The sequence below is a fragment of the Nomascus leucogenys genome, chromosome 21 (assembly GCF_006542625.1).
Source record: "Nomascus leucogenys isolate Asia chromosome 21, Asia_NLE_v1, whole genome shotgun sequence".
Classification (NCBI taxonomy): Eukaryota; Metazoa; Chordata; class Mammalia; order Primates; family Hylobatidae; genus Nomascus; species Nomascus leucogenys.
Genome location: NC_044401.1, coordinates 23,296,829 through 23,357,867, shown reverse-complemented (window position 1 = coordinate 23,357,867; position 61,039 = coordinate 23,296,829). Strand labels below are relative to the sequence as shown.

Below are 61,039 nucleotides of genomic sequence, written 5' to 3'. Positions count from 1 at the left end.
ATATATTTGGAACTTCTTTAGGTAGCCAGTGTCAATCCAAAATTACATTTTAAAATGAAAAAAAGAGAAAACTTTTCAATTACTAAGGCAGGCAAAGCACTAGGAAATGAATAAACTTTACCTTTTAAAAAGGAATCTGTCAACTGCAAAGTTTGTATATCTCAGTGACATCAAGTGATTTTTGCACTGTCCCATTGAAAGCAAAGTTTCCTTCATTTATTTATTTATTTATTTTCGAGACAGAGTCTCGCTCTGTCGCCCAGGCTGGAGTGCAGTGGCATGATCTCGGCTCACTGCTAACTCCGCCTCCCGGGTTCACGCCATTCTCCTGCCTCAGTCTCCCTAGTAGCTGGAACTACAGTCGTCCGCCACCACGCCCGGCTAATTTTTGTATTTTTAGTAGAGACGGAGTTTCACCGTGTTAGCCAGGATGGTCTTGATCTCCTGACCCTGTGATCCACCCGCCTCGGCCTCCCAAAGTGGTGGGATTACAGGCGTGAGCCACCACGCCCGGCCACAAAGTTTTCTTTTAAACAAAACATGGAAAACTTCTTGCTTGAACTGTCACACTGATTAATCAAAGTAACAAATCTCTATATCATTAAGAGAACTTTTGATTTGTTTCATTATAGAGAAAGTCTCAAAGAATTCCATTACCGTTAGACACAACTAATTCATTCCTAAGAATAACAAAGCTATTAAAGAAAAATCACTTGACAGATGAGGAGGAAAAATAGCTGTTAAATGTTAAATAAAGATGTGGCTTCTATATTTAATTAAAAAATAAGGTATAAATTAACAACACAATCTTCTCAGGAGTTGTAAACTAGAAAAGTATCAGAATTAGTGAAAATCTTCCCTCAAGTAAAACTGTTCTTACTTGTATTTTCTGCATTATTTGTGACCTCTGGCCATTTTTAATTTGTCATAATAAACTCATTTTTGGTTAGATAATAAGTTATAATCTCAACAAATCACAACAACTGAGATACAAGTATAGATAGGGTGCTCTACAAAATAATAAAAGGAGGACAACTGTAATTCAGGATTCCTATTTAGTTAGTAACAGGGTCTCCATCTCATTATCCCTCATTGAAGTGAGAACAATCTTTATCCCAAAATAATACATTATTATAGAGAAAACTCCAAGGATATAAGAATCATTTTTCATATATTCCATTCAATTTGTATATTTAGGTATTAGTAACTGAGGATAAATATCTTTGTTTCATGAGTTAAATATGAGCTTACATGAGAAGCAAATTGATGTGAACATTTCTCTACAAGTTTTTCCACATTTGTAGCTCATCCTTAGAACAGTCTTAATTTGGCTCTGTTCTATAAAGACTCAATATCATTTAATTTTTCAAAATCATGATAGGGAGAAGAATGCTAATTTGTAAAGATGGGCAAACACTACACTTTTAAGATTTTTACCGTATGTAAAATGTCCTCTTCCACTGCTTTTATAATTAAAAATCTCTTTTCTACCTTTAGTAATTTGTAGGATGAACTGTATGCATTTAGATAGAAATTGCTTTTGTTAAATTTACATTTAAACACATCTTCATTCACTTAGAGAAGCCATAATATAATTCTTCATATTAGTTTATTTTTCAAAGTAGTAACTTTTGCTATCTTTAGAATTCTCATCTACCCAGTAATATAATTATTAAAGTCATGGGGAAGTTTTTATTTGACTGTGCATGCTTTATTTATATATTGTTTTTGTCTTCAAAATAAGTCTGCTCAAAATTGTAGTATTTAGAAGCTCTATAACAAAAATCAATGGCCAATAACTTGCTAACAAACTTGTAACTGAACAAGCTTTTTTTTTCTGTCAATGTGATTGATATGCTCATTGTTAAATTTAACTTGTTTAAATATACATTGGTATATTATCAAGAGCTATTACTGCAATAACCTCAAAGTATCTTTAAGACAATGCTGAATATCATATACAGTTAATAAACCATGATTGGGGCTTTTCAAAATTGCTGCTCTGCATGCAAAGTAAGGTTTAATGTGTATAAATGTTTGTCACTGAAGTTTGGAATTTATTTTAATGTACTCTTTCTTCCCATGCTAGATATGTCTTCAAAGAAAAATGTATTAATATATTCATACTATGCAAAAATACCATTTTGTTCTTACCAAAAAAATGTAACTTTGATAAAATTTTATGGTTTTTAGGCCTCTTAGAGTAAAAAAAATCAAAATGTGAAATGGGAGCATTTTGGGGAGGGAGCAGGACACAATATCTGAGCAGTGTTAACAAATATGAACATGAGTACCACTTGATATAAAGATTATGGTGTGTGCTTGATTTTGGATACATTGTTATTCATCTTGTTAATCACATTCCACCTTGGATTGTGACATTGAAAAACATTGAATATATACAGGATATAAATATCTTTGGGATGTTTTACATAAATTATACTTATTTTTAATTTTGTGTACAGTGAAAACTTTGACAGTTTAATTTTGAATTTTGAAGGAATAATTTTTAACAGTCTTTGTTTCTTAAAATGCTGATTATGGCATACCTGCAATGGTAACCTCATTTTTTAAAAAATCAGAGGCAAAGAAAGAATGCAGAACATGGCAACAGACTAAGTTCCACTAAAATTAAGGAAAACACTTAAAGGTAACACAGTACAAAGAGGAGTTTGTTTTAAAGTTGTTACTTACCTCATTTTAAAAACTGTTAGAAAAGAGTGAATAAAAAGGATGTCATAGTACTCTTACTGGTAATTTTGAAACTAAAGTGCATTTCAAGGATAGGAATCTCTAATATAAATGAGTACACTAATAGTTGTTAAAATATGTATTGTTATATAAAATTAGAAAGAAATCTCATCAAAATATCAAAAATAGGAAAAAGTTCATTTTAAAAATGTTTTGTAATAGAACAAGTCATCAAAATTCTTAACATTTCCATATTATTAATCCTTTGTTTTCCAAGACATATATAATCAAAGAATTTGCCAAAACATTCAAATAATAATACAATGAATATTGGACTGCCATAGCACTTTAAACATATTAATAAATTATCCCATGGATAATAAAGAGATTTTTTCCTGCCATTATCAAATGTAAAAATAGTATATGTCAAGATGAATAAAAAAGGAACTTACTCAATAGTCTTTTAGCATCAATTTATCTTTTTAAGCAGTTATATTAATCTTACACATACTCAAATGCTTAAAAACATAGTACTTACATATTAATTTTGTGTGATATATTTTGATCTCTGAATGCTTATATTCTCTCAAGAAGATTGCCTTCTCTTTCCAGTTGTTTTAAGTATTTTAAAAAAGAGCCATTGTATTTTTTATATTTCCATTCGGTATCATTATGCTTGAAAGTTTCCAACTCTCAAAGAAGTTGAAACCAAGTGTCATAGCACAGTGGCTAGAAGTTATTCTTTTTGAAGTTATTATTCTTTTATTTAATATTAGTCTGATATCCCCTAAAGTTTGCTAGAGAAAGCAAACTCTTCCCATGAATGGAAATACAAAATGAAAATTCTCCACTGGATGTTATAAATTCAAAAAAAGAACATATATTTTTTATAGTTACTTCTCACTACTTACTGCTTATTCAGTTTGTAAAATCTTACCAAGTAGGATGCTTCAAACAAGAGTGAAAAGCTACTCCATTTATATGTAATCTGCTTATTTTCTTCAGTTTCCAAAAAACTTTGAGAAAACAAAATAATCGTTTTCCTCACCTTACAACCTTGATCACTCTATCATTAAATGGAATAATAAGGTATCTATAATATAACAATAAAAAAATCAGTCAAAACTTAGTGTTTACCTCTTTAAACTATATAACAAATATAACTATAGCAACAACAAATTAAAGGAGATCATGTCTCCTTACTGGTCCAAAATTGTATAATTCCTAAATTTTCATATATATATATATATATATATATATATATATATATATATATATATATATATATATATATACGTATATATATATATATATACATATATATATATATATATATATATATATATATATATACTGACATACCTTTAAAATATATTTGTCTGTAAATCCATTCACTCCATTCAACTGTTTATTGAACACTACCATGTACCATTGTCCTGTTCTAAGCACTGAGGATACATGGTGACCAAGACAAGCAAAGTCCCTGTCTCATAGAATTGACCTACTGATAAAGACACACAATGAAGAAATAGTGATGTGCTGTGCTTATAATTAAAAATGTTACGTAGCATGACTGTGGCTCCTTTAAGCGGTAGAGGAAATCTTCTCCAAGGACATGGTATTTAAACTGATATCTGAAAAGCGTGAAGGAAGCATCCATGAGAAGATTTGGGGGAAGAGCATTACGAGCAGAGGGAAAATTTAATGAATGAAATTACAAGCAGAGGGGAATAGTTAATGAACGAAAATTTGGAGTGTTGGAGAGTAGAGAACAGTGTTCTTGGTATACTGAAATGAGGCAAAAAGAGGAGAAGGTATACGCATGAGGCTACTGGAGTAATTCAAGCAAAAACGTGGTGGATTCACTACTTCAAGATTTGGAAGGCATCAGTATATACATGCTATTTAAAGTTTGGAAATCACCTAGGAAAAGCCTGTAGAGGTAGGTGTAGGATTGCACTGTATGCTATTCCAATGTTTAATAGGCAGATAATTAGAATTAAACAGAAGAAATGGAGTATAAAGTAAGCTAGAGAAAAAGAAAATGCAGTTGCTCATCTGGATTAAATGCTTTTAAGAAGTCAAGATTAGAACAAAGAAATGTCCATGGGATTTAGCAACATGGAAGTTGTTGTTGTTGATGACCTTGACAAGGTAATCAACTATGAAAATAGTGGAGTCAACTATCAACTATGAAATAGTGGAGTCAAATCCTAACTGACATGCATTAAGGCGAGATGTAAGGGAAGGAGGCAAAATCACTATCTATAAACAACTCTCTCAAAAAGCTTTGATGTAAAGGGAGCAAGAGAAACAGGATAATAGCTGGAAAAAGGAAGTCAAGGAATAGTTTTGTTTTTTAAGGATGCTAGAGAATATTTATCTACTAATGAAAATTACTTGGCAGACAGGGGAAAACTGATTATGCAAGAGAGATGATAATTGTAACAAAGGCCTTGAGAGCTAGAGGGGTTGCAATTTAAAGCCTAAGTAGGGAGGTTAATTTTTGATAGGTGCTGGAATATAGAACTCCAATGAAAGGAAGGCAGAATGCATAATGTGCAGATAGGTTGGTGTATTTGTGGTAGAAAGGGAAGGATGTCACTACGTAAGTTTTTTTAATTTTACCAAGAATGAGATAAAAGCCAATATGGAGGATGGGAAGGGCGTATAGGTTGGAAGAGACATATGTAAGTAGTTGGATAATAGGAAAGTGAATATATATTTGATGAAATATGTTAAAGGCATCTTTACTAAATATTTTTGAGACATCTTATTGGAAGACCTGAAACTTTGAATTCTGTGGTTTCCAAGGACTCTGGTAAGAGTCCTTTCCATAATGTAGAGATTGAGAACTTCTCAGTGCCATAAATACTGTTTTCCTTATTTTCATCTATTACAGATTAAAAGGCAGAAACATTTTGTAGCTAATCTGTTATAATTCAAAGCCTATCAAAATTAAAATTAGCTTAATCCTGAAAGATGTATATTGCATAATCAACCTGTCATTTTTTTCAAACACGATTTGGGAGGGTATTGAAGTCCCATGTAAATTTTAAAATAAAAGACAAACAGGAGCTAATCTTTTAGTAAAAAGTATTTTGTTTTCATATAGGAAAACAATGCCTTCTGTCGTTTACGGAAAACACATGGGCAATATGGTTGGTTGTTCATTGTGCCCCTCTATCCTATAGGAAGAATGTGATCTTTTAATTGTGCTTGGTGCTTTGTTTCTGGAGATTATATATATATATATATATATATGTATATGTATATATACCATATGTATATATACATATGTATGTATACCATATATATATATACATATGTATGTGTGTATGTGTGTATATATATCTCTCTAGGTTGTATGCAATTCAACATGTTGGAATTTAAAGATGCATTATTAATTGAATTTGATGTGAAATTAGATTGTGAATAATGGAACGAGATTGCTCTCCATTTTTTGCTGTTCTAGCATAGCCAAAAATATAAAGATATAGATGTACACATAAATATGTATTTGATTAAACACTTTAAATTTTAAATGGCCGCATCAAATTTTAAATGGTAGATGATATCAACAATTGCAGTGCACTGAAAATGTTATAAAATCTTTGTAGCACAAATCCTGAAGTATATGAAAACTAAATAGCATATTTATATAAAATACCTAGATAACATGTCTAGGTTGAGATATTTAATCCCTCATAGAGCTATATTTGACTAATAAAATATGACAGCTAAAAATAGTTTCCCTCCCTATAAATACAAATATGATTTTTAAAGCATCTTTGTAACTTGTCATGAAGACATTTATTATTAATTAAGGATTTAACTCTGTACCCATCTGCTCTTACAAAAGGGGAAAAAGATTTATCTATGAAAATACGGAAGTATAGCACTGTTTTATGTTTTTCTCTTCAGTATTCTATCACTATTTAAAGCTTCAATACATGCCTTCCACTCAGGTTCCTGACACAGCCTACATTCTCTTTTCTGGTTGTAATCACAATATGGTAGAGCGATAAACAAAGTAAAAAGGTGTTAACAATTGAACTGCAATCCTACCTATTATCTACTTTACTATAGCAGTGAAGTAGTCCAGACTTATTTGAAGGTGGTACTATTTTTATCTTACAAAAATCTACTATAATATTATAACTTGCCATGTAAATTTTCATGTGCTGGCATGCTTACAATTTAATAGTGTTATAGAATGCTCAGCTCTCAATATGAGGGGTTGTTTGTGGTGAATTGCATAACATATGTCATCTATTTGCTGAAAGAATATGCTGTTTAGCAAACTACCTGCTGAGCAACATAATAAGATTTTTGTACAAGGTACAAATTACTAATTATTGTATTTTATTTTTCTATGATTTCCTAAGAGGCATTATCAGGGTCTTACAGATGGAGTACGCCTGTTTATTAAAATATCTATTGGCAAATAAAAGTTACAGTTTTGGTGGTTGAATTTGTGACTTTTTTGTATTGTATTTATGTAGATTTAATGCAATTTATTTTCTGGTCTAATAAATCTAGATGCTCTTTAGATAATTTAGTAATTCTGGATGCAAAATCATAGTTGTAAATTTTTTAAATAATGTCATTAGGTTTAGACATAAATTCACAGAAATCACTATAAAAAACTAGTAAATATTTTTGTAGCGATTTTATATTGGAAAATATTTTGTGAGATTCAAGTAAATTAAAGTGTTCATTGCAGAGGCAGTACTGCACAGAAATTGCAGATGAAAAAAGGGTACACATAACATCAACTGTTGAAACACAGCTGTTGAAACACAACTGTTGAAACACACATAACATCAACTGTTGAAACAAAGTTTACACCAAAAACTTGCAGTAAGTTATAAATCAAGGATTATCTATATTCTTTTAAAAGTTGCTGGTGAGAAAATAACGCTAAAGTATCCTGAATTAATCAGAACAGTGCTGTGTTCATTGTATCTGACTCTTTTCTTTTTTATAATTTTCTTACTACAGTTCTAAAAACCAGTATGAAATTAAAACTGGTGAGAGGGTACCTAAAATTATCTTCTGTTATGGTTATCTTAAGTGGCTTTAAGAAAATCACGTAGCATTTTTAAAGCTTGTTATTGTCATAAAATAAAAAGAGTCAAACTAACTTCTTAAATCAAGCGGAACAATTGTATCTCAGCCTCTGAATGTACTCGTGAGAGGAGCTTCGGTTGACAAAGCACCAAAACAGCAGATTCAACCATATGAAATATTTATATGTATTTATTTTTAATAGAGATGGGGTCTCCAACCTCTGGCCTCCAGAGATCCTCCTGCCTTACTTAGCCTCCCAAAGTGGTGGGATTACAGTGTGAGCCACTGTGCCCAGCCTTTATGTTTTCTGTTTTGTTTTGTTTTTGAGTGCAGGGTCTCACCCTTTTGCCCAGGCCAGAGTGCAATGGCACAATCTCAGCTCACCGCAATCTCTGCCTCCCCGGTTCAAGCGATTCTCCTGCCTCAGCCTTCTGAGTAGCTGGGATTTCAGGAATGTGCCATCGCACCCGGCTAATTTTTGTATCTTTAGTAGAGATGGGGTTTCACCATGTTGGCCAGGCTAGTCTTGAACTCCTGACCTCGTGATCCACCTGCCTCAGCCTCCCAAAGTGCTGGGATTACAGGCGTGAGACACCGGGCCTGGCAGCCTTTATGTTTTTTTAAGGTTAATATTTTCAAGGCTAACATTTTTTTCTAGATTATTTAACTGCTTTATTTCATAACATTTATCTCTAGTAATAAGCCATCTATCAACTATACTTATCTAAGATAACGATTTGACTAGCTACATTTTTGTAAAAGAATTATCTATCTGCCTTGGTTTCCTGAAAAGTTGGATACTCAATATGTCCATTTTATTTCCAGTTTTCACCAAATGTTTTATATTAAGCCAAAAGAGAGATGCACTCAACCTAGAGGCGGAAAATATCAACTCCAGCAGGAAAAATTGAGTCTGTCCATGGAAGTTTTCTGAAATATAACATTTCTGCCTATCGCTAAGAAAAAAAAATGTTATATCTTGGCAGCAAGCACATTAGCTTCCATCTCTTAAAAGTGAGTCACAACACCCAGGCACATAGAAAAGTGTTCAACACCTCCCTGTCAATGCATTCACGATCAGAAGTTCAGAAGTTAAAAGAACCACCACAGTTAGGGTTTGGGTCAATTTTGTTTATACAATAAAAATCTCAAGACAAAAGAAGACAGGACATTATTTATTGAACAATAAATATGTGCCAAACATTTGTACTTCTGTTATCTTTAATACTCAGAACTACCAGATAAGATAAATACTATATTTTTGAAGGTGAGGATAGAAGCACGGAGAAGGGTAAATTGGGCTAAGACCACACAGTAAGAAAGAATGTATTTCCATACTCCATTTTTACAAGGACATTTATATGTTGATATGCATCCATAGGGTCTTTGTTTTGTTTTTGTCTTTCAACAAGAATCACTAATCCAGAGCCGCTTTTGTTTTTTTGCTGTAAAAATGACAATTACGTTTGGAAATTTGGAGAAGTGACAAAAGATAAATCACCCCATAATCACACGCTTACAACCATCCCCCCTACCATATTACTTTGAAATAATTCCTTCTAGTCTCTTTTTGCACTCTCCTAGTCTATTTAATAGGCCAAATGAATTGACAGGCCAAAGAACAGGCAGTGCAGTAAACATAATACTAGCTAGTTGAAAAGGGTCGCGCGGTGGGGGGCAGGGGGTCGGAAATCCTACACCCATGGCAAAAAAAAAAAAAAAAAAATGAAGACATACAAACCCGTATTTGAAGAATGAGGCCATTCACTGGGGGTGAGGTTAGTGGAGTTGGGCAGATTGAAAGGCTACATCTTTAAAATGACTGCATCTGTAATGTGTCCGTTGGAAAACGCAGTAATAAAAGATGTGGGGGAGGGTATGCCTAAACATTTTCTATTTGAAGACCATTTGTGACTATGACTATAAAATCCAAGTGCAATTTAAGAAGGTGGTCAACTTTATTGACTATTAATACCTTTCCTGACCACCTGCCGATTTGATTCTGGCGACTGTAATCTACTCACAGGAGATTATGCCTGGTAGAAATCTCTTCGGGAGACCAGACAACTAAGAAGCAGGGGTACGGGCATACTTTCTTAGCCGAATAACACCTTTTGACTTTTTACACCAGTTCTCCCCTCTACCTTCCCGTATTAACAGTTTTACCTCTACAGGGACTCGGGGTGGGAAGCCTATCAGAACCCAGAGGAGAGTCGGTGCGATGGGCAACTGGGGAACTCCGGCGCACTTCTTGCCCCAGGGGGGACAGTATCGTCTAGCAGTCGTTGCCTCCACGCTAGGCTGCTGCCCGGTAACGACGCTCTCCGCGCCACACCCAGCGCCAGCCTCTTGGATCCCCAGGAGGACCAGGGCCGAGCGACGCACACGCAGCACACGCGAACGCCAAACGCTTCCCAGAAAGCTGTGCGCGCCCCTACAACTCCCATGATGCTACGCCGGGAACTGCACGGCTCCTCGCAGGAAATAGGCAGCTCACCCTGCTACCGGTGCACACATTTTTCTTCAATGTATAGTTCCTCGGCGCGCCTCTGGCCTTTTCCCGGAGCTCTTCAATCCCAGAAGCTACAACACAACGGCTGAATCGCCAGGACTCCCCTGGGAGGCGTGGCTTCAGGACCGGAAGAAGCTCCTGTTGTCAAGGGAACGGTGCCTGCCAAGGCGCCTGCTCAGCGACTGATGCACAGACTGCTGCAGAGGCTGCCGGTTTTCCCAACTTCTAGGGACGGCTTTGCTCATTACCAGGCATCCTTCCCATATAAGCATAGAGAAGAAGGCTGAGGGACCCTCGCACCAGACTTCCATCCCGGAGACCGATACGAGTGCGTCCATTCCTGTTGCCAGCTCCTGCGCCCTCCGGACTAACCTCAAAAACCAGGTATCTCCTCAACCCCGGTTTTTAAAGCCAGCGCCACCCTCTGTGCCCGTCAGTTTTAGAATTCCTCTTTGGTCTTTCCCATGTTTTTCACTCCACCCGTGTAGATGTTGCTAATGTATGAGAAGTAGAAAAGAAGGTGAGTTAGAGGCCCTAGAAAACTTACTAAACTGGTTTGGACGAATGTTTGGTTGATGGGTTTTTACAGTGCTCTACTTAGACCTCTGTATTTGGGGTGTGTGTGTGTGTGTGTGTGTGTGTATGTGTAAGTGTAATTTAAATTCTATCATCAAAAACTGAAAGCCGAATAAGAATGTTTATTTGGGGTAATAAAAGTAGGCAACATTTCAATCAACAAACGCTTTACAGAGTTTACTAAGTATCATTCGTGGTGTTTTCTCTGGGCCACCACTCTGTCTCTGCAGCTTACTTACCCTCTAAGCGGTTAACTGTGGATAACATCCTAATTCTTCTGGACTTCTCTGGCAATATGTAATCCTTTAGGAAACAGTCTGTCAGACAATAACCAAGAGAATTTGGCTGGTATGCAAAGAGAGGGTTACAGTAAGATAAGAAACAAGAAAGGAAGATTGGAGCCAGATTGTGAACAACCTTAAAAGCTATGCTTGGAAGTTTGAAACTACTGGCTTTATTCTGAAAGCCAGTAGTTCTCAATAGTAACTTCACATCAGAAACACTGGGTAGCTTTTAAAACCACAGATGCCCTGATCTCATTTTCAAAAATTCGGATTCAGCAATTGATTTCAGAGTGCAGCCAGGGTTGAGAATCATGGCTATCAGAGTAGGAAGCTGCAGAAAACAGTTGTATCTCTCGCTGCACACTTAAGACACGATTAATAAATGTTGACTGGCTTCAGTTATCTTTTATTTATGCATGCAGAAAGTCAACTTATGGAAGGAAAACTATAACTACTTGAAACGTAGAAGTTTAAAGGCTCTATGATAGTTGTTTATAAAGCAATTTCAATAAATGTGATTACGTCTTTTAGAAAAACTGCCTGCTCTTCTAAATTGTGTGTCCCAAAATATTTCAGTAACAAGTATCAAGTGATAATCCATGGAAAAGTGATGGAAAGTCACAATACAAGGTACTGTGAAAAACGAATATTCAAGCATCAGGCTTTAAACAGTGCTTTATAGTAGATGCTTAAAGGGAGGAAAATGTGAGAAGTTGTCGTTTTTAAAACATAAGTTCTAAATTGTATGAAATGGAGAGCAAGATATAAGAATTTATATCAATATGTTTATGCAGTAAATAAAGTGAGTAATAGCAAATTTACTTTGACATCAAATGGTATGTGTGAATTGCTTCATGACATCAGAAGGTTAATTTAAAATAGATTTTACAAATGCTAGTCCTTAAGCTGTAATTTAAAGAAATGGACTGAATAAGATTTGAATCTCTTATACAAGGAGAAAAGTAGATTGAAGTGGCGCAAGTGGAAGTACCTGAGGTCAAACTCGTCCTTGGGGAAAGACAAACGTGGTTCTGTAATAGGCCTCACCTTTTGGCATGGCACTTTTCCATCTCTTCTCTGCACATCACTGAAATTCAGTTTTGAAATTTCTACCCATAATCATATCCCAAAGACTTAAGCAAAATGTTGACTATGCAACCTGCTTTTAGATACAGTTGTCTTGGAAGCCTCTTATTGATAAAGTTGCTGCAGGCTCACATCCTTCAAGGTATGGCCTTGCCTGAAATTGTATGGAATAAAAAGTATTGAAGAAACCATAATATGACAGGTTGCTTATGCAACCTTAGATGGAGATGAGAATAAGTCAATTTAATGAGAATAAAAACATTAGAGAACTAATGTTGGTGAGTAATGAGAAATATTTGGTACACAGATATATTGTAGCAGTTCCTGCAGCGGTTGGGGGCTGGAAAAAGGGATCTAGCTCCCTGTCCTTCTACCACAAAGTAACGGTTTGGGGAGCAATGGACCCAAAGTGAGCTCCTTTGAAAAGTTTAGTTTGGAGACCTGAAGTGTAAGTTTAACAGTACCTTAGATGAATATAAACAGCCATAAAGTTACCACATAGCAAGTTTTATGTACACAGCAGTTTTATTTGACTTCCAAATACTTCTATTTTTGGACTGCTGATAGTTTTTTTTTTTTTAAGTTTGCATTGGAAAGATTTTTTTTTTCAAAGAATCAATACAATTGAACAAGCGAAATGAACACTTTAGGGACAAGTTAACAAAGAAATTTTTAAGATATTTAAAAAACTAAATAAAAATCTACAATCAGTATTTACTTCCTTATTCTATACTAATATGATAAAGTTCTTTTAAAATAGCACTTAGTAGGATGTTTCCGATAACAGTTAAAAAACAGATATTTAGTAAGGTTCGACAAATTGAATGCGTGTGTGTATTTATGCATAACCTTCTTCACAAAGGGATTTGTGGTGACTTACAAAGATGTATGTGTAGAATAAGGGGAAATAAGGATAAGTATTTCAGGATTCTTTGCTTTTACTGACTGAAAACCCTACTTAAACTGGAAATAACCAAGCAAGCAAAAAAAAAGTGAATTTATTGTAACTTCATATTACAAAATATAACAATGGGGCTGGCTTCTGATAAAGATTTAACAGTGGCTTAAGTGATATCACCAAAATCTCAAAATCTGTCTGCTTTTCAGGTCTGCCTTCTACTTTCTGAGTTTCAGCATCAGAATACATGAACCCCATTGCCCATTCATTGCTTCAGATTTTCTGGAAAGGCTACGGCCTAATTCTTCCATATTTTCAAGTATCACAATGCGCAGACTCCAAATGATACTGAGGCTGACAATGTTTTATTCTTAAATATTATAAATTACAGAGAGAAATGTTGTTATTTCCAAGGCATTGCTCTGTGTTGCCACCTGTTACAAGCTGCAAATCTGCGTGTCAGTTAAGGCTCCTTTCTGGTAATCAGCTTACACTGTGTTTACTAAGTGCAAAGCTACACTGACATAGTTTTCACACTATTATTATGTGTATTTAAATTATTACCTTTTTTAAATACACGTACCAATATTTTCCATAACTTAAGGTGCCTTTGGGTAATACTTTATTTTTTCTTAATTGCAGCTGGTTTGTAAATATTTGAATCACATTATGGGATTGCTAGACAGACTTTCAGTCTTGCTTGGCCTGAAGAAGAAGGAGGTTCATGTTTTGTGCCTTGGGCTAGATAATAGTGGCAAAACGACGATCATTAACAAACTTAAACCTTCAAATGTAAGTATCTTTGTTAGATGCTTTACGTATTTTCTGCTACTAAAGAACATTAATGTGCAGAATTATGTTTTATGACATTAAAACCGTATATAATCACATTAAGATATTCTGTTAACCTTTCAGTACCTTTAAGTATCCTTAGCCATAGTTTGCAGTATATTTTATACAGTAAATTTTAATTATTAAACTGGAATATTATTTTCAAATGTCTTTTCTTTCAAAAGATCTTCACAAATTTACTGAGTTTACTTTTAGATATCATTGCCTTCTTTTTAGTTTCCTCCTTACAGGAGGAGCAAAACAAAGAGAAAGGTGAAACATTTTTATAGGTTCTATGGATAATTAGACAATTTTTGAAAGCATAGTATGCATATTAGTAATAGCAAGATGATTTTAAGCAACAACTGTATGGACATATTGTAATAACTGAAATACATATAAAGCTAGCACATTTAACATGTGATGTATAAGTTAAAGTTAAAGTCTGCTGCATATCTAATAGTGCTTTCCCAATATCTGGCACCAATTCCTGAGCCTTTATGTTTAGACAACTCTCCTGCCTTATCAGAAAAACTGACCTCCAGGTCCAGAGAGAAGTGATTGGCTTTGCTTTGTTTTCTTTTTATGGTAATGGTAACAGCCAGGGAGCCACTTGAAATGGGACTTCTCGAAGGGTTTCAAACCTCTGTCACTCAGTTATAGATATAGGTACAACACTTGCTCCCTTCCTACACCAAGCTTGAGAAGAGTCTCTTGTAAGCTTACGTCCACTACTAGAACATTATTTTTAAGGAATTAAATAAAATAAGTACAGAAATATACAATGCTCTGATAGGAAATGCCTTGCAAAAAAATAGTGCCCATCTCATTTTATAGTAAAATTGTCTCATTTTTGTGGATAAAATCAGTTTCTAGATAAGTAATTCTTTCCTGGACACAAACTAGTTTTTCGTATTAAGCTGTCTTTATGTTTATTTATTGTTAATGTACTGAGGTTGCTGGCATTTCTAAACTGAATAGGGAGAGAGGGAGGACATTTTAACCTAATTGCTTTTTTCAAGAATCTAGTCTTAGCTATCATTTTTTTAGAGATAGAATCTATATACCTTTTTCAAAAATTTCAATCTTTATTCCACTCCCCAATATGCATGCTCGCATTGTCACATCATCCAGTTTTTGTATCATTTTTTATTGATACAAATTTAGGGGTTACATGTGATAGTTTGATACATGCATACAATGCATAATAACAGAGTCACTGGGATATCCATCACCTCAAACATTTATCTTTTTTATATGTTCAGAACATTCTAATTCTTCTTTTCTGGCTATTTTGAAATATACAGTAAATTATTGTTAACTATAGTCACCCTACTGAATTATCAAACACTAAGTCTTATTCCTTTATCTAACTGTATTTTTATACCTATTAATGAACCTGTCTCCACCCCTCTCTCCCCACTACCCTTCCCAGCCTCTGGTAACCACCTACTCTATGTCTCTATGAGATCTACTTTTTTAGATCCCACAAACAAGTGAGAACATGTGATACTTGTCTTTCTGGACCTGGCTTATTTCACTTAACTTAATGACCTTCAGTTCTCTCCATATTGCTGCAAATGACAGGATTTCAGTCTTTTTTATGGCTGAATAATATTTCATTATGTATATGTACCAAATTTTCATTATCCATACATCCATTGATGGACAAACGTGTATTCCATATCTTGGCTATTGTGAATAGTGGTGCTATAAACTTGGGAGTGCAGGTATCTCTTTGATACATTGATTTCCATTTTTTTGGATATATCCAAAAAAAAAAAAAACTGATTTTATCCACAAAAATGAGGCAATTTTACTATAAAATGAGATGGGCACTATTTTTTTGCAAGGCATTTCCTATCAGAGCATTGTGTATTTCTGTACTTATTTAATTCCTTAAAAATAATGTTCTAGTAGTGGATGTAAGCTTACAAGAGACTCTTCTCAAGCTTGGTGTAGGAAGGGAGCAAGTGTTGTGGGATTGCTGGCTCATATGGGAGTTCTATTTTTAGTTTCATGAGGAAACACCATACTGTTTTCCATAGTGGCTACACTAATTTGCATTCCTACCAAAAATCTACGAGAGTTCCCCCTTTTCCACATCTTCACTAGCATTCATTATTTTTCCGCCTTTTTTGATAAAGGCCATTTTAACTGGAGTGAAATAATATCTCGTTGTTTGATATATATTTTCCTGATGATTAATGTTGAGCATTTTTTTCATATGCCTGTTGGCCATTTGTCTATATTCTTTTGAGAAATGTCTATTCAGATCTTTTGCCCATTTTTTTAGTCAGATTTTTTGTGTTTTGTTTTTTGTTTTTCCTTGCTACTGAATTGAGTACCTTCTGTATTCTGGTTATTAATCCTTTGTTGAGTGGATATTATGTAAATATTTTCTGTAATTCTGTAGATTATCTCTTCACTTTGTTGATTGTTTCCTTTGCTGTGTAGAAGCTTTGTAGCTTGATATAGTCCCATTTGTCTATTTTTGCTTCTAAGGTCTTACTGCCCGGATCAGTGTCCTGAAGCATTTTCCCCGTGTTTTCTCCTAGTACTTTGATAGTTTTGGGTCTTAGATTTAAGTCTTTAATCCATCTTTATTTGACTTTTGTATATGGTGGGAGATAGGGGTCTAGTTTCAGTCTTCTACATGTGGTTATCCAGTGTTCCAGCATCATAAGACTATCCTTTCCCAATGTATGTTCTTGGATGTCTTTTTGGAAAATGAGTTGGATGTAAATACATGGATTTATTTCTGGCTTCTCTGTACTCTTCTGTTGGTCTATGTGTGTGTGTTTATGCCAGAACTATGCTGTTTTGGTTATCATGGCTTTGTAGTATAGTTTGAAGTCAGATAGTGTGGTACCTCCAACTTTGTACTTTTTGCTCAGGATTATTTTGGCTATTTGGGGTCTTTTATGGTTTCATATAAATTTTAGGATTCTTTTTCTATTTCTGTGAATGTTATTGGTATTTTGATAGGGATTGCATTGACTCTGTTAATCTCTTCAGGTAGTATAGATATTTTAACAGTGATAATTCTTTCAATCCATGAGCATAGATAGAATAGCCTTTCATGTTTTTTGTGTCCTCTTCAATTTCTTTTATCAGTATTTTATAGTTTTAATTGTAGAGATCTTTGGTTGGATTTATTCTTGAGTGTTTTATGTTTTTTGTAGCTATTATATATGGGATTACTTTCTTGATTTCATTTTCAGATTGTTTGTTCTTGGTGTATATAAATGCTACTGATTTTTATATGTGGACTTTTGTATCCTGAAACAACTGAATCTCTTTATCAGTTCTAACAGTATTTTTGGTAGAGTCTTCAGGTTTTTCTAAATATAAGAACATGTCATCTTCAAACAAGGATAATTTGAGTTATTTCTTTCCAATACTGATGACCTTCATTTTTCTTGCCTAATTGCTCTGGCTGCAACTTCTAGTATTGTTTTTCAGTAAAAGTGGTGAAAATGAACATCCTTGTCTTGTTCCAGGTTTAGAGGAAAGGCTTTTAGTTTTTCTCCATTCAGTATATTAGCTCCACCAGTATAATATTAGTATATTAGCCATGGTTTTGTCATTTATTTGGCCTTTATTGTTTTGAGGTATGGTTCTTCTAATCCAATTTGTTGAGAGTTTTTGTCATAAAGAGATGTTGAATTTTATCAAAAGTTTTTTCAACATCTATTTAAATGATCATGTGGTTTTGTCCTTGATATTATTAATCTTATGGGCTCGTATATTGATTTGTGTATGTTGAACCATCCTTGCATCCCTGGGATGAATCCTACTTATCATGGTGAATGAACTTTTTAATAGGTTGTTAGATTCAGTTTGCTAGCACTTTGTTGAAGATTTTTGCATCTATGTTCATCAGGGATATTGTCCTGTAGTTTTCTTTATCATTGTGTTCCTGACTAGTTTTGGTGTCGGATTAATGCCAGCTTTGGAAAATGAGTTTGAAAGTGTTTCCTTCTCTTTACTTTTTGGGATCGTTTAAGTTGAATTAGTATTTGTTTTTTAAATGTTTGGTAGAATTCCATAGTGAAGCCATCAGGTCCTAATATTTTCTTTAATGGGAGACTTTATATTAGTGCTTTGATCTCCTTACTCATTATTGGCCTGTTAGGGTATTTTATTTTTCCATAGTTCAATCTCAATAGGTTGAATGTGTCCAGGAATTTATCCACTTCTATGTTATCCAATTTGTTGGCATGTAGTTTTTCATAATAATCTCTAATAATCCCTTGTATTTCTGTGGTATCAGTTGTTATTTCTCATTCTTAAGTTCTAATTTCATTTATTTGGATCCTCTTTTTTTTTCCTAGTTTATGTAATGTCTTCTCAATTTTATAATTTCAAAAAGCCAACTTTTTGATTCTTTGATCTTTTGTATGTTTTTAGTCTCACTTTCATTTATTTTTGTTATGATCTTTATTTATTTCCTTCTACTAATTTTGGGTTAGATTTGTTCTTCCTTTTCTGGTTGTTCAAGGTGCATCATTGGGTTATTTAAAGGCTTGCTACTTTTTTTTTTTTTTTTTTTTTTTTTTTGATATGGAGTTTCGTGCTTGTCGCCCAGGCTGGAGTGCAATGGTGTGATCTCGGCTCACCACAACCTCTGCCTCCTGGGTTCAAGCGATTCTCCTGCCTCAGCCTCCCAAGCAGCTGGGATTACAGGCATGCACCACCATGCCCTGCTAATTTTGTATTCTTAGTAGAGATGGGGTTTCTCCATGTTGGTCAGGCTGGTCTCAAACTCCCGACCTCTGGTGATCTGCCCACCTCGGCCTCCCAAAGTGCTGGAATTATGGGTGTGAGCCACCACGCCTGGCTGCTACTTTTTTGATGTATGTGTTTATTGCTATAAACTTCTTGGTTAGTACTGGTTTTGCAGTATCCATAGATTTTGGTATGTTGTATTTCCCTTTTCATTTAAGAATGTATTAGTCAGGGTTCTCTAGAGGGACAGAACTAATAGGATAGATATATATAAAGAGGAGTTTCTTAAGTAGTATTAACTCACACAGTCACAAGGCTCCACAATAGTCTGTCTGCAGGCTGAGGAGCAAGGAAGCCAGTCTGAGTCACAAAACTGAAGAACTTGGAGTCCGATGTTCAAGGACAGGAAGCATCCAGCATGGGAGAAAGATGTAGGCTGGGAGGCTAAGCCAGTTTAGCCTTTTCACATTTTTCTGCCTGCTCTCTATATTCTGGCCGCACTGGCAGCTGATTAGATGGTACTCAGCCAGATTAAGGGTGGGTCTGCCTTTCCCAGCCCACTGACTTAAATATTAATCTCCTTTGGCAGCACCCTCACAGACACACCCAGGATCAATACTTTGCATCACTCAATCCAATCAAGTTGACACTCAGTATTAACCATCACAAGTCCACCCCTTGTCAATACACATCTCCTGAGATCATACATAATGTTCAAATAAGGACAATAATAAGGTCATAATTATGCCTAACATAATACAACTATCCTTTGTACAACTGGAAATATACCAATCCCCAACCCAAATGCTATTACATAAAGTCAACAGTATTTAAATGCTGAAATGAAGTTAATAAATCTTATGTCACATGATAAAGGAAAAAGAAAATAAAATGAATATATTTTCATAGTACAAGTTTATATGTGCACAAACATGTTTTTAACAAAAGGAGGAAATACTCATGGCAGTTACAGTCTTTGTTTCTGTAACTGGTCACGTGGTCACAGCTGGTATTGATGACTACCTTCTTCTACTACCTATTCTGTATTCCCTTTGCCTTCAGCAAGCACCTCAGCAGGTGCTGTTTTTTGTTTGTTTGTTTGTTTTTCCTGGTAGAGTAACTCAAACCTTCATTCCTGGAGGGTCTGGTCCATACGTAGTCCTGCCGGATTGGGCTATTGTAGTTTCCCATTGACCTTAATCACAGGGCATGGTAATACGAAGAGACGCCCTAATGGATCTCCTATATTCCATACATACTCTTCCTTACCTCCATTGTGGAGTGATAGTCCGGTTTCATCTTGATAGTCCCGGACAGTCACCCCAGCCAGCACCGTAACTCCCTTCTTAGCTTGTTGTTGATTTAAAGGTGGGAGGAGCCTGTTCTCCAGATTACTGTTTATATAAATTAGAAAACTCAAGCAGTTATTTTTGAGTGTAGTGCACCACCTCATGGATCACACTCTCAACCTCACCTCTGGGGGCCCCCCAGGACTTTAGTTATAGGTCTAGAAGCAGGCGGGGGTATTGAGGGTGACTCTTGAGGAGAATCAACATTATCTTGCCTGGCAACTGCCTCAGGGGAGGCCATCACTGTTGTCCCAGGCAGCGCAGGGTTTATCTCCTCAGACAAAGGTGGAAAGGCTGATGACAGCATGGGTGGGGGAGGGGATGTTGCCACTACTGTGAATGGGGAAGCTGTTTCTTCTGGCAAAACAAGGTTCATCAGAGTTTACAAGCTTGGTGTCCCCAGCTTCGTCAGGGTCCTCCCACACATCCCCATTCCAAGTTGCAGAGTCCCATTCTTTTCCAATCAGTGCCCTCACTTTAACAGTAGGCACCTGGCGAGGCTGTGCATACACCTTTCATTGCAGGTCAGCAACTGATATGAGAGCTTGTGCCTGTTTTTCCACAATTTCAGCTCTTTCTCTACAGGACATAAGACTGTCATTCAGGGCAAGCTTAGCAGCTTTGAGGCTCAGTATGTGCCTCTGAAGCCGGGAGTTACAATCCCTGAGTTCATAATTTTCTTTCGTTACTTTGTCCAGTGAACTTAAGAGCAACCAACCAACTTCATTACGTTCCTTGGTTCTCCACATATAGTCAAAGGTATTATGTATAGAGTAACTAAACTCCTTACCTCTCACGAGCAGTGAATCAAGAGTATCAAATGCATTTATTTTGCATAACTCTCTAAACAGTTTGCACCAAGGACTATCAGTGTTCTCCATACTATTAAAAGTAGAGTCCTTAGCATTTTGGGGTCTAATCATACTAAGTAGCCAACTCCAGAAACCCCAAAACCAATGAAAGAACTCCATCTTTAATATTCTGTTCCTCTAGAACCACTCCTGGTACCAAAATCTGTATTAGTCAGGGTTCTCTAGAAGGACAGAACTAATAGGATAGCTAGATATACATATAAAGGGGAGTTTATTAAGTAGTATTAACTCACATGATCACAGAGTCCCACAATACAACATCTGCAAGCTGAGGAGCAAGGAAACCAGTCCGAGTCCAAAACTGAAGAACTTGAAGTCTGATGTTCAAGGGCAGGAAGCATCCAGTATGGTAGAAAGATGTAGGCTGGGAGGCTAAGCCAGCCTAGCCTTTTCAGTTTTTTTTGCCTGCTTTATGTATTCTGGCCACACTGGCAGCTGATTAGATTGTTCCCACCCAGATTAAGGTGATTGTTCCCAGCACACTGACTCAAATGTTAATCTCCTTTAGCAGCACCCTCACAGACACACCCAGGATCAATACTTTGCATCCTTCAATCCAATCAAATTGACACTCAGTGTTAACCATCACAAAGAACTTTTGAATTTCCTTCTTAATTTCTTCATTCACCCATTGAATATTAGGAAGCATGTTAATTTCCATGTGTTTTTATAGTTTCCAAAGTTCCTCTCATTATTGATTTCTAGTTTTATTCCATTGTGGTTAGAAAAGATACTTGATATGATCTCTACCTTTTAAAATTTGTTGAGATTTGTTTTGTTGCCTAACATATGATCTATTTTGGAGAATGTTCCATTTGATTATGAGGATAATATATATTCTGCAGCTGTTGGATGGAATGTTCCATAAATGTTTATTAGATCCATTTGGTCTTGAGTTCAGTTTAACTTGGATTTCTTTTGTTGTTGATTTTTCTGTCTGAATGATCTATTACTGAGAATGGGGTGTTGAAGTCCTTTGCTGTTATTGTATTGCAGTCTTTCTCACCCTTTAGCTCTATTAATGTTTGCTTAATATATACGGTGTTCCCATGTTGGAGGCACATATATTTACAATTGTTATATTCTCATTCTGAATTTATCCCTTTTTCCTCATATAGTGGTTTACTTTGTCTCTTTTTATAGTCTTTGACTTGTAATCTGTTTTATCTGATATGAGTACAGCTACTCCTGCTGTTTGTTGGTTTTCATTTACATGGAATGTCTTTATCCATTTTGTTTTCAGCCTGTGTGTATCTTCATAGATGAAATGAGTTTTTTGTGGAAAGCACATAGTTGGGTCTTATTTTTTTTTATTCCATTCAGCCACTCTGTGTCTTCTAATTGAAGAATGTAGTTCATTTACATTTAATACTATTACTGATAGGTAAGGACTTACTATTGCCATTTAGTTAATTTTTCTCTGGTTGTTTTGTAGCTCCTCTTTTCCTTTCTTCCTTTCTTAAGGGATATTACTTGTGCTAATCTTAGTACTGGATATTTGTTTTTGGTTTTGTGTGGGAGATAGTGAAGCCTAATTGCTTCTTACTTCTACTTCATCTTGGTGATGTTACCCTTATTCTTTTTGTTTATTTATTTATTTATTTTTGAGACAGGGTCTGGCTCTGTTGCCCAGGCTGGAGTGCAGTGGTACAATCTTGGCTCATTGCAGCCTCCATTTCCCAGGTTCAAGTGATTCTGCTGCCTCAGTCTCCTGAGTAGCTGGGATTACAGGCACGCGCCACCACACCCCACTACTTTTTTTGTATTTTTAGTAGAGACGAGGTTTCGCCATGTTGGCCAAGCTGGTCTTGAACTCATAACCTGAGGTGATCCACCTGCCTTGCCCTCCCAAAGTGCTGGGATTACAGGCGTGAGCCTTCGTGCCTGACCACCCTTATTCTTAAAATTTAAAACAATCTAAAATTGTTCAGTTGATAACTATTTGATAACTTGCTTATTAAATTTCTCCCATTATAAACGAGCATAGATTTTTCTCTTCTTCAGCAGTGAATCCCAGATACCTAGAATAATGCTTGGCACTTTGGATGAGTAGATTGATGGATGATTTTTTAATATTTAGTTTTGGCCAGGGGATTATGATTGATACCACCAAGGCTATCATTTTTATCAGACTTAATGAAACTAACCAAATAGGATCTCTCTCAGAAATCTTATTCTGTTCCTGTTTATATTGGTGTATCCTTGAAGTGTCTCAGAATGTTTTGTTCCACTAAGGCAATACAATAACTACAGGAGATTTGTTCCAGGACACACATTCCCACCCACCCCCTTCCACCCTCCTACCTATATAAAATGGTATAGTATTTGCATATAACTTATGCACATCCTCCCGTATACCTTAAATCATCTCTAGATTACTAATAATACCTTAATACAATGTAAATACTATGTAAATAGTGTTTATTGTATTTATACATTTGTAATATTTTTATTGTTAAATAGTATTGTTATCTTTTTAAAATTATTATTTTCAATTCATGTTGGCTAAACCTGTGGATTTAGAAGCTATAGATACAGAGGGCTGACTGTAATTCCTACACTCTTTGTTTACTTTGTGCCATTGCCTGTCCAATTTTCAGAATGACCAAATGTATTTGTTCTTGGATAGAGCAGAGGGAGACTGATATTTTAAACTATCTTTTGGAATATGTTGGAGGAAAATGAGTTCCACTTCATTCTGGAAGCAATTGCTCACATATCTTGTTCTATCCTGATTAATTTGTGAAGTTTCTTCTTTTTCCTGATTACTTTCTACTAGAATTTTTGAAGTGATGGAAAGAAAAGAAAATTTATGAATTTTATTCCTACAAGTAAAATAGCAAGTTTCTCTGGAAATAAAAGAGTCTGTGAAGAAGTTAGGTGATCGTGGGGACGCTAGGGAAATGTTCTAATTATAATTCATTGAAGACAGGGTTGCTATTTTAATGTACATTTTTTGAGACTTCTTTGAACTTTAGCTTCCTATTTTGTTATTGGTATCTTTTTCCTCATAGTAGTAACTGATGATTTTTTCACATGATTGGCATATTTAAAGCCCTTAAAATCAAAATAATGAAGTTGGGGAAACATTAAAACTTAGGAAACTTCTTATTGCAAAGGTTGTTCCGAAATGAAGGAACCCCAAGGTATGAGGCAGGAATCTTAGTAGCGGGAAATGAATTTTGTCTTACATAAACAAAAATATATTTTTGGAAAGATACTAGATCAGATCTTGGAATGGATAGAAGGAAAAGGAAAAAGCTAAGTAAACAAACTTCAGAAAGGCAAAACAAGGGCAGCTCTGGAGGGCCTTTCTACTAGTGCATTACCATGCTATTAAAGTGACCAAGCTCCAGTGGATTTTGAGCTTCTATCTTTCCTTGAATTTAAATTTCCCAGAAGTAGACTACCAGAGTGAATGTAATAGTGTGAGGCAAAATTTTCCCCTTTACTATTGTTTTTTTATAAAAGCAACAAGATGAACTGAAAGGGAATTTTTTTTTAAAGTTATAATGACAATATGGGAAGAATTGGGGATGAGACTGAAATCAGTGAGCATGTAATTATAATATATCAGACATTTGTTGAGCATTTACTGTGTTGAGTATTTTACACCCATTAACTTATTTAGTTATCATGATAAGTTTCTGAGTAAAGGTTAATAATAATATATTTCACATTTGAGAAAACCAGGCTTAGAAAAATTAAGTAACTTTTTCAAGGTAGCAGAGGCAAGTAAGAGCAATTAGGAGGCTCGTACAGTAATTCAAAGCAAGAAATGATAAGGGTCTGAACTAAGTCAGTGAGATAGAACCAAAAAGCTTAGAGAGTGATTACATAGAGAATGTAAAAAAAAGGGAGGAGTCAATAATAATTTCTAGGCATCTGGATCAGAAAGTAGATATATTTTTATTCAAACAGAGAAATAGTTTTCCTGGTAAAAGTGCTAGGAGGCATTTAACAAGTTAGATTGTTAGTATAATACATTTTAATTGTCAATGGGATTTGTCAACATGTCTCCTGCTGTACTCTAGCCCACTTTCAATCTCTTCTCCACAAAGAATTCCCTCCCATTGCCTTCAAGACCTTACCTCTCTTACCTCAACATATCACTCTTTATCTTACCTGATACACTTTAGACATTTAGGCTTTCTGCATTTCCTCAGTGGCAAGTTCCTTCCTTCTCAGGATCATTGCACTGACAGATTTCTCTGACTGGACTGTTCTTTGTCAATAACTTGTCATGGTTCTTCCCCTCCTGTCATTTACTCCTGGGTCAGATGTCCCCTCCTCAGAGAGACCATTCCTGAGTACTTTTCTTCCATGCCACCTTCCAGCCCCTTTCTGTTGCCTCCCACCCCCAAAACATTTATTTTTGCACTTATCTCTGCTCAAAATTGCGTTCTATTTATCTCTTCTAGCTTGTAAACTCCATGAAGGCAGGAACCATCTACACATGAGGGCAGTCTGGAACATATACAAACTCAATAAGTATGTGTTGAAAGATTAGAAAGTATGCCAGGTGCAGTGGCTCACTCCTGTAATCCCAGCACTTTGGGAGGCCAAGGCAGGCAGATCACAAGGTTAGGAGATTGAGACCATGCTGGCTAACACGGTGAAACCCTGTCTCCACTAAAAATCAAAAAATTAGCCAGGCATGGTGGCGGGCACCTGTAGTCCCAGCTACTTGGGAGGCTGAGGCAGGAGAATGGTGTGAAGCCGGGAGGTGGAGCTTGCAGTGAGCCGAGATTGCGCCACTGCTCTCCAGCCTGGGTGACAGAGTGAGACTCGGTCTCAAAAAAAAAAAAAAAAAAAAAAAAGAATAGAAAGTCCTACGTGTGAACTCAGGGTGACTTATTAAACCACTTATAAAACGCTTATGTCCTTGGTAACATGCCACGAGCCACAAATGTGAATTAATATGCAGATTCATAATTAGTAAACCTTAAACTTCTATAAAGATTTCACACAGAGTGATCCTATTGAAAAAATTATAACTTTGTTAAATCCTGTCATCTCCTCAGTGACAGATTTTAGAAACTGAAAATCTGGATACTTTAACTTGAGGAAAACTCATCTCTGGTAATTGTAAATTTCTGAACTTTGTCTTTTCTCTTAAAGGCTCAATCTCAAAATATCCTTCCAACAATAGGATTCAGCATAGAAAAATTCAAATCATCCAGGTAATCCACTTTGTCCCTTAACAAAAAAGTTGCTAGTGAAAAATAACAATATTAGGTCTACCTGGTCATTCTTCCTACCCTTAGGTAAAGTAATTTGTTGTTTCAGAATCTCATAGGTATTAACATGTTTCTAACCACTATGGCTGGTTTATTTTTCAGAATTTAGAGTTTAGACAAACTCTGATAACTTCACTAGCAAAGAAATTTTTTGTTATTTATTGCAAAATCATGTTTATATTAATACGTTTATTTCATAGAACTTTTACTTGTAAATTGGCCCATGTTGAATATTGCATATGAAGGGTAATTTCTTTGATTGTAAATAATTTAAAATTTTAAGTAAAAGTTATGCTTTAGTTAGTTTATAATGTAGTCATGCTTTGCTTCTTTTTGTAGTTTGTCTTTTACAGTGTTTGACATGTCAGGTCAAGGAAGATACAGAAATCTCTGGGAACACTATTATAAGTAAGTGCATCTGTGAATGTTGCTTAACTAGATGGTTTTATTTTACTAATAATAATGATTAGAAATCCAAAGAATTATATGGCTAAGTTGTTTGGCTTTTTTTTTCATGTAATTTATGAACATTTCCTAATTTTAAAAATATGTAATCAGACTCAACATCGTTTGTCAAATGTTTCAGGTCCTTCATGACTTCGGGCCTTTGCACATACTATTCTCTCTGTTTTTAATACTCTGTTCTATCCTACTTCACTTCAGTTTAAGGTTAACATATTCTTGCTTTAAAAATCAGCTAAAAGTCCTCTCCTCTGAAGTTTCACTGTTCTGCCCAGTTATTTTGTCCTTATTGTTCACATGGCACTTTGTCCATTTCTATCTCTCTAATCATACTTACCATGTCTTGAAGTTATGCACCATAGCCGCCTCCCCAGTGAAAGTGTGAACTCCTCAAGGGAAGGGATTATTTATTATTCATATTATTTTTTCAAGACCTAGTATGATGCTTAGCATATAGGCCAGTAAATATTACTGACTAAATTTAGTTAAAAATAACAGTGTTGCCTAACAGTTGATCCATTGTTCTATGAATAATTTGAAACAAGCTATTTTTCAGCATATGCAAGTCAAGTGCTCACTAATTTACAGTTGGTCCTTCATGTCCTTGGGTTCTGCATTCTTGGATTCAACCAATTGTAGATCAAAAATATTTAGGGGAAAAAATGCCATAAAGTTCCAAAAAGCAAAACTTAAATTGCCATGCACAAACTACTATATTGAAAGCATATGAATGAGGTCATGTGTAGGCATTGTATTAGGTATTATAAGTAATCTCGGGTGACTTAAAGAATATGGAAGAATTTGCATAGGTTATATGCAAGTACTAAGCCATTTTATATAAGAAACTTGAGCATCTGCAGATTTTGGTATTTGAAGGGGATCCTGGAACCAATCCCTCACCAATTCTGAGGGATGACTATACTTCAGACTAATAGCTGTCGAGTTACTAGGACCCAAATGTGTTATACCTTCTGGAGATTTGCATATGGTATTAAAATAAATTCATTAGCTTCTAATATTGTTAGGACTTCATTTAAGAGCAATGTAATTCACTTTTAGAGTCTGAAACTTAAAAACACTATCTCTTAACTAAACTCTATTTTGTCATTATGAACTCCTGCCTTGAAATGGTATGTGATATTTACCAGATAAGATTTAGATTTAGATTAACTCTTTCCTAATAATGTGAGACCAAACATTAAATGGTATATATTTGGGATATGAACCAGAGGAAATTTATTCAAATTTTTTTTTCAATGAGTCCTTCAATAAATTGAAGGCCTATTTAAATCATAGATCCAGAAGACTTCTGAGAGAGAGGGAAAGAGTGCTTCAGATTCGAGGGTTAGTTTGGAAAAGGCAAAGTGGCATGTTTATGGTATTCTGCATTAAATTCCTTGGGGAGATGCGTTTTATGTGTTTCTTATTTGTTTGTGTGCTTAGGAAACCTGAGTTTTCAGTACAGGATTTCTTAAATTCCTCCTCCAATTAGTTGATAAACAATTCCTTTTAAAAATGTATTTAACTACTTTAAAAATACTTTAATTTTAATTACAAAAATATATACAGCGAGAAAATCGTAGGAAAGTAAACTTTGTTTTTATTTTATTTTAACTCCTTTTTTCTTTGTACTGTTTTTGGATGAAATTTATGAATTCTAGAATAGAGTGGTTACATTGTAGATTGAATGGAGAATATGATTACTATTGAAAAATCAACAATAAAAGTAAATTTACCTTCTCTATTTTCGTACTTTTCTGTGAAAAAAAACAAGTACATTTTGATCTATTAGACTGCAAAAGGTTACAAAGATTAATAAAGTCTGCTCTTGTCAAAGTGAGCCACTCCTGTGAGAATGTAATATCTTTTTCAGGGTAATTTATTGATATCTGTTAAAATGAAAAATGTTTATAAACTCCAGCAAGCATTTTTCCTTTTAGAAAAGTATTCTATGACCAGGGCTTATGGACAAAAAATATACATAGAAGGTTGTATGTTAGCATTATTTATAACATTTGTATATCAATTATGTAAAAATGTTACAATAAATATTTATCTTTGCTATAAATATGTACTTACTATGTATAGAAAGAAGAAAGTTCTTAGTGGATTATGCACCAAACCAGTAGTAGCATTTATTTTTGAAATAGTAGGATTATAAGCGATGTTTACTTTCATTTATTTTTCTTTTCTTTTTTTTTTTTTCACATCCTCTTTGGTGAAGAGAGACATTTACTTTCTCATCTATATGATGCCATAATGTTAAATATTATATAATTTTTACATATTATTTTTACAATATAAAAAGGTAATAGCATGCAAAAATATAAGGAGTACACATTTTTTAAATTTGGAAAATATAGAAGAGAATATTGAAAACATGTTTCCCATAAATCTCACTATTCATAAATTCACCATTGTCAATCTTTTTGGTATCTTTCTTCTCCTTTTGAAATATATAACATATAGTTTATATAACTAAGGAAAAAGGAGCCATCTAAATTATGTACTATGTATAATTTTGTATCTTGCTTTTTTCAGTTAACATTATGTGGTATGGGTAAATCAGGAGAAACATGCAATGAATATAACTAACAGCTGCCTAATATTTTTTCACACAGCTTTGCCAAAATTTCTTTAACCATTTCTCTACTCTAGGACATGAAGGCTATTCTCAGTTTTTGAAAACTGTAAACAGTCCTTCAGTCAAAATCTTGTTGTATAAATCTTAGCCCCAGTTCATGATTCCTTAGAATGAATTTCAGAAATAAAATCACTGGCTCAGAGTGATTGAACGTTTTTATAGATCTTGATAGATATTTCTGATTGTTCTGGTTTCTATATATACTGGTAATGTATGTCTGTGATAATCAGCATTATCCTTTTTTAATGATAGGAGAAAATGGTATATAAAAAGTTTTATTTTGTATATCATTTGATTATTAATCACATTGAAGTTTAAATTCTTAACTGATCACTAGAATAAGTGATTTGCAAAAAAAAAGTACAGATGTCCAATAAATATATGAAAAGATATTGAACCTCCCTGGCAATTAATGAACTAGATCAAGCTAATATGCTGTTAGAATGGCAATTATTGAAAATAATGATAATAGCCAGTGCTGGCAAAGGAGTGAGAAAAGTACTGAGTCATGTAAATTGATACGGCATTTCTGGAGGACAGTTTGGAAATGGTTTTCTAAAACTTTAAATTATGTATGTAGTCCTAGAAATGTTACTCCTAAGAATAAATCTTAAAGCATCAGAACTTTTTTAAAAGAAAGGTATGTAGGAGGATATTTGCCTTAAATTTTTTCATAATGATGAAAATTGGAAATAACCTAAAAGTCCAGCAACAAATGTTTGATACAGTATTTGATGACACATCCATGCAGTGCAATAGTTTAGAACCATTAAAAGAAGATAGTGCAGAGGAATAATCAGTAATTTTTCAAGTGCCTGTGTGATCCATCAGTGAATCATTAACTAGTTCAATCACTGGCTATCAGCTTTTAAAAAATCAAATAGAATAAAATGAAAGCTATTTGTAAGTATTTTTTCAGAAGACTTTCACTTAAAGTACATCTATATATACCTATGTGTCTACTGTATCTTAATGCAAAATGTATTTCTCACTATGCTTTATGGTAAAAATAATTTATAAAAGTAGTAGTAAAATCATAGTAGTAAAAAAAAACAAGGAAATTTACATATGTATTGCAAAGGGAAGGTATAATACAGGATTCCATTTTAAATACATATATAGTTTATTCATATGTAATATACACAAAGTGTAGCTTTATACCAAAATATTAATAATTACTGCATCAGTGTAATAGGGTTGTGGTATTTTAACTCATTTTCTCATATTCTGATATTTTAATGAAAAAATTACTTTTAATTTGTTAAAATTATGAAATAGCAAGTCATTAAATTTACTGTATTATCCAAATGAAAAGGTATTTTACATGAAATATGACTAATGGTTAATATATTTATCCGTCATATAAACTAATAAGAAACAACACCAAAACTTCTAATGATATATGGACATAGGACATAAGGAGATAATACTTAGGTTAGGAAATGCCCATGGATAATAAACATGGAAAAATTTATAAGTAAAGCTTTAATTTTTCTTTTTCTTTACATTACACAGAGAAGGCCAAGCTATTATTTTTGTCATTGATAGTAGTGATAGATTAAGAATGGTTGTGGCCAAAGAAGAACTCGATACTCTTCTGAATCATCCAGGTATGTGTGTGTCTTTCAGTCTGTATCTGTTCTTTGGGGTTCATTTATGTGTGATGTTTTGTTCTTTGGGTATTGCTTACACTTTGTAATTATCTTTCATTTAAAATTTTTGAATTTAAAACATATATATTATACAGAATTTATATTTTATGTACATCCCCATATTTTGTAAATTTTGCATGTAATGTAAATGTAAAGCATTTTGCAATGTTTTTGGGGTCTCTAACATTTATTTCCTCAAAAATAAAAATTCCCCTTTTTCTGATTACATAAATAATTTGTGCCAATAGCAAAAAAAAGAAAATCAGATGGAAAAAGAAAATAAAGATCTGTGTATTTCAACACCCATTAAAACTATTTGTTACCATCTTTTCATGCATTTCTCTATGCATATCTGAGTTTGTGTGTGTGTTTAATTACAGCATTTCTTACATATTTATTCACACACACATATACATATATATGTATGTGTGTGTGAATATATATATATATATATATATATATATATATATATAGAGAGAGAGAGAGAGAGAGAGAGAGAGAGAGAGAGAGACACCAAAAATATATGTAGGGTTGAGGGCTGTGGGGACTATCATTGTTATTTACCAAAATGGAATCATATTCTTTACACTCTTCTGCATGTTTCTATTCTCAATTAACACTTAATGATGGATATCCTTCCAAATCAAATTATATATAATTATGTAGTTATTCTTTTTAATGATGCCTAATATGGTTTACTACGAATGTACCACAGTTTATTTAATCGTTCACCTGTTGATGTGTACTTTCCTCCTGCCCAAGCCCCCCCCACAAACAGTGCTCCAGTAAGTATTGTGGAACTCTGCATTTCTAGCTTTCCTCATGCCAAAAAAATTTAAATAGTGCTTGTGCTAGGACTTTCAGAAAAGGATGGTGGTTTAAGAGAACTGTGGATTTGTTAGAAATGAAATGGAAATAGTGTGAAATGAAATGAAATTAGAAATAGAAATTTCTAATAAATGTTACTGCGTAACCACAATATCTTTGGTATTTTTAACAGATGACCTCAAGCTTATTGAAATTTTTGAAAAAAAATTATCCACCCTGTACGTTTTATGTGACCTTTTAATGTTAAAAACTTAGCAGTCTTGGCTGGGCGTGGTGGCTCATGCCTGTAATCCCAGCAATTTGGGAGGGATTACAGGCGAGTGGATCACTTGAGGTCAGGAGTTCGAGACCAGCCTAGCCAACATGGTGAAACCCCGTCTCTTCTAAAAATACAAAAATTAGCCAGGCACGTGCACTTGTAATCCTATCTGCTCAGGAGGCTGAAGCAGGAGAATTGCCTGAACCTAGGAGGTGGAGGTTGCAGTGAACTGAGATAGCACCACTTAACTCCAGCCTGGGCAACGGAGGAGACTCCGTCTCAAAAACAAAAAAAAAACAAAAAAACAAAAAACTTAGCAGTCTTGTATCTAGATTGAGAATGCATTTTTGATTATGTCTTCCTTTCATATTAATCTTTCCAGTTTTTCTCTAAAAAGTGTTGGAATGTTGAGCAGTAAAATGAAATAGTTCCTACAAAATATGCTTCAAACAATGGGGACTTTGATTTCCTCAACTGAAGCCTTGTCTATGGATCTTAATGTACTACTTCCTTTATTTTATGGGATAGATTTCCAAGGGAGGGATTTCTCAGCTGAAGTGTATATGAACTTTTTAAAAAATTTGATGGCCATAAAAAATCTTTGAATAGCAAAATGTACTGTGAACAGATAAACACAATGACAGGCAAGGGAAAATATTTGCAACTCTTATCATAGATACAGGGATATTTCTATACTACTTGTGTTTCTAAAAATCAGTAAGAATATAAAAGCTTAATAGAAAATGGGGAAAGGACATATCAAGATAAGTCAATAAAAAAGTAAATTTAAACATCTTTTGAATATATGCAAAGATTCTTGGCCTTTCTATTACCTATGATATGGAAAATATCAAAAAGTTTCTTAGCAGTCTTTTGGCTAGGGGAGTGGAAACACTCATTCTTATGCATGGTTGTTGAAGTGTAAATTGATATAATTTTTAAGAGAAAGCAGTTTGGTAATCACTGTCTATCATAAGAGAAATTTATGTCCTTTGACCCAGCAATCCCACAACTCAAATTTATCCTAAGGACATACTGGCCGGTGTACAAAACCACCTATGTACACATTTATTCATTACAGGATTGTTCATAGTTGTAAAGATTGGTAACAGGTATCTCAGTTGGGATCTGGTTAAATAATAGTACATAGTACTAAAAGAAGAAATATTCCAGAACTGTTAAAATATGAAGAAGCTGCTCTGTATGTACTGATATGGGATCAGATCCAAGATATGTAAATAAATGAAAAGATAAAGGTATAAAGTAATGAGGTTGGCCTGCTATATGAAAATAATATATAATAATTATGTTTGCAAATACATAAAATATTTCTATGAAGACGCCAAGACACTGATGTTATAGGTTGCCTTTTCTACAGAGACCATTGTCCTAGGACAAAGTTAGGAATGAGATTCTTTTACTGTATGCCATTTTGTATCTTCTGAATTTTGAACTATTTAAATGTATTATCTATTCAAAAAAATGAAAAATGTTTCCAAAATCATGACAAGATAAAAATATCTTTTAAAAATCTAGCTTGTTACTTATTATATTGTGACTAAAAACTTAAATAAGTTTCCAGTTTCTTTTCCTTCTACTTCTACTTGAAGTTTGCCTCCTTTCTGTTCACAATTAAAAAGGAAACAAACAAAATATTTAATGTTTTTTTGTAGGTACTTCTCTCTAATGCTTATTGAGCTCCCAGTCCCACCTCACCCATCTTTGGTTATAGCTCCTAACCAGAGGGCAGATGGTCCTAGGAAGTACTTTTAAAATTTTGTTATTGCTCAAATACATGCCTAACAGTGTGACAGTATGTGTCTTTAAATGTTTCTATATGTGTGATATGAAAAAAGATGACTGAAAAACAATTTCATGGGTTTCAGTATTAAAGATTTGCTGCAAAATGACCTAAAAAGCTGGAAGTGTGATGATAGTCTTATTTTCTCTTTTAGATATTAAACACCGTCGAATTCCAATCTTATTCTTTGCAAATAAAATGGATCTTAGAGATGCAGTGACATCTGTAAAAGTGTCTCAGTTGCTGTGTTTAGAGAACATCAAAGATAAACCCTGGCATATTTGGTAAAGTTTTGTATTTACTTTTCACGGTAGCTTTCTGAAAAATATACAGGCTTCAGAGTTGTTTCTTCTGGTCTCATTTTTTAAAAATAAGTGATCAAACATGGCGGGATATAAGCTAAGGATTTTGTTTTATAGAATTGTGGCATTGTAGGTTTTTACAAATATATTACTGTTAAAAACCTTTTCAAATTTTTGGGGGGATAGGAAAATATAAACAACTCTTATAATGGAATAACTTAAAAGCTCACTTACTTACTGACTTCAGCTACACTGATTTCCTGCTGCACATGGAGTCAGCCAAGCACAGTCCCATCTAAGGGTATGTGCACTTGTGTCCCCCTCCTTTGAATCATTTTCCAAAATAATTTTCCTGGCTTGCTAGAGTCACTATTACCATGTGACTGCTTTGTTTTGTTTGTTTGTAGTCTGTCTGCCTATACAGGTGTGTTAGCTCCCTGACAGCTGGGGTTTTGTCAGTTTTCTTCACTTTAATAACCCCTACAATAATCATAGTGCCTGGTATGTAATAGGTACACAATACATATTTGTTAAAATGAATAAATGGAAATGGAAATTTTAAGTTTACTTAGACATCCTAATAAGATTGAACTCTTAAGTAATTAATGTTGAAATTGTTATGCATTGTTTGTTTGGAAAACAGTTTCTTATTTAACTCCATTGTGCCTTTCTACCAAAATATTCTAGTAAGGATAAACAGAGATTATACATTAGATAGTATTTTAGTGCCTACCACTACCATCTTAAACTCCCTTCTACCCACCCACCTACTTCTCTCTCCTGTAAGAGGTCCTTTCCATGCCAGAGTTTCCTCCTTTTTATAAGAAGGTATCTGTGGGGAAGATTGGGAACAGAAGCAGAGAGATCCACTGCCACAAGAAGGGTGAACTAGAATATGAAGCAAGGAGGTCATAGAGTTCAGAAAACAACTTTAGGAACTAGTTTTGGCACTGAAAGAGTAATAGTAAAGACCTTAGGAAAGCTCTTGAAACTTTCCGGTATTCAGCGCCTCCAGCACCTCTTCCCAGAAGCTAAACCCTGCATATCCCAAGTAAAACCTTCCTTACTCTAGGATCAGAGGAAAAGTCAGTGTCTAATAAATGATTCTTGAGTTGGAATTTGAGGTCCTGTGGTATTTGATAGGTAAAGAATGGTGGGATTTTGGAAACAGAAACGTCTTGATCTAGAGCCTTTATATTTCTCTAAATCATACCTAAATTGATTACTTCTAAAATAGAATAAATTTTAATTTCTGTGTTGTATTAAGTATTGTGACCGCTTGATAGAAAGTGCACGTTTAAAAACGTGGATCTAATTAGTAAATAACCATCTTTTCTACTTAAAATAATTAACCATTACATTTTAACAGATTTATTTATTCAATTGTGAAATCTCAGTATTTCTCTGTGAGAAAAAAAGTAATATCCTGATGCTTATAAGGATGTAGGATGTTATATTGCCAGTTGCTAGATTTTCTGGATGACTTATAGAAGAAAGCAAAGTGTTTCTTTTAAACATGTGTGTAATTGTGACTTCTTCTCAATTCAAATTGGACCTCTTCTCACTAGGTTCAAATTAGTATCTCATTTATTCGTTTTGTTCTTTATTCTTGGCAATATTTTTTAAAGCATGTATAAAATTGAAAATATATTTATCCTTCTTTTTCTATTTTAAATATAAAGGTAATGCTCAGTGATACAGAGATAAAATATTATCTGTCTCATGCCTTGGGTACAAGTAAATTTACTGAGCAATGAAGAGAAGATCCTAGAGAAGTATAGTCTGATAAAGAAAAATTTTAAGTTTTATGTTTGACCATTGTACTAAACATATAGTCAGCTCTGATTTTCAGGGTCTGATTGTGTTATTCTCCTTCAGATGCGTTCTTTGACTCAATCCCTGGCATCATGATTGTGTGTGTGTGTGTGTGTGTGTGTGTGTGTGTACGTGTTGTGTGTATTTATATTTGTTTACCATCTTGTGGGGGAGACAAATAATAAGCAAATAAATGTATAAAATGTCAGCTGGGAGGATGAGAGAAAATAAAGTATGATAATAAGAGAAAGAATAATGGGAGTTCCTCCCTCTCTGAGACCTAATTGAAGTTAGAGAGCAGTTCGTGTGAAGGTTTGGAAGAATAAGGCCAGCAAGAAAAAGCCTTTTCTTGGATGAGAATGTACCTGGTGTGTTCCAGGAGCAGCAAGAAGTCCAGGTTGATTAGAGCAGAGCAATCTAAGAGCAAATTGTAGGAAATGAGGCCACTGAGAAATAACCAGGGGTCATATCACACAGGGCCAAGATTTTTGCTTTATTCTTATTTATTTGAGAGGAAAGATAAAATTCGAACATGTGTTAGGAAAAGATGCAGTTTTTAGTAGGGTAATGACACCTACACCAGAGGGGCAGGGTTTCATTGTATTAATTGTTTGGAACTATAGGTGTATGATAAAATTTATATCTTTTTCTTGATTTAAGTGTTTCAGTTACTGATCTCTTACTCTTACCATGGATAATCAGTAATTTGCTTTGAATAATTGTGTATCTCATGTTGTTTGTTTCTTTGTATTTTATAATAATTCTATGATAAGCTATATTCTTAGTCTAACAAGTAATTTCTGGGAGATAATTTTTATTTGGATTAGAATTAAGTTAATTCTTTTAGGTACTTCACTATACTATTTGAAGTCATGCCTTCAGCACACTAAAAGGAACCCTAATCATTCAGAAAATCTAATCGTATATATTAATTGCTATTATACAATCATATTTTGAAAATAAATGACTAGATCAATAACATGTTACGAGAAACTGTCTATACCTTTTAAAAAGATTATCTGATACTCTAAAAATCCTCTGCATTTTATTATTTTAATTTATATACTTAATTATGATTATACATAAAATCTCACAATAACAATTTAAATTTAGTCTCTCAAGAATGGAAAGACAATGGAAGCATCCTGTTTTAGGTGTTTTATATACATACCTCAAGTATTTAATTCTCACAATTACCATATGAGGTCAATGATACTATTCCCCCACTTTACAGATGCTAAAACTGAAGACAGAAGAGTTCAATGACCTAGCCAAACTCCCTCAGCTAATAAGAAAATGACTGAGATCTACTGAGTTTTTGTTTTACTCTACCAGCTTACCAAACCTATAATTATGGGTTTTTATCCTAAAGATATCAAATTCCATTTCAAACAAAGGCACGCCATAATATGGCTGTATTATAACTCAAGTCAAGCATTTCTAATAATGAGATTGAATGATTAGAACTGAGCAAAGTAGGATAGTGGACTGTACAAAACTTTTCTACCACTGGAAAAATAACTCAAAAGTATTTGTTTTGTTAATGTCAGTGTAAGAACTAGTCCTAGGATAAAATAACTTTTTAGCGATATGGTTTTCAAAATCTGTTTATAAATTATAAACATATCTTGTTCTTGAGCACTCAGACTTTTATTTTCTGTTTATTTTCTGTTTATTTTCAATTTCAATGATTAACCAGTTTTGCTCAGATATATGTTATTGTAGTATTAATTCTCCATTTGGCAAAATTGTAATCCTTTATTCTTATAGTTTTGTGATGTAATGAGATGGCTATGTTTCTTATGGATTTTATTTCAGTGCTAGTGATGCCATAAAAGGAGAAGGCTTGCAAGAAGGTGTAGACTGGCTTCAAGGTACATCACAAAATACTGTGTGTCTTCAGCCTTTTTTTCCTTTTTATTCATATTTTTATCTTTTTTTCATTTTATTATATCATTGCCTTTTTTCCTCTTTCCATTAATTTCTGCTATCAGAAAAAACCATACAGTAAGTATCCAATACCTTATTCCATTTACTTCTATCGCATATTGCTAAAGGATTTATTTACATAAAGCGTTTGAATCTTTATAGTCAATATATATGACACATATAGAAAATAATTCAAACTTACAGCAACAAGTTCCTGTCAGATCTAGTAATAGAAGCACATTTAAATTTTGGGACAAATGTTAGGCCCTACCGTCAATAACTAAAAATAAGTCTGAATGACATGTTTCTTTTAAGAATCATGCTGGCCAGGCACCGTGGCTCAAGCCTGTAATCCCAGCACTTTGGGAGGCCAAGGTGGGTGGATCATGAGGTCAGGAGATCGAAGCCAACATGGTGAAACCCTGTCTCTACTAAAAATAGAAAAATTAGCTGGATGTGGTGGTGTACACCTGTAATCCCAGCTACTTGGGAGGCTGAGTCAGGAGAATCATTTGAACCCAGGAGATGGAGGTTGCAGTGAGGCGAGATTGCACCACAGCACTCCAGCCTGGCAACAAAGCAAGACTCCATCTCAGGAAAAAAAAAAAAAAAAAAAAAAAAAAAAGAAGAAGAATCATGCTATACTACAGATATAGCTCCATTTATACATAGCATGTATACACAACTTGTAATACTCATTTTTAGTATTACAGACACTGATCTTTTATTGATATTTTGTATATTTGCAGTTCTGGTTGCTGTTCATCAAAATAGTTATCATAGACTGGTACAGGCTTACTATATTAGGGAATAAATTAACATATATCATTTACCCTAATGGTCTCTCAGCCAAAAGAATGGCTTGAAGCACACAGAGGAGTAGATAGATGTGAATGAAACCAAGCTCATAGGTTCTTATTGCAGGATCCTAATGGCCAAGTCAGAAATTCCAGTTCTGAGCATAACAACTAGAGATCATTTTTATGGGGAATGTCTCTGCCCTGAACAAGAGTGAATAACAGGATATTATAAATTCTAGCTACAGTCTCATAGTTACAAATTCTTCTACACAAACCTTTTAATGCTAGTTGTGTGTGATTTTTTTTTTTAAATCTTCTGCATGTTGCAAACAATAGCAGGGATATAGCACATATCATGGTAGATCTAAGAGTAGCCTGCCTGCTCATACATCATAGTATTTGTTTGGTTCAAAGTACGAAATATAATACAGTTCATAAATATTTGTATGTGTTATTGGTAAAATATGGTGGTTTAGTTAACTAGACAGACTATTGTATTTCTGTGTCTTTTGTGTTTATGTAGTTATCGTAACACCATTAAACTGCAAGGAACATTCAAGTCGTATTTCACAATTAGCGACAATCAGGAACCTCTAGTGGTTCTCAGAAGAACTAACGGGATTTTTCTGTGAACCCAGCAACTTAGTTTCTTAGACTGCAGTAAAGAAGTGTTCAAGGCAATGGGGTGGATTTCCACCAGAAACAGGCTACAGATGAATATTCCAGAGAAGATACCAGGAGTATGTTTTCAGCATCATTTCATATTTTACGGAGTACTTACCATTGCTAACAGTGAAGATATAGCATGGATGGAAACCCTATTGTCACTCATGATAACGTAATTCAGAGCACAGTATTTACTCAAAATAGGTTGATAGTCTTCTGGATTTTAAAGCGTGGTTCTCCATCCCTTCTTTTCTGGTTTTATTTTGTCATTAGCAGTTAGCCACTAGGTGTCAGTAGCAATCCAACATCACAATACCAATTGCCAACTCTGGTCTTGATACCTAATTTTTGTTTCTTTGACTTTTCTGATCCATCATTATCTGTCTTACCTCCCAAGTCTTTGTAAGGAGGACACGTTTTGGAAATACTTTTGTGTCCTTGTTTTTCCATATTACTTTATGTACTGTTTACAATTTTCTGCAAGGTAAGCAGTAGTACCTCTATTTTATATAGGAAGCATTGACTGATAGTTGAAAAAAAAAAACAAACTTAGGCTTTTAAGTCCAGCAAATTCATTATACTACTTATTAATTTACCTCTCTGTCTGTTAGCTAACATCTGTTACCTTGTGAAGATTTTTTTAATCTGTAAAATTAAAAAATAGAATGTGTTATATTTTGTACAGATTAAATTAGATACTGTTAAAGTACCTAGCATAAGAAAGCACCCCATAAATGTTAAGTTTACCCTTTTACCTAAACACTCTATTTAAAAAAGGTGGAAACTAAGCCACAGGATAAAAAAGTGTATCATTTGGTTTCAAATAGGAGATGCTTTGGTTATATTTTCTTTCTTTTGTGTGTGTTTTTTTTGTTTTCTGTTTGTTTGTTTGTTTGTTTTTGAGATGGAGTTTCACTCTTTTCTCTTGTCAACCAGGCTGGAGTGCAGTGGTGTGATCTCGGTTTACTGCAACCTCTGCCTCTCAGGCTCAAGCAATTGTTCTGCCTCAGCCTCCCGAGTAGCTGAGATTACAGGTGCCTGCCACCATGCCCAGCTAATTTTTTGTATTTTTAGTAGAGACAGGGTTTCACCATGTTGGGAAGGCTGGTCTCGAACTCCTGACCTCAGGTGATCCACCTGCCTCAGCCTCCAAAAGTGGTGGGATTACAGGCATGAGCCACCGCACCTAGCCACTTTGGTTATATTTTCTGTGTAATAACAAATAGTTTACCTTGTCATATTCCCAACTGTCTCTAGATTTGGAAAGAGACAAAAGTCTATTTTTAAAAAATAAATAGCAATAAATATAGGAGATTAGTTTGTTTAGCCAAAGTTCTTTATGTGAATGTAGCTGTGAAAGGTATTCTGAATTTATATCTTATTTTGCTTCCAGAATTCTGGAATTTCCTAGTATGACAAACAAGAAGGCCTTTGGTTCATTTGGGGCTAATTTAATCTTATTATTTAAAGTTTAAGGTTGGGGCCGGGAGCAGTGGCTCATGCCAGTAATCCCAGCACTTTGGGAGGTCGACGTGGACAGATCACTTGAGGACAGGAGTTCGATACCAGCCTGGCCAACATAGTGAAACACTATTGCTACTAAAAATACAGAAAATTAGCCAGGCATGGTGGTGCATGCCTGTAATTCCAGCTGCTAGGGAGGCTTAGACAGGAACTCTGGGGGTGGAGGTTGCAGTGAGCCGAGATCATGCTGCTGCACTCCAGCCTGGGTGACAGAGCAAGACTGTCTCAAAAAAATTTAAAAATGAAGTTTAAGGTTAGAAGCTTTTTGGCGAAATATTAAATGGCACATGTAATGGCATGATTCTGTTGTCTTTGGAAACAGTCTCAATAATTGTGTGTGTAGAACAACCCAAAGACAAGAATGCTGATAGACTAGGAAGTATTTTTTAAACTGCCAGAGAATAAACAGAAACTATTGCAGAACTGTAAGTTTTCTTGCCCTGAAACTTCAAATTAGGTACTTTTAAAAAGAAATCTTCCCAAATAACTAATAAAATGTATTCATTTTATTGCTTTGTCTGCATGGAAAAAGTTAATAATGCTCCCAGATGTTAATATTAGACTTACAAACTATGTAGGAGTATTCCAGTGAAAGAAGATTGATCAAGTATGCTTAGTTTCATCTCCTCCCCAACTCTCACTAACAGTAAAGAGACTTTTTAAAAAGATACTAATATCTACGGACAAAAAGAAGGGAAGTAGTGAAAATGGCAACCAAATTTTGGAAGCTGAATATTTTATCAATGTCGAATTACTTAACAGACCTGAGAAAGCTGAATCTTAAACTACCAGTGGGGAAAGCTGAAAAGCAGCCTAATTTACATTGCAGATGCAAAGCCTCAGAAATTGGTGGAAATTGAAAATAAGGATGAACGTGGGATGAAAAGAGAAGATATGATTATACCTCTTCCCTTTAAGAGAAAATTGAAGGTTTATTCTCTGCAGAGAGTCACAGACAGTGTCTCTGGACTAGAAAACCCTAGGTGCACAACTGTCTGGTGGTGCTGAATTGAAAAATGAGGAAAAAAAGTTTTCATGCTGAATATTATAACTCTCTTCTACTGCTCCTATTTATCCCAGAAAACAATGACAGTAGGCAGGATATAGGAAGAGTCATCTTTGGAGAATCAGACCAGCCGAAGAGCAAAGATCTAAAGGTATTAATATTGGAGATCCCAAGGAAATGGCTTAGCCAGACATACTAGAAGGAAGACCACATTTGACAAGCTTCAGACACATTTGCAAATTCCAATCAGTTTTTTAGTGTTCACTTATACATATGAGCAGATGGCAAAGGATGACCAGGCATTTGAGGATGAAAACTATGAAATATGGGAATGTGCACAAACAAGAAAAGTGGGTTCGAGTAAGAATTTATATAGAGAGAACATTTCAAAAAACTGTTAAAGAATATCCTCAAAGATATAAGAGAAGGTGTTACTTTCATGAATAAAGGCAGTAAACTACTTGAAAAGAAAGAACAGAAAAAAAATGAGTTCTTGGAAAATAAGAATATAATAGTAGAAATGAAAAATTTAGTTTTAAAAAGATGATAAAATAGAGGCAAATTCCCAGAAAGTAGAGCAGAAAGACAAAGAATAGAAAATTTGAAAGAAAAGAAAGGGGTCATGTTCAGGAGGCCCAATATCCAAATAATAGGAAATTCAGAAATAGAGAACAGAAAAAAATAGAGGATAGCAAATCCTCGAACAGTATTTTCTAGAACTAAATCGATGAGTTTTCAGTTGACAGGCCTCTCAAGAGCTCAATACAGTGGATAAAAATATTCCCATACCAGCAGGTATGATTACTAAAATTCAGTGCTGTAAACAATGGAAGATTCTGCAAGCTTCCTGAGAAAAAAAAATGAAAAGCTTCCTGAGGAAAAAAAGAATAAGAAAACAGAATAACATCAGATTTATCAACAGCAACAACTTGGAAGCTGTAAGATAATTGGGAAATGCCTGGAAGAGTCCAAGGAGGGAATAATAGAATTATATACTCAGGCAGTATCAGTGTATTTTGACAGTAGAATAAAGACATCTTCAGCTATACAACATCTCAAGAATTTACTTTCTATCCTTTTTACTAAGGTAGCCACTGAGAAGAATATTTTTCAAAAACAGGAAAATCTTGGTACCAGCATTATCAAAAAAATAAAAGCAAATAAACCAAGAAGAGAAAATTGAGGGATCATGAGACAGGAAAACCAGCACAGAGAGTAGGGGAAGGAATCCCCAGGATATTAATGGAGACCCTGGAATGATAATGAAAGAAGATACTGTAACAAAATGACTGTGGCAGGCATAGAGAAAATGAGTATAGATTCTAGAGTTTTTTATAAGACCCTGTGGAAGAGTTCTTCAAGAGGGCAAAGTAGATGGACTGTGTAATGTACTTCATAGTAATAAAGGTTTAAACTCTGGGAGTGGTGCAATTGAATTAGTGTTAAGTACATACAATTAAATAGATGAGTTGGATGAGAGTGGGAAAGACAATTATTAACTCTAGGAGGGATAAAATATAGAAGAGGAAAGGAAAAGTAAGTATACCACCTGTCTTAGCTGTGAATAGCATTTACATAGTCATCATATTGACAATGACTATATTAGTGCGTTAGGAGTATGGGGGTATTAGAAGTATTATGAGGGTTGCCTAGGAGCAGCATGGGAGTGTGAGAGAGCTGTCTCATATTACATTGAAGGAACTGATATTTGAAGAAGTAGCAATAAAAGTATATTATTTAGAGGTGTTATAAGTATTCATCTAAAAGGGAGTTATAAGTAGTTGCCCCTGAAAGGGAGGAATGGAGAAGAAGCAAAGTACTGCTGTTTTGCCTAGAAAGTTTGATAAAAATAATAACTATAGGATGAATTGAGCTTTTAAAAAAGCAGGTGTAGCTGGACCTGGTGTACACTTGTAGTCCCAACTACTAGAGAGGTTCAGGTGGGAGGACCACTTGCACCCAGAAGTTCCATTACAGCCTGGGCCACATAACAACATCCTATCTCTAAAAAATAATAATAACAAAAGCAAATATATACATAAGCTTCCAACATGTTGTATAGATTTGACTTAGATTACTTTAGAAAATAGATTTTGCCCTATAGAGATTGATAATTTTTGTTTGTTTTTTGTTATCAGATCAGATCCAGACTGTGAAGACATGAAAAGGTAATAGTTGGAAACCTCAGCAATTTTCAATTCAAGGAATCTATCTAAGGCAAACAGAATACTTTACATTTTGTAAAAGATGTTTCTGCATCAAAAAATATAATTTTCTGCTTGCATTTATGGACTCTGACCTTTTTAAGAACATAGGACTTCAGGTATGCTAATTTGGCCATTAATTATTTAAAAACTAAATATTCCCTCAAAAGGGCTCCCTAGAATTATCAACTTCTTAGTGAAAGTCTACATTTGATTGTATGTAAAATGTTTAAAAGTCAGTTATAAGCCATCTCATCCCATCATAATTTGTGTTTAATGTATTTTATTTTTTAATTGTCTTTTTAAAAATTTAGTTTATGACTTTGCAGTATGAATTGTGCTTGTGAAAAAGAACTTTAAATATTTATAAGGGACCATGGGTAATTAATATATATTCAATTTTTACTATGTGTCACTGTCAATAAAATGTAAAATATAATGTACCAACTAGTGTACTTGTTTATGCTGAAAAGAATAATGCTCTGTTACTATGGTATTTGGTGTCATACTGTCAAGCATTTGTAAACCATCTGAGACTAAGTTAAGCTGAATTTATTTATTCAGTGTGTGTTGAACATCTCTACACCAACTAGTCAGACATAGTCCTAGGCAATGATGATACGAGGTAAATAAGACATATCCTTATCGTCAGAGAACTTAAAATTTAATGAGGGATAATTTGAGAACCTTTCCATGGATAGTATCTAATTTTATTTCATTGGCTGAATGAAAATATTGCATCTTCAGATTAAGAGGTATAAAGTAAATTAATGTTTGACTGTTCAGTAATCATTACTGACATCTTGTTTTTCCCTTTTAAACACCTCCAATTTACCATAGCACTTTGTTAAAATAAATTGTGACTTTTAACTTTTTCATGAACATAAACTGCTACATAAATGTTCCTTAGAATTTTAGACATATCTCAGGCACACAAATTATTATTTCTCACAAATTAGAGAACACTTATAATTGTGAACTCTAAATAGAAACCTTCATTTCAATCACTGAGCAACAGTATATAGAGCAATATTGTTGATCCTGATAAACATTACATATAGAGAAAAACTGTAATATACAATATATGCCATCTCAAATATGCTTAGCTTTGAAAATGATAAAAATAGAAGGCAAAAGTAAGTGAGTAATAAAGATGTTATAGTAACTGCAGTAGTGGTATATGTTTCACAGAGATTTTAATAAAAGCATATAAAGCCACAATAAAAGTTCTATATTCCAGTTTCTCATAGTCCAGAAATAGCAGTGATTTGGCATTTGGCAAATTGAAAGTTACGCAGAAAATTCCAGTGGCTCAGCATCTTAGCTAGTTTACCATCTCTCTTGTAAATTGTTTTAGAGGATACAAAATGAAAATCTCATTAATCTAAAGTTGCTGCACATATAGGAAGGACATAATGATGGAAACAATGAATGTAATTTTTTAAAAAACTGATATGCTACAACTATTTTCGGATGGAGAACTGATTGAGAATTCAAATCCTCACTTATCATAAGGTAGTAATAAAATTAATGGTAGTTACCACTATATGATCATTATATTATAAGCAGGTATTACACATACAGAATTTTCATCATTTAATCCTCCCAATAAGCCTATGTGGCAGGTTTTGTTGTTTCCATTTTATAGATCAGTAAACTGAGGCCTTAAAATGTTATGTAATTTGCCAAAGTTCAAAGAGCTCGTAAGTCTGGTACTAGGATTCAGTACCAAGCAGTCTGTTTTAAGACAGATAATTCAAGAGTGTGATAGATATTAGAAATACAGATATATCTGCCAGAATAACAATTAAAATGATAGAAAAGGCTCTTACTTGGGACAGCAACCAGGACAGGGATGGTAGAGGGAAGGTCAGAGACTAGAGACTACTCTTTGCTTTTTTTGTTTTCTTTTTTTTCTTTTAAAGCTATTAACACTACTCAAATTTTAAACTCTGGATATAAATGACTTCGATAAAAGTCCTTAAAACTATTCTGACATTAAATTATTTGGTATTCCACAAACTACAGTAGCTCATACCTATGCAAATATTTAGAAGAAGGAGAAGTACCCTTTTTGTTTGTTTTCATGATCTCCAAAATCTAGCTTTTAGTCTATAAACATCCATCCCTACTCCACATTTTCATGTAAAGATTATGTAGAAGTAAGTTGGGCAACAGTGTAGTCACAGGATGCCATATAAGTGTGAATAAGCTGAGATTATTGCATTTGTATTTAGCATATTATACAATTAAAATGTATTTTATTAAAGCTGAAGCAAGTTTTCTTTCATGTCTAGACATCGGTGTGTTACAGAGTTTAATTCATTAAGCTCTGTATTTGAATATAACACCTTGTAAAATGTTTGAAACTTATCCTCTTGTATGTTAAATATTTAAATATTTGTATATGGCCCTATTCAGCCTGTGCTTTATAAATCACAAAAGAGCTGGGTTTTATATGTTTGTTTTTTATTTCTAAGCTCTCTGCGAAAAAGTTAAAAATTGTCTCCTTTGTTTAAGATATTTTTTCTTTGTAATTTTTTTATATCATGTTGTGATTTTCATAAATATGTGCAGTTACTCTTGATAATACTTGTCTTAGTCATTTCAGGTTGCTATAACAAAGTACCATAGACTGGGTGGCTATAAATGACAGAAATTTATTTCTTATAGCTCTGGAGCTGGAAGTCTGAGATCAGATTGCCAGCATGGTTGGGTTCTGGTGAGAGCTGTCTTGGTTGCAGACTGCCGTCTTCTTGTATCCTCACATGGCAAAAAGAGGGCAAGAGAACTCTCTAGAGTCTGTTTAATAAGAGCATGAATCCCATTACATCTTCACATGGCTCCTCCCAAAGACCCCACCTCCTAATATCATCACATATCACATAGGGGGTTAGAATTTCAACATAGAAATTTTGGGAGAACACAAACATTCAGTCAGTTGCAATACTTAAGGCAAATTCATCTTGCTTATAACTCTGGTGCATGTGCATTAAAATACTATTGCATTGTAACTGAGTTTGTACTTATTTTCTGCTTTCTGATTATTCCCTTTGTTCATAAAAATAAATGACTGGTATTACAAGCTCACCTAAATAAATAGGTTTGTGTACGTCTGCGACTAGAGAGAAATACTATAGTGATTAAGAAATGGTTATTGTGTTTAATTGAATGCAGGTTACATAGTTATTACATTTTCGTCTTTCTCCATATGGATGCTCCTGCTCAGCTTCGCCTGCCTCAGAACCTTTATGGCTCTTTCTTCCAATCACTTGATTTCAACGCCAGATTTAGAAGCTTCATCGGCATACCATGTTAAACTGCTTTTCTGGAAATTTAGAATAAACCAAGAAAGACAGATAAAATCTGTCTCCAAATTTCAAATCACCAAGTAATGCTAAAAGTCATCCAGGAATACTAGGTATTTTGAAAATAAAATTTGATTAGAAATATAGTAGTAATTATAAACATCTAATAGCTTTTACAGTGTGCCCACACTTTGTAAGCACTTTACATATATTCATTTACTTGTCATAAGAACCCTGGGAGGTAAGTATTATCTCTATTATATAGATCAAGTGTCAGTAAACTGCTAACCCGATTTTGTACTGCCTTTAATGTTTATTTTACATTTTTTTTTAATTATTATACTTTAAGTTCTAGGGTACATGTGTACAACGTGCAGGTTTGTTACATATGTATACATGCGCCATGTTGGTGTGCTACACCCATTAACTCATCATTTACATTAGGTATATCTCCTAATGCTATCCCTCCCCCTACCCCATGACAGTCCCCGGTGTGTGATGTTCCCCTTCCTGTGCCCAAATGTTCTCATTGTTCAATTCCCACCTATGAGTGAGAACATGCGGTGCTTGGTTTTTTGTCTTTGCGATAGTTTGCTAAGAATGATGGTTTCCAGCTTCATCCATGTCCCTACAAAGGACATGAACTCATCCTTTTTTATGGCTGCATAGTATTCCATGGTGTATATGTGCCACATGTTCTTAATCCAGTCTATCGTTGTTGGACATTTGGGTTGGTTCCAAGTCTTTGCTATTGTGAATAGTGCCGCAATAAACATACGTGTGCATGTGTCTTTATAGCAGCATGATTTATAATCCTTTGGGTATATACCCAGTAGTGGGATGGCTGGGTCAAATGTTATTTCAAGTTCTAGATCCTTGAGGAATCGCCACACTGTCTTCCACAATGGTTGAACTAGATTACAGTCCCACCAACAGTGTAAAAGTGTTCCTATTTCTCCACATCCTCTCCAGCACCTGTTGTTTCCTGACTTTTTAATGATGGCCATTCTAACTGGTGTGAGATGGTTATCTCATTGTGGTTTTGATTTGCATTTCTCTGATGACCAGTGATGATGAGCATTTTTTCATGTGTCTGTTGGCTGCATAAATATCTTCTTTTGAGAAGTGTCTGTTAATATCCTTCACCCACTTTGTGATGGGGTTGTTTTTTTCTTGTAAATTTGTTTGAGTTATTTGTAGATTCTGGATATTAGCCCTTTGTCAGATGAGTAGATTGCAAAAATTTTCTCCCATTCTGTAGGTTGCTTGTTCACTCTGATGGTAGTTTCTTTTGCTGTGCAGGAGCTCTTTAGTTTAATTAGATCCCATTTGTCAATTTTGGCTTTTGTTGCCATTGCTTTTGGTGTTTTTGACATGAAGTCCTTGCCCATGCCTATGTCCTGAATGGTGTTGCCTAGGTTTTCTTGTAGGATTTTAATGGTTTTAGGTCTAACATGTAAGTCTTTAATCCATCTTGAATTAATTTTTGTGTAAGGTGTAAGGAAGGGATCCAGTTTCAGCTTTCTACATATTGCTAGCCAGTTTTCCCAGCACCATTTATTAAATAGGGAATCCTTTCCCCATTTCTTGTTTTTGTCAGGTTTGTCAAAGATAAGCTGGTTGTAGATATGTGGCATTATTTCTGAGGGCTCTGTTCTGTTCCATTGGTCTGCGTCTCTGTTTTGGTACCAGTACCATGCTGTTTTGGTTACTATAGCCTTGTAGTATAGTTTGAAGTATTTTATATTTTTAAAGAGTTGTTAGGCCAGGCATGGTGGCTCATCCCTGTAATCCCAGCAGGTAATCGGCCTTTGGGAGGCCGAAGCAGGTGGATTACTTGAGGACAGGCGTTCGAGACCAGCCTGGCCAACATGGGGAAACCTCATCTCTACTAAAAATGCAAAAATTAGACAGGTGTGGTGGCATGTGCCTGTGGTCCCAGCTACTCAGGAGGCTGAGGCATGAGAATCACTTGAACCCAAGAGGTGGAGGTTGCAGTGAGCCAAGATTGCACTACTGCATTCCAGCCTGGGCGACAGACTGAGACTCTGTCTCAAAAAAAAAAAAAAAAAAAAAGCAACAGAGACTATATGTGTCCTGTAAAGCCTAAAACGTATACTGTCTGATGCCTTTTACATAAAAAGTTTGTTGACCCCTGTAATAGATGATAAAGCAAAGTAAGAGATAGCATATTGCAAATACATGGAAGAAACCAGATTTTGAGTCTACAAGATCTGGCTCCGGAATCTGTGTTCTTACGTTTTACATAGCTTCAAGCAAAGCTAAACATTCTAAAGTGCAATAGAACAATTTGAAATTATTTCCTTCTTAAATAATTGTATTAAAAATGAAAAATTAGGTGCAAGTGGCTGAAAAGCAATGCTGTTTGAAATTCCTTTAATTTCCCATTAAGAATGAAAAGTATTAAGTCTTGGCCTTCTGGTTTTTGTTCTTCCTTTTCTTTAACTGGGTGGCAAGAGATAAGGCAGATTATGAAGCATCAAATATGTTAACTTTTAAAAGTATAATCACACATAAAAATTGTCCCCAAGCCTCTGGCTTGGACTTTCAGATTCCCTGATGATTTTTACCAATATTTCGAGGTAAACGATAGCTACTGTTGATAGTCTTGAAATGTATATGTTAGAATATAGTGAAGGAAACAAAAATATTTCATGCCAAAATATAATTATTTGGTGTATTTTGAGAAAGCTATGCAGAGGGCCTGCAAACACAAGTAGTCCTACAAAGCTGTCTTTTGTGGGAAAGATTTTCTACTGTAGAGAAAATCTGCACTGATGCAGCCAAGCTTTCTCTGAGGCTCTCCCATGTCTGGATCAAGGAAAGATTAACTGAGAGGCTGAAACCTTTAACTGAGATTCTGCTATCTGTGAGGTTTCATCTATATAACCAGACGATCTTTGCTAGCCAAGCCTCCTCTTCCCTGCTCCCATAACCTGTCTTGCCACCATAAACTGTTTTGGGCGAAGCTTCTAGCTATTCTTTCTGTAGCCTCAGGATGGTATAAAAACTCCGTATGGCCATTTCTTTGAGTTTGTATATTTTTGTGTGACTCCTGTGAACATGACTGCACAAAATAAACTTGTATGCCTTTTTTCCTGTTAATCTGTGAACAGATCGGGAAAAATTTAAACTTCCTTGCAGTAGAAACATTTTTATAATTCAATTTGTAGATATTTGTGTTTTTGAGTTACGTAACAAGTATAGCTAAGAATGTTTACTTCATTACAAACATTTCATGATCATGCATCAGTGTTCTAAACCTTTGCCATTTACCTAAACGAATAACATGTCCACAAAGGACTAGGCTCAGAATTTGGTCTGTCTCTTATAATCTCTCTGAAAAGTTTATAAATTCTTCCAAATAATTTATGAAGTATCAATGTTATATTACTAAAATTGATTTATGTGTCCTCCAATTAAATGTAATCATTACTGTTGGAGTTAAAGCCAGTTTCACATTCACACTCTTAGGCTCTGTGGGGTGTGTGTGGGTGTGTGTGTATGTGTATCAGGATGCATGCACCTTCTTAAAGTCATAGCAAGCTCACACTTTGGTGATCACTAACTCTTCCCTGGGACTTTCTTAGGCAGATTTATAGTTATGTCTTGGAAGTATACTATTCTTACCAAGTTTTAGGGGTTTTTAAAAATATGTTGTTTTTTGTGATTCTTAAATATGATGTATCAGCTCTTACCTCTTGCCATTTCTGGGAACTTTATTATACATTTGATAGTGTTTTAGTGCATTTTTAGATGCTGGGTTATTATTATCTTAAATACTCTAATTCAGTGAGTTTATAGTTTCATAAAATATCACTTACTGCTTTTCACATTGTAAAACCCCCATACTGTGAATAATTTCATTTTATTTATGCATAGCAGCACAAGACTTTTTAAGAACAAATAAAAAGATTTTTAAGAGCCTATATTTACATGGTATCTTGTTAATGTTAAAGTTTGTCTTTTCTAATACAGAATATATCTAACACAGGACTTCGGAAAAAATATTACTGATATGTTTGCTGATTAAAATGAAGTGTGAATCTATATAAAGACAAGAGGCAGTATTTTTCTTTTAATAAGAACTTTAGATATAACAGAGATACTCAATTGTCTATGAGAAGAATGGATACAAATAGACTATGACTCTTTCTTGAGAGAGATCAGGAAAATCCTGAGGTGGAAGCCTCCATTGATATCAGTAGCAACCAAATCATACTAAGTGAGCAGCTTCTTAGTCTTTATATGAATAAGGCTTTCCCTAACGTAGAATGAGTATGCAAGCAACGACTATATTTATTGAGCCTACAATTATATTTCCTTTTGATATAACATTCGAATTACTGTCACCTCAAAGAAGACCTAAATTTGTCTTAAAGATTATACAGTACTCTGTATCTAACTTAATCACATCAGTTTTGTATTTATTTAAATTTCTGTCTTCACTCTTAATATATTCTACCTCCCAGAAACAAACTGAGAAAAATGCCTGCATGAGATTATTTCATGACAGAATGAAAAGTTATAATGCTAAGAGTGTCTTATTCTAAGGAAATTTTTATATTCAGTTAACGCATGATTTTGTATTTTTTTCTTTAGCCCTACTTTAAGTTGTTTTTCAAAGGGGCTAAATTTATATTAATGTATAGTCATATATTAAGATAGTATACTAATGAACTACAATCAGAAAAAATAATAGTGCACACCTCATTTAATGGAGCATCACTTGATTGTGCTTCACAGATACCCTGTTTTTTACACATTCAAGGTTTGTGACAACCCTGTGTTGAGCAAGTCTATCAACATCATTTTTCCAACACCTTTTGCTCACATTGTATCTCTGTATCACATTTTGCTAATTCCCACAATATTTAAAACTTCATTATTATTATTATTATATTTATTATGATGATCTGTGATCAGTGGTCTTTACTATTGTAATTATTTTGGGGTGCCATGAAACTCACCCATACAAAACTGCAAACTTAATTGATAAATGTGCATGTTCTGACTGCTCTACAAACTAGCCATTCCCTAAGGGTCCTGTGAGATAATAGAAAAAGTTTTTTTTTTTTTTTTTTTTGAGACGGAGTCTCGCTCTGTCGCCCAGGCTGGAGTGCAGTGGCGCGATCTCGGCTCACTGCAAGCTCCGCCTCCCGGGTTCACGCCATTCTCCTGCCTCAGCCTCTCCGAGTAGCTGGGACTACAGGCGCCTGCCACCACGCCCGGCTAATTTTTTTGTATTTTTTAGTAGAGACGGGGTTTCACCGTGGTCTCGATCTCCTGACCTCGTGATCCGCCCGCCTCAGCCTCCCAAAGTGCTGGGATTACAAGCGTGAGCCACCGCGCCCGGCTTTTTAATATATGCAATTGGAGGCTCACAGGGATAGGAAAGAAAGAATGGAGCAGAGTAAATTTATGAAGAAATAATAATAGCTGAAAACATTCCAGATTAGATGATAGGCACAATTTATAGATTTTAAAAGCTCATAAACCCCCAAATAGAGTAAATACAAAACAAATAAACTTATATATGGCAAAGCTAATTCCTGAAAACCAAAGAAAATATCAAAAACCTCCAGAGGAAAGAAAACCTTATTTACAGAGTAAAAGTGATACAAATAAGTTTCTATACAAACTGATACAAAAAAGTCAATTTTTATTAGAAACTATGCCAAATTCAGTAGTACAGTATCTTTTAAAGTGTTGAAAGAAAAATAAGAAAGTTAATCCAGAATTCTAAGATATGAAACTAAGAAAAAATTCTGCAGGGTGGAGGGAAATTACACCAAAGGAAAAGTCTAATTTTCAAGAAGTAACGAAATGAGAAATATATGGGTAAATGTAAAAGGCTTTTTTAAAAATACCCATAAAATACATGTGAATCTTTAAGTAAAAGAATAACATATTCGTGTGGGGCTAATAATGTATGTAGATTTCATACAAATAACATATGACTGTAATAAAAAGGGATGGTGAGGGTGATAAAGGACCCAAACAGTTGTAAAACTTCTACATTTTACAAGAATTGATACAATATTAACTCTAATAGACAGTATAAATTAAAGATGCATATTGTATTCCCTAGAGCAACTATTTAAAAATATGGAAAAGAAATATTAAAAAGTCAATACATTAAAATAGAATTTAAGAAATATTCAATTAATCCACATAATAAGGAAAGGGGGGACAAAGGAACAAAACACAGAAGGAAGAAACAGTCCTTAATACCATTATATCAATACTTGGAATAAATTTAATTGGATTAAATTCTCCAATTAAAATCAGAAATAAGCAGAATGAATTTTTAAAAAGCATAACTCAACTATCTGCTCTCTACAAGAAATGCATTTAATATATAAAGATGCAGGCCTGTTTTAAGTAAACGTATTAAAAAAGATTACAGAAGCAGTAAGTATAGGAAGGTTTGAGTGCATTTATTAATAAGATAAAATAGACTTCAAAACAAAAAGAATTAACTGAGATAAAGACATTTTATTATGATTCATCACAGACGTGTGTGCATCCAGTCACAAAGTTTCAGAATACATAAAGCAGAAATTGACAGATAAAGGGAGAAATAAACAATTCACAATTACAGTAGGAGATCTAAATACCTCTTCCTGAGCAATTGATAAAATAACTAGACAAAAAAAAAAACAGTAGACATATATGATCTGAATCAGTCAGCCAAATAGACCCAACTCATATTTGTAGAACACTACACCCAACAACTACAACTTCTTTCGAAGTGTAAGACAAACAGTCCAATTTTTAAAAATGGAAAACAAGCTACATAACAGGAAAAAAATCCACAATATATATATCTGACAAAGAACTTGTATAATATATAAAGACCTATTGTATATCAATAGGAAGAAGCCAACAACAAAAAAAAAAATGAGCAAACCACTTGAGTAGATACCTCACAAAAGAATATGGTCAATCAATACTCACGGGAAAAGATGCTTAACATCATTAGTCATGAGGGAGATGCTAATAAAAACTATGATTTGTTACCATTATACACCTACTAAAATAGCTTCAGTTTTTAAAACTGGTAATACTTTGTGTTGGCAAGAACATGAAATCATTGGAATTCTCACACAATGCTGGTGGAGAATGCAAAATGGTATGTGGCGCCAACCAAGTTACGCATCTTTGTAGGGAGGTGATAATAGAGCAGCCGGAGCAGCCTAGCACCAGTTGTTGGAACCCCCTTTGGATGACAAAGGCATGCACATTGCCTGGCATGGGATGTTGGAGCTTGAGAAGGGTAAAGAGGGCTTCTACACCAGACGTCCAGGGACGTGGTGGTAGTAACAGGTGATTAGTAACATTTGGCAAGGAAATAATCTAATAATATATTGAAAATAATGGGAGTCATCCTCCAGAGTGTAGGAGAAGAGAGTTACAGGTGTGGAAAGAAAACTAGAAGGATTGTTGTATTACAGTTGGAGGTATCGGTATGAGCTCATGAATTTCAATGGGTAGAAAGAGATACAGACAGATAGAGATGCTGTTTGTGTGTATATACCTGTGTATGTGCCTAGGAGCAGTGACTCCAACAGCAATGAGAACACCTGGCACCCACATGTAGGTATCTTGTTTATATTCTCCACTAAAAAGAAGTAGGGCTCTTTGGGAAAATGGCTACTTTCATAATGGAGCAGAAAAAATACAGAATGAGCCTGGAACATTTTGTTTTTCCAGAAAGTTAAAAAATGCTCAAATAGTGATGTGGACATAGCAAAAGGACACAAAGACAGTTTGAAGGGGCATTAACTGGCTATACCTGCGACATTTTGAACATCAAAATGAATAAAGATAGTAACGGACTATATAACTCATTGAATGAAATATGAATTTATATATCTATATGATATAAATAAGTGAATAAATGACTAATGGGGAGATAACATTAGAATACCTACAAATAAATGTAGAAAGAATGTTGGAATGAGAAAATCACCATTTGGCAATAATTGTAATAATTTATTCAGTCTAGAAACATCAATGGATGCTAAAAATAATAATGAAATGTTGTCAAGGAATGGGATATTTATATAGCTTCAAATTATTTCTCCACAAAATACTAATTACAGAGAGGAAAAAAACAGCTAGCTTTCAATTAAGGGAGCTTGCAGACATCATCTTAATCAAGTGATCCAAGTTAACATCATCTATGATGGGACAAATTGAAATCATGTACCTTAGCTTGATGTGGTGGCAGACGCCCGTAATCCCAACACTTTGGGAGGTTAAAGCAGGAGGATCACTTGAGCCTAGGAGTTTGAGGCCAGCCTGGGAAACATAGTGAGACTCCATTTCTACAAAGATTCCAAAAACTAGTGGGCTGCGTGGTGCATGCCTATAGTGCCAGCTACTCAGGGGCTGACGTGAGAGCATCGCTTGAGCCTGGGAGGTCGAAGGTACAGTGAGCAGAGATCACACCACTGCACTTCAGCCTGTGCAATAGAGTGAGACGCTGGCAGAAAGAAAGAAAAAGAAGGGGAAGGAAGGAAGGAAGGAAGGGAGGGAGGGAGGGAGGGAGGGAGAGGGAGAGAAGAGAGGGAGCGAGGGAGGGGAGAAGGAAGATCATGTACCACCTGACACAATGAGAGCAGAGCATTATAGAAAGAAAAGGAAGAAGGATGGAAGGAGGAAGGAAGGAAGGAGGGAGGAAGGAAGGAGGGAGGGAGGGAGGAAGGAAGGAGGGAGGAAGGAAGGAAATAAGGAAGGTGAGTGAAAGGAAGGAAGGGAGAGAAAAAGAAAAAGAGAAAGAAGAAAGAGAAAGAAAAGAAAGAAAAAGAGAAAGAATTATGTACTACCTGACACAATGAGAACATAGCATTACTTTTAGGATATTGCCAAGAATGTACATAAGAAAACACCAGACATTTCCAAATAAAAAGATCCTGCTTCCACCAAAATGTGGCCTATAAGAGTAAAAAATGTCCCAGTCATGAAAGTCGAGGAAAGACTCAGGAATTTTTACTGAGTAAAAGAGACAAAGCGACATAACAACTAAATGTGGTATGTGATTCTAGACTGGATCACTTTGCCAAAAAGAACATTAATGAGATAATTGTCAAAACTTAAATGGAGTCTGCAGATAAGGTGGTAGAATATGTCAACATTAATTTCTTGATTTTGAGAGTTGAATTGCAGTTAGGATTTTAGGAAAATGGTCATGTTTGTAAGAGTTACACATCAAAGTATTCGGGGCATCATTTTGACAACATAATTTCAAATGATTCAGGAAATAAAAAGAGGTTCTTAATACTATTCTTGTGATTTTTCAATAAGTTTGAAATACTTTAAAAATTAAAATATTTAGAAAAAAATTTTATATGAAATAACAATATAGAGAAAATGGAATTTTACATATTGAAGAATTAGAATAAAAGGTAGATGAGTATGTTCAAAAAAGAATGCCTGAAATGGTATCACTCATAAAAATAAACTGCCTGAATAGATTGATAATTGCAACCAATATGGGAAATGTAAGTATACTTATTATATAAATTAATTATTGAAAGTTGTAGATATATTAGAAAATACAGTACTGCTACCAATTAAAATAAACACTTTAACTCTTAATAATAAAGATGGACCAAGTGCCTTTTGGGATTTCATAATAGTAATGCTTCCAACCTGCCCACTTTTGAGTGAATTCCAGGTAATAGCTATGAGAAAAGCAGTTCATGTAAGAATGCCACACAGCTGTCAGATTGTTTTGATTCTTGTATACACTTGATTTTAGTTCTAAATTAGATACATGGTTATTAGTAAGACTTCTCCAGCTTGATTTACTCGTCTAACCTGTCTCAGGCAATAATTGGCAGCTATAAATTAAATTATGTAGGTCACATTAGGATCAGTGCAGCAGTTTCTCCATCTGCCTAGTTCTCATACCTTATCATTGTCATTTACTTTTTAATTATGCAATTATTTTAAAGAAGGTCAAGATAATGTAGCAAAGAGTTCACTTAAAGGTAGTTTCATATTAACATTCCAAAGCCCTTGAATGTTCTTGTATTACACATAGTATTTGATGATTCACAATGTAGTAGCACTCATTCACTGCCATATTTCCTCACCAAATCAGACAGCAAGCAAAAATTATCTTTTTTTGGCCTACTATTGCACTCCTGATCTTTTATACTGCTTTTTGACTAGTGTAATATTCCTAATATAAACGTTTCAATAGATTCAAAATCTGTTAAATAGTGTTTCAACTGGGTTCTGGTTGCAAGTTTTCCATCCATGCTTCTAGAGCTGTGATTTGTGAAATCCGTCCAGGACCCCAGGCACAGCCTGCCCAAATCATATGATTCGACACTTCTTCCTCCCTTTTCCCAGTATAGGAATAACTTCAGAGATATTACAGGTTCAGTTCCTGACCAGCACAATAAAATGAATAGAGCAGTAAAGCAAGTCACATAAACTTTTTGGCTTCCTAGTGCATTCAAAAATTATGTTTATACTATAGTATATTAACTATGCAATAGCATTATGTCTAAAACCATGAGGTACGTGTCTTAATTTTAAAAGACTTTATTGCTTAAAAATGTTAATTATATCTGAGACATCAGCTAACTGTAATCTTTTTGCTATAATAGTAGAAGGTCTTGCCTTCATGTTGATGGCTGCTGACTGGTCAGGGTGTTGGTTGCAAAAGGGTGAGGTGGCTGTGGCAATTTCTTAAAAGAAGACAACAACAAAGATTGCCACATTGACTGACTCTTCTTTTCACAAAATATTTCCCTGTAGTATGTGATGCTGTTTAACAGCATTTCACCCACAGTAGAACTTCTTTCAAAACTGGAGTCAATCCTCTCAAACTGTGCCCCTACTTTAACAACTAAGTTTATGCAATATTTGAAATCCTTTGTTGTCATTTCAACAATGTTCACAGCATCTTTACCAAGAGTGAAGTTGTAGATATATTAGAAAATACAGTACTGCTACCAATTAAAATAAACACTTTAACTCTTAATAATAAAGATGGACCAAGTTCCTTTCAGGATTTCATAATAGTAATACTTTCAACCTAACAACTTTTAGCTATGAGAAAAGCAATTCATACCAGAATGCCACACAGCTGTCAGATTGTTTTGATTCTTGCATACACCTGATTTTAGTCCTAAATTAGATACACGGTTATTAGTAAGTACCTACTTTCTTTGCTCATCAGGAGCAACTCCTCATCCATTCAAGTTTTCTCATGAGATTGTAACCACTTAGTCACGCCTTCAAGGTCTGTGTCTAATTCTAGTTCTCTTACTATTTCCAGCACATCTGCAGCTACATCCTCCACTGAAGTCTTGAACCTGTCAATGTCATCCATGAGGATTGGAATCAATCTCTTCCAAACTCCTGTTAATGTTGATACTTTGGCCTTCTCACAGGAATCATGAATTTTTTTGTTGTTTGTTTTGTTTTTTGTTTTCTTTTTTCGAGACGGAGTCTCGCTCTGTCGCCAGGCTGGAGTACAGTGGCGCGATCTCAGCTCACTGCAACCTCCACCTCCTGGGTTCAAGTGATTCTTCTGCCTCAGTCTCCTGAGTAGCTGGGACAACAGGCGTGCACCACCACTCACAGCTAATATCTGTATTTTTTTTTTTTTTTTTTTTTAAGTAGAGACGGGGTTTCACCATGTTGGCCAGGATGGTCTCAATCTCCTGTCCTCGTGATCTGCCCGCCTCGGCCTCCCAAAGTGCTGGTATTACAGGTGTGAGCCACTGCGCCCAGCCTCATGAATGTTCTTAATGGCATCTGGAATCCTTTCCAGAAGATTTTCAATGGACATTGCCTGGATCCCTCAGAAGAATCACTATCTATGGCAGCTCTAGCCTTATAAAATGTATTTCTAAAAAAATAAGACTAGAAAGTTGAAGTTACTACTTGACCCATGGGCTGCACAATAGGTGTTGTATTAGCAGGCATGTAAACAACATTCATCTCCTTGTACATCTCCATCAGAGCTCATGAGTGACTAATTCTGAAAGGAATTTTTTTTTTTTTCCTGAGCAGTAGGTATCAACAATGGGCTTGAAATATTCGGTAAACCATGCTGTAAAACAAATGTGTTGTTATCCAGGCTTTGTTGTTCCATTTCTAGAGCACAAGCTGAGTAGATTTAACACAATTTTTAAAGGCCCTAATATTTTTGGAATGGTAAATGAGCATTGGCATCCACTTAAAGTCACCAGCTTGATTAGTCCCTGAGAATCAGCCCATCCTTTGAGACTTTGAAGCTGGACATTAACTTCTCCTCTCAGTAACAAAAGTCCTGGATGGCATCTTCTTCCAATATAGGGCTGTTTCATCTGCATTAAGAATCTGTTGTTAGTGTAGCCACCTTCATCAGTGATCTTTGCTAGATTTTCTGACAACTTGCTGCAGCTTCTACATCAGCATTTGCTGCTTCACCTTCCACTATGATGTTACGGAGATGGCTTCTTTACGTAAACCTCATGAACCAACCTCTACTAGCTTCCAACTTTTCTTTTCCAGCTTATCTCTCTTAGCCATCATAGAATTGAAGAGAGGGCTTTGCCCAGAATTAGGATTTGGCCTAAGGGGATGTTGTGGCTTCTATCAAGACTATTAAAACTTCTTCCGTATCAGCAATAAGGTTGTTTCACTTTCTTTTCATTTACGTAGTCACTGGAGTAACACTTTTAATTTCCCTCAAGTTTGTCCTTGCATTCACAACATGGCCAACACTGTTATGCACAGAAGGCCTAGCATTTGACCTGTTTTAGCTTTTGACATGTTTTCCTCACTAAGCTTAATCATTTCTAGCTTTTGATTTAAAGTGAGAGATACGCAAGTGTTTCTTTTACTTAAAACCTTAGAGGCCATTGCAGGGTTATTAATTGGCCTAATTTCAATATTGTTGTGTCTCAGGGAATAGGAAGGCCCAAGGTGAAAGACCAAGGAGAAGGAGAGAGACAGGGTAACGGTAGGTCCATGGAGTAGTCAGAACACATATATTTATCGATTAGGTTCACTACATTATACAGATGTGGTTTATGGCGCCCCAAAACAATTACAACTGTAATATCAAAGACCTCTGTTCCAGATCACCATAACAGATATAATAATGATGAATTATTATAATAAGTTTGAATTATTACAAGAATCTCCAAAATGTGTCACAGAGACAGGAAATCAGCAGCATTTTGCTGTTGGAAAAATGGGGCTGATAGACTTGCTCAATACGAGGTTGCCACAAACTTTCAGTTTGTAAAAAGCACACTATCTGCAAAGCACAATAAAGTGCTATGAAAGGAGACGTGCTTGTTCATATTTATCACACTGTTTTGTAATCTTATAACTGTTGCTGAGTTGTATGTTTCTTTCTTTGAAATTGATCTTCCTCCCCTCCCTCTCCCTCTGTCGCCTAGGCTGGATTGCAATGGTTTGATCTCAGCTCACCGCCACCTCTACCTCCCAGGTTCAAACAATTCTCCTGCCTCAGCCTTCTGAGTAGCTGGGATTACAGGTGCCTGCCTCCACACCTGGCTAATTTTTGTATTTTTAGTAGAGATGAGACGGGTTTCGCCATGTTGACCAAAGTGGTCTCAAACTCCTGACCTCAGGTAATCCACTCACTTCTGCCTCCCAAAGTGCTGGGATTACAGGCGTGAGCCACTGCACC

The 61,039-nt window shown here is 34.8% G+C and overlaps 1 protein-coding gene across 9 annotated transcripts; it reads left to right on the top strand.

The window, feature by feature from the left end:
• Positions 1-10,202: 10,202 nt before the first annotated feature.
• On the top strand, positions 10,203-58,848 carry ARL6 (ADP ribosylation factor like GTPase 6). 9 transcript variants are annotated; one of them, XM_030801807.1, is made up of 11 exons: positions 10,203-10,660; positions 11,668-11,766; positions 13,763-13,912; positions 26,025-26,086; positions 26,483-26,551; positions 30,765-30,859; positions 33,944-34,073; positions 37,725-37,780; positions 37,901-37,913; positions 43,970-43,999; positions 46,709-47,642. In XM_030801807.1, exons 3-11 carry the CDS (start codon positions 13,790-13,792, stop codon positions 46,854-46,856), a joined length of 726 nt encoding a protein of 241 aa, XP_030657667.1. In that variant the 5' UTR covers positions 10,203-10,660; positions 11,668-11,766; positions 13,763-13,789; the 3' UTR covers positions 46,857-47,642. The 9 variants fall into 9 exon arrangements, with proteins under 9 accessions (XP_030657667.1, XP_003261747.1, XP_030657669.1 ...); XM_030801808.1 differs by having other exon boundaries at positions 10,217-10,660; positions 11,713-11,766; XM_030801809.1 differs by lacking the exons at positions 11,668-11,766; positions 46,709-47,642 and adding an exon at positions 58,667-58,848 and having other exon boundaries at positions 10,210-10,660.
• Positions 58,849-61,039: the final 2,191 nt, after the last annotated feature.

What these genes read in the sequence shown, in the direction of transcription:
- ARL6 (XM_030801807.1), top strand. Translation starts at nt 13,790, where the DNA reads ATGGGATTGCTAGACAGACTTTCAGTCTTGCTTGGCCTGAAGAAGAAG. An exon ending in CTCTGGGAACACTATTATAA is followed by an intron (nt 26,552 to 30,764) that starts GTAAGTGCATCT and finishes TACATTACACAG; the next exon opens with AGAAGGCCAAGCTATTATTT. An exon ending in TACTCTTCTGAATCATCCAG is followed by an intron (nt 30,860 to 33,943) that starts GTATGTGTGTGT and finishes TTTCTCTTTTAG; the next exon opens with ATATTAAACACCGTCGAATT.